Source organism: Erithacus rubecula (assembly GCF_903797595.1).
Source record: "Erithacus rubecula genome assembly, chromosome: 3".
Taxonomy (NCBI): Eukaryota; Metazoa; Chordata; class Aves; order Passeriformes; family Muscicapidae; genus Erithacus; species Erithacus rubecula.
The window spans coordinates 106032923-106105011 of NC_136689.1; the positions used below are offsets into that span (position 1 = coordinate 106032923).

Genomic DNA, 72089 nt, shown 5'->3' on the forward strand with positions numbered 1-72089 from the left:
CCCCCCTGGTTTGCATAGGCAGGTTCTGGTCCCTCACAAATGTTTGTAGGCATGAATGAACAATGCATGAATAGTAACAGGAATTGATGATGTTTCTGTTTCCTGGTAGAACCTGCTATTAAATTGTCCCTTGTCTTCTCAGCTTGGCAATACCTCTTGTCCCAACTCTTCCACAGCATGTCCATACAGCACTTCCCCTCCAAGAACTGAAATACCCATAGTTAGAAGGGTCAGTTGCCACAGGAGGAACATTTTGAGGAGGTGTGAAGTTTCCACAACAAGCACTAAATTCCCCAAAGCAAGACTGGGTTTAACAAAGCAGGGTCCTTTTCACTTGCTGTGGGACTGAGGAACAGAGGGAGCAGCACAAGGCAGAGGCATTTCACAAGCATGCAGTGGCTTCTCCAGTGAGAGCAGGCACAGGGGTGGATTTTCCCTGCTGGAGAAAGGTGCTGCTTTCCCAGGCCAGGCACTGTACTCAGGGAAAGACCAACCCACTACAGAGCCACATTTTACTGCAGTCAGTGCACTGACAAGCACTGAAAATAGTGACACTTGGAAAACAATGAGGCTGTTATGAAACACCAGAAAATAAAGGAAGTTCACACATCTACATGATAAAAAAAGTTCCAAAGAATTTAATGTAGATATTATTTATACATACACTTTATAAGTAGGAATATGGCAGACAGTTGAATTAGTACATAAAGTTTTATTTAAAGTTTCCCCCCTACAAGCAAGCTTCATTTACACAGTCTAGTACTGTACAAAATTTACATTCTTTGTGTGACTTATTTAGTTAGCATTTTTTCCTTGGTCATGCCTTCCTGATAGGTAGAAAGATTTAGATCCAGTCCTCATAAATCTTCAAATTATCTTGATAAAAAAAAAAGGAACCATTTAAAAGGACAAGAAGTATCCTTTAGAAATGGTACATTTTAGTAGAGACAGGTGACAGTAAGTGTTCAGTGGCAGACCTTTTAAATGTCATACAAGGTTTCCTCATTTAGTATCTTAACAGTTTCCTTTTTATATATATTTATATCTATATACTTTCAACAGGAAAGGAAAAAAAAAGTCATGATTGCACCAAATATATTTTACAAGGGATCCCTTGGATCTGAACAATATAAATAAATACAAAACCAACTAAGATTGCACTATGTAGGAAAAATGGATTGAGATTTCAGGATATACACTCCACCTTTATGAGTTCCTTAGTAATGCTCACTGGAAAACTCCCCTAGAACACATTCAAATATTAGCATCTTCAGATAATTATTTTGTTTAAACATCTTTTTTCCAGGCGTGCAGCTACCTCATCAACTGGATTATTGCATTTGTGTGGTACCAGTCTTTACTGCATTACTCCAATTTTACAAGTTGTGTAATTCTGCAGCAAGCAAGGGAGTTGCAATAAAACTGGGCCGATGCCAGAAACAGTCCCATGATATTTGCTCTCTGTTATTTATATTGCTCTCAAGCATCAATATATAGTGTAATTTCTGTGTACACTCACCCTTTTTCTATTTTGCAAAGCAAATAATGAACTCCTTCTCCCATCTATTGCCTCTGCAGCAGAAACCAACCTCTAGTAGCTGCCTGCTCCTTGCTTAATGCACTAGCACTAAGTCCTGTAGTGAAAGATATGTGCAGGGCTGAAAATGCAGGATTGGAGTGTCCTTTGCCTTTTATCTGGTGCAGCCAGCTACAACTAGGCAAATTAAAGGCCAGATATTTAGCTGACATAAAGTTCACCCATTGGTGAATGGAACAATGGAACAATGTCTGTTTACACCAGTAAAGAGGATGATCCTGAGAGTAATGGATGCAGCACTAGTAAACCACAGTGGAATAACTATGCATATATTTCAATGAGGTGCAGATGATTATGTCTGTGAACTGCAAGGTGATGAAGAATCAGGCTCAGATTTTGTCACTGCTTTTGCAAAGCCAGGACAGAAAGACATAAGCTTAACACATAGACAGTCTGATTTGTGCAAGCAACTATGACTTCATGAAACAAGTCCTAAATGCTACTGGTCCCATGTGGGAGAATTCTGAACTCGCTTTGCAATGTGTAAATAATTACACAGGCTATAAGGCAGCAGACAGTCTAGCCTTATATTACTTTGGATCAATAGTAAAACTCTCTCAGTTAAGATCAACCACACAGGACTACTTTAAGTACTTACCAGTGTCTCTCCAAAAATGTGCATAAGCATTTCGGAGTCCAAAGCAATAAATTTATGATTAAATGCCGTCTTCTTGTCTTTGGAAGGAACTTGCACAGATGCTGATATCTAACAGGTTAGTGAAAAGGAAGTAAGGTTTCTGGTGCTTCATTAAGTGGTCATAGAATAACTTACTTTACAAAGTCAGATTTTAAGCTGTAGGATCCAAATTCTGTTATACTAATGTAGAACCAGTCATTCCATGTGATTTCAGTGAAATGACTCTGACTTTACACAAGTATGATTAGAAGAATTTGATCCTAATCCCTAAGCTGCTATTGCAAGAAGTGCTCTGTAAAGCATAGCTTTCATTGTAGTCTGCTTTCTGCTGCACTTGCACATGGGGACTTTGAAGGCAGAGTGTATTAGTTGCCAAGCTGTGCAAAAACTGAACGATATTTCTTTACCTTTTATAATCTTCTGATGCTGTATTGCTTGCAGAGCATATGAAGTAGTTGTAGGTTAGGATTACAGAGGAGGAGACAATTCTGCAATGCAGTGTGAGCTTTTCACTATCTGAATTCTGAAACATTCATGAAAACAACATCCTCATGACTTCAACACAGATCACATGCAGGTAGATACAATGCACAATACTGATCTTGTCTCTTCAGGCTCTATTTGAACAGTTAGCCATCATTATTTTTTTGAAAGTTAAATTTGATGTGAGGAGTGTCTCTGCAGCAGGAAAAGTTTAAATCAGTCTGAAATGGCAGTCTGTCAGCATGTAATGTTCGGTGTGTTTTAGCTTCTTGCCTCATAGCACACCGGCACCTATCTGAGATGGGACAACGCTTGGTTTTTCTTTTCTTTTAGTTTATTCCTAAAGCATAAACATGGAATGAGGGGTCAATCATGGTAGCTTTGTTTGGCCAGGAATTCTGTTCTAATAAAGTATTTACGTCACCCGTCATTATTCCCCCAAAAAGCACTCAGTGTTCGTGTCAGTGCTGTGCCCATCACTTGTTGTAGGGAACGCAGGCCGGCAATACCACAGTCGAACACGCGGGTCCTGCCAGCGGCTCCGCAACGTCGCCCTCCAGCTCTGTCCAGGTGCCTTTCTCAGGACTGTAGCAAATCGTAGAAGATTTGTAGGCTCCCTGTAGCAGAACAAAACAGCATATTTAAATGGGATTTTGGTAAAATACAAGTTAGGCATCAGCTCTAAAGAGACTTGAAAGTGACTTGGGGTCATTCTAACTTAGAAGCTCTTCAAGGGGTTTTGGTTTTTTCAGCACCCAGCCTCTGAAAATCAGTCTGCTTTACAAGCACCTCATAAGCAGAGCTGTAAGCATATAGTCCCATCAATCACTTTTCCAAATTAATTTTGATTTTTAAATTCCCCATCATTGAATAGAGTGTAATAATAACTTATCTAAATAGAGAAACACAAAGGTGAAGAAAAACTCCCTGTTCTCCATGAGCTGAAAACCAACTCCAACCTGCCTCTGTAGCTAATTCCCCTGTCCTCTCCTCTCTATCCCATCTGCACACTATTCAGAATGGTCACAAGAATTCAGAAGGAATAAAAAGGTGGCTGTGGAAAGCAGGTACACACCATACTCCAGCTGTAGCCTCCTACAAGGTAAATACTGTCATCAAGGACTGCACAGCCAGGGCCACTGCGACCCTCCAGAATAGGAGTCTGGAGAATATTCCACTGGTCACCTTTTGGATCGTAGCATTCCACAAGCATTACATCGAGATGGGAGAAGCCTGGATGAGGACATTAAGAAAAGAGAACATGTATTATGACACATTGTTTCATTACTTATTTTACTGCTAAATTTATTAAATTACAGTCACAGTTATGTTATTACAATTATAACATAGTTGTTAAACATTTTTCTAGAAAATATTTTCATATACATTCAAGCCAACTTCTATAATATTAATACTTCATTATTTCTGTTCAAATAAATCTGTTGAAGGCTTTTACCATTAGTTCTACAGTCTTCTACAAATCATGAGTCCATATAAAACCTAACAGGAAACACTCAGTAATAACTTGTCAGTGACTCAAGAATATTCAAACAGAATTCTTCCCTGTCTATCAATGCTAATACAAGTTTGAACATGTAGGAAAAGACTGTCCTGGCAGTTTTCCTCAAAATTCAGTAGATCCAATCTATTCAAAATTGAACAGATTGAATTTGCTCAGAAAGCAATGTCTAACAAGCCCAGGGGGAGCTTAGACAACTGATGCCACTTGGCTCTAGAGGTACAAAGTGCTTAGCATGATGGACATGATGTGCAGGACCAGCTCATTTAAGGTGTACCCTAAAGCACACAGCTGGGGTAAAGTCTTTAAGGCAACAAAAAAATGTAACCACAAAAATCATGGTCCCATCTTTCCCTGGTAGGCCAAAAAATGCTCCAAGTGACTGCTGCTTTTTGATCACCAAAGGGCACAGGGGTCTCAGCTCAAGATTCTCAGGCTGTATCAGTTAGTATGAATTGAGCTGAACACAGACACTGAACACAGGAATCCTGGTTCTTGCTCTGATATTTAGGCCAATTCCTATTTCAAACTACCTTCTTTATCAGAGCACTGCAGTAAAAATATGGCTTTCTTAATATGCAGAAGTGCTTCTCTTAACTCTCCTGTCTTCTCTTCAAGGTATGACAGCAGAGAGAAGTAAGATTTTCTGTAAAAAGGGTATTTGGTGATATTGGCACTTCACAAGGGACCTGCTTGCTCAAATATTATTTATGTCTGGAACGAATATGAAATAATATGAAATAATTCACAGTAATATGAAATAATTATTTGCTGCTTCAAGGTTTCCAAGGGGCCATACAAAGGCCACTGCTATGCACCCAGAATCTGTAACAAACTGCAGTATGCACATGACTAGCTGTGATGTGGTAAATGCACAGCTAACAGTACTACACAGCTCAGCTTCACAAGGAGGGCTTTGCCATGGAGCCCTGCTATTCCCTGCAGGTGGAGAATTTGTAACATTTCATCCACACTTCAGTCCCTTCCCTCTGCCCTGTCCTTGCAGTTCTTCCTTTTGTTTCACTGCATAGGAGAAATGATTTTTTTTCCAAAAAGTCCTTTTAGTAGACAGCTACATCTTTCCAGCAGCCTGGATGTTAAATGCCTCTCACAACAGTGAGCAGTCCAAGCATAACAAAGGCACCCAGGACAACAGTTGTAGAAGCAAAAATGATTAGAAGGGAAACTGTGTGGGGAAAAAAAAAAAAGGTGGCAGAATAAAAGCAATTCAAGCCTCTGCAAACCAAAGCATGTGCTTTAGCTTGAGGAGAGTTGTGATATGTTTTACTTTTGTAGGAGGAAAAGCCAACACTGTAAAGCACTTAAATCTACAAAATTTGCAGGTGTTCATGTGCAAGCAGCTTTTGCTCTCTTCACCTTATAGAGTCCAGTCCATGAACACCCATCCCAGCTGCTAGTGGGGAGTGGAGGCACAGCAGCACAGAAGCTGCAGTGGTCTGTGCACCAGTAGTATTTATCAGGGAACATTTACATCTGGGACTTTGTCCCTGCATGCTCCACAGGGACTGAGACCTCCAAAAGCAGCATGTGGCTTTACAGTGTCATGGGGACCAGGGGACAAGAGTCAGACATGACCTGCTCTTACTGGCAGCTGACACATTCTTTTACTTTTCCTTCTATATTACGATTTTCTCTTTTGTTGTTGGCAGCCTTTTTTGTTTTGTTTTGTTTTAAACATTAAAGGAGAAGAAAGAAAAAAGTGAATATAAACTATCAAATATTATTATGGAACTAAGGAGCAGGTGTGCTTTTTGTCTACGTGGCTGGATTAAGAAGCATCTTTAACAGCAATAACATACAGGTATTAAGATAAAAAATACCAGATGCCTAAGCAATAGTTATTTTAATACGAGACCTTTTCAAAAGATGAAAACAAGCGACCTCTAAAAAGAATTATAATAAACAAGCTACATTTAATATGAAAAAGAGATTTAAAGAACCAAGTCCTAATATTTAATGGCTGAAAGTTTGCTTTTTTTTTCTCTTCATTAAATCAGGAGCTTGTTTTTGTGTGTTACTCTGAATAATGCTCTCTTTAACTGCACATTTTGGAAAATGATTTACAGAGGAAAATATTGCTGGTACTTTCGGGTCAAAGAATAATCTGTTTGTTTCATTGAATTCTTGGTAATGACAAATTGTCCATGCCTTTGAGTAATGGAAGCTCCCATTTTTATTATCTAAAGCATTCATTACTCATATATTTAATGTACTGCTATAATTTTAAAATAATTTGCATAAAATGTTTTTAAAATTGCTGGCTCAAGTGTCCTGTTAAATTGTGTTGCTTGGCTTTTAATGCATTTAACAGTGAATGTCTAACAAAAATGTTCTTTATCAGAGATGTGGGACACTGAGATACTTTTTCGCTGTTAAAAATGTGACCTTTCAAATGGTTTCCTCCAATCGCATACAGTCGATCATTCATTACAGCCAGAGTGTGGATTGCTCGTTTTGTGTTCATGTCCTGTTTTCGGGCCCAGACATCCATCACAGGGTCATAGCAGTACAGCCAGGGGACATATTCTCCATTGTGAACACCTCCTGCAAAGTAAATACACATCAGTTCATTAACAGAAATAAAGACATTGTGCGTGTGCTGCAGCAGGAATTTAGCTCTCTGGTTCTGGGGTTCTGCGGTTTTTTTGGGTTTTTTCAACGGTGGTTTTGGGTTGTTTTTCTTGTACAGCAGGAATTATTCAAGACACTGGCCTGAAATGTATATCTTGCCATTGTGCACGGCTCCTGCATGGGCTGCCAGGGGCTGTGGTAGTGAAGACACGTAGCGCCACTCGTTGGTCTCCAGGTTGTAGCACTCCACGCTGGACAAGTAGCCGGTTTCGTTTCTCCCGCCGATGACGTACAAGTTCTTGTCAAGGCGGCAGGCGTAGAAACTGGCTCTCCTGGAGGACAGGGCAGGGCAGGACACAACAAGCCAACAACAAACCAATCAGCTGTGGCAAACATTTCTCTCCCCTCTCCAGCTGACTCCCTGAACTAAGAGAGCAGCACATCAAATGCTCCATCAGAGAGAAGTGTCCAGGAGCTTCCCATGCTTACAGCTATCCTAGACACTGTGGCTAATCAAATGCACAATACTCCACATCAAAAAACACTTCATTTTTTGTGTCAAAACGATTAGGCACACATAAAACTGCCAGAAAATACCCCTTTTCAAAGCTGTTTGCTGCCTTTTCACACCCGTGAAAGATAAAAAGGTGCTCATTAATGTATGGGGCATTACCTTGTAAGGGATGTAACAACTCAGTAAGACAAAGTGAAAAATGAGGTAGATAATGTAACAATAATAAATTATCTTGACATTCACTTTCTTTATGGTCCTTCAAGGGTCATTGTTCCCAATTTACTAAGAGAACCACATCATCAAAAATTTTCTTCAATTATCATTTTTTTCTTCCTTCTGCAGTACTGCAAATAGAACAACTTTCCTTATGCTAGCCACAACACTACATTTCCACCCTTTAGCTCAAATAAGGTCTGTCTCCATCCAACTAACCCTGAGAGAAGTTTAGCCACCTGTCTGCTTTTACATGCAACTCAGGTGTGTAGGAAAAGAATTAAATTTTCTGGCCAGGACTGTCGAGCATGTTTGTCTTCCTTGTGACTCCAAAATTAATGCTGAGTGTTGCTGAAGTAAAAATTGAGCAGTAGATGATTTTGATTTTGAGAGACCTTGGTTGGTGTAATCCACTCTCGGGGAAAGCTCCCTGGATCACTCAGCAGCAGGAAGGTTTGCTAGAGTAGAGACCTTTAATTTCAAGCTGCAATAACATGAGAAAGAAAATTGCAAAAGAGCACAGCTGGGCTAGGATGAAGAGCTGTACAAAATATTGAATGACAGGAGTCGTCAGTCCCCAACATAAAATTTTCTCCTGGGTGAAACCAAGATGACGTGGGATCCCAGAAATGAGCAGGCAGGCCAGGCAGAGCAAAGTGTAGCTCTGACAGCTCCTGCAAAGCAGCACTCTGGAGTGTGGCTGTAGCTTGCCAAACCCTGCTCTGTGCCTGATTCAGTGCACTCTGGTTCCTGCCCAGATGCCTTAATTTGCATCTGGGAGCAGCTGCATATTTCACTCCTGAATCATGCACTGAATCTTGGGGCCTTGATGGTCACCTGCAGCAACAAGGACTTGAACCTGCAGACCACTGCAAAGCATTTGGATGAGCAGTGGTATACACAGAGCACAGCTCAGAGAACAGCTCTGGTACATCCCACTCCTTCCTGGGCTTCCCCAGAGCCATCCCATGAGCAGGTGAGCTAGAAGAGTCCAATGTGCCCTGTTCCTCACCTGACATCTGGCCAGGCATGTTCAGGAGCACTTCCTTCAGTGAAGGCAGCAATAACATCTTGCTCTTTTGCACAGCTACCCATTTGCACAAATTGTTTAGCATCCTTTAACATTTTGGAGAAATCTCTCTCTTAGTTAAAAGTGTCTGAGACTGGCTGGTGGTTTATAAGTTGGAAGAGAAGTCAGGCAGACCCCAAGGGATACAGCCATGGAAAGAGCAGGGCTGGCTGGACACTCAGGGAACAGGTTTGATGCATCACTGCTGGTTTCTGACCTTACTTTTTGGATTTGGTGCTCACCTGACAGGGCTCCTCACCAGCCAGGGTCACTGAACACCTCCTGTTCACTTCTTTGCTTTCACCCTGCCTGCACGTGGGCAACTTGGACAGTGTGGGACAGAATCCCTTTCAAAGTGGGGCTGGGAACTCCTTCACAAGGAAAACTTCTGAAAAAGCTGTGGAAATATGAGGACTGGCAAGTGCCTCCTGATGATGAATTTAAAAAGACCATTTAATTTATCTGTCACTGGGCAGATAGAGCTGATGGCATATTTTGCTCCACATGGTTGGGCAGCAAATTGTGCATCTATGTTTTTAGCCTGATATTCTATGGAAACAAAGCTAATTTGATTACACTATACATGTACCCACGTCTGCCTACTGTTGTCTTTTCTAAAAAATACCATGCTGACTGATTTCATTCTAATTTGACAGAGGCTATGGGTGTTACAGGCAATCAAGTGTGTATAAGCTTTCTTGAGAAAATGTGATGGACCTGAAGCAACACAGCCCACAGTTGCCCCAAAACTAGAAAAAGCTGCAGAGGTCACCTATTAGACATGAGAGATCCTGAATAGGCAGGCACACGTTTTTCAACCCTCCTGTGTCCAGCAATCACAAGGCACAAAACCAGAGGGTGCCTGTTGTCAGTGCTCCTACATCTACTTATCTGTCCTTGTGCACCTTCTCTGGTGAACTCATTAATAAAACTGCTCTTGGAGTGTTTTGCCTTTTCCTTTTTTTTTAGTTCAGGTTTAAAAAACAGAAGTAGACACAACCTGTATGCATTCTTCTAACTAGGATTTCACTGAGGATATTCTGTACATGTACTCCTGGTTTCATCCACACAGTGTCACTATAAGGAGCAAAAATGAAAGCATCAGCATACTTCACTCTTCTGCTTGGATGTGAACATTCACTGGGTAGCTTCTGTCACAAATATTTTAAGCTTTTTGGGTATTTTTCATTTTCAATGATACAATGTGCAAGGGCATGCTGTTACAGTGTGCAAAGGCATGCTGTCAAGTGATGACTTTTAAACTGCTGTAAAATATGATTCAGATTAAACTATAATACAGCAGTCTTTGCATGTCAACTTTCCCCTCAATACGCTATCCATTCTAATCAGATAACTAGAATGTACCTCAGGATCTGAATATGGACAATAAGACAATCATGTTGTGATTTTCTTTAGGACTTGAAAATACTTGGTGTTCACTGGTCTCCTAAATGCTTTTCCTTCACACCCCTTCACCCAACCATCAATCCAACCAACTCCTTTCAAGTACACACATATCAAAGGAAAGATTTTCCTCCTGATTTTCACACATGATGAATTTATGCCCTGGAACACCAAATAGAACTGCCAGTGTGAGATTTAAAAAATTACCAATGCTGTTGCTGGTTGTCGCAATATCTGGACCTGATTTCAGAGTCACTTATAGAGAGCATGCTTTGCTTTTTAAAAAATAAACAATCTTAATAATTGTTGACATTATTGAGGTCAAAAACAAAAATAAAAGGGGAAAATTTTTAATCTTTTTCTGTGCCTTTTCTCAGCTCACTCAGCCTCAGAGAGTACACTGACCTGCTCACTTCCCAATTCTACTTGCAGTTCTTCAGATCATGGTACAAAACCATTCTTTTTTGCTGGTCTTCAAACAAAAAAATAATTAACTCAGAAGATAAGAAAAAGCAAGTTGTTTAAAATACTCTTTTCCTCCAAACACCTTGAAAAACTCTGTGTTGAGCTGGCAACAGTTCTGACTGAGGTGCCCAGCTGAGGCTCACACCACAAGTTCAGATACAATTGCTACAAAGACTGCTCCTTCAGTAACCATCATGGTCTAACTGTTCTTCAAAAACCTTCCAGTTGTTATGGCATCATCAGGCAGATGTGTATTTCCAAAGTTTATGAGTCAGTTGCTGATTCTCTGAACAACAAACTCCTGAAAATAGTACATACTTTTCAAAGCCATCTATATTTGAGATGTTCTTCAAATGAAAAGAAACCAAACTTGGCTTTAAAGAAAATACATTGCTGACATTGAATCTATAATGGGATTAGACTTTTCTTTATTGCTCACATAGTAAAATCAATCAGATATGGATTTTGGCATGTGAGATAAAAGTTTCCTTATCAAATATTTCATACAGATTTTTGACTTGAGAATATACTGCCTGTGAACGAGCCCCACATTTACCTGGTAGTCATTTCAAAGGAGCTATAATAGTCTATCCAGCCAATTATTCTCAGACTAAAATTCCTAAATAGGTTTTGACTTGATGGACCATAATGACTCAGAAAAACCCATTTAACAGTCTGTCTTGTCAATGGTGCCTGCATTATGCTAGCAGAGACAGGGCATGACCCTGTACTCCTAGCAGGGGGAAAATAGCCTGTTGACTTTAATGGGAACTTTATCTCACTAAAGGAGCTGGGAAAGAAAACTGCATAAAAGCTCTCTCTTATTTGTATGATCTTCTACAAACTGTGCCAGTCCATACCTCTGAAAGCTGCAAAAACGCTGAGGAAGTCATTAGGACTGAGCGAAAAAAAAAAAAAAAAAAATAAATTTAGAAAGTTGAGTGGAAAATCTCATTTTTCCAACAGTAACCCTAATGCTTAGGAGCCTTTAAAGAAAACCAAGGGGCAAGCCTATGACCTATGTATCCTGAACAAAAGAGGTGACAATTAACGTTGTCATAGCAAAGGCACCCTGCAGAAGGAGCTATGTATGAGTGGACCACTGTGTTTCAGTCCCTCTGTAAGGAGCTGTGGTGTTCATACATTACAGTTTATTATAGGCAGGAGCACAGGGCACAGCTGAGTTTTGGCAGGAGCACAGGGCACAGCTGAGTTTTGGTCTCTTGGCTGAAGGCAGCAGCTTCCACCAGAGCACAGGGGTCACCTGCCACACAGTTTTCCAGGGAAACACAACTGACCAATGTGGAGGTGGAAAAATTCCTACTGCCTGCTTTCTCCAAGCCTCAGCTGCCAACTTCTGCTTTCTGTAGTTTGTCACCCAGATAAACCCAACTGCTCAGCCAGCTGCCAACATCCTGCAAGAATTTGGCTTGGAGATACCCAGAGGGGCTAATGAGGACTCAGATTAGGCTCCACAGAACTGGTCTAGGCTCCATACAAACACCAGCTGGTCTCATAGTCAGTGTCCCAGCTCAGCTAGGATGACTTGCACAGTGATGCCCAATCTGATGCTCACCTCCTGTCTCCCCCATGCCAACACCTGAACTGGCAGTGACTCACTCTAGGAAGGTGAACCAGAGGGGAAGGTGTCCCTCTGTTTTAAAGTAAACAATCACAGCTGTGAAGGTTGTCCCACAGTGTTGGTGGGAATGAGGGAGAAGGCTAGGTGCTGCCAAAGCAGGGACTTAGGTCTATCAAACAGAATCTTGAACAAAGGTCCTTCAGAAATTCTGCAGACTCCCATTCTACCCCTGGAAATTTGAAAAGACAGCCATATTTCCAAGCATCTCATAAGACACACTTTGTATCACAAGGCTGCACTGAATTCAATATATTTATGACTGTCAGACACCTGAATAGTGTAGATAGTCAACAAAAAAAGAACTGTAATACTGACATGGAATAAAGAAAGCATTTCAGGGAGACACTGTGAGATCTTTTGTACATGAGAAGATGGATGTTGAACTGAAGGAAGGACACTGAATAATTTCTTCAAATAACATTGCAACTTTGGATCTTCTGCCTTTGAGATTCTTCTTACAAAACATGCACAATTCTGTTCAGGTTTATGGGATATTTTCCTGTAAGGGTAGGATTTGGGATCCACAATTAAGTTTATGTCATCTTTACGAGTCATTGCTCAAGTCCACGTCCACCTTTGCTCTTTGCACACAGCAAGATTAAAACATGAGATATTCTAATATACATTTACTGACAGCACCTTCACTCAAAGACCACCTAGGATTGAGAGTCCTCTGACAAGCAGAGACATGTTCAGGAGAGCTTTTCATAGCTAGTGTGGTGAAACAGGATGGAGACAACATGTGAAGGTTTCAGTTCCCTCCAAGGTATCTGACTATAATTACTGCTTGTTTACTGCAAACTCATCATGACACTTCAGTCAGGGAACATGACAGGACACTATGGAGACTTCAGGAAAATCCTTCAGACCGTACTCAGGCAACCAGTAATTGCATAAAGTCCATGGCTATTTTGCATGAGTTAGCACTGCAGGACTTGGCATCTGGAGTTCTGAATTTAGAAAGTTTTAAAAATTAGGACACAACTGCATGCTGCAGTTTTATCTGTGTTTTCAGTGCTCCTGTAGGCCTCCTTACTCCCAGAACTAAGCCAAACCTCAGCTGCTCCTAGGATGAGAAAACAGAAATTGAAAAACACATAGCAGGTTTTTACCTCTCTTGCATGGGTGGAAGTTGTATCCAGCTGTTAAACCTGGGATCGTATCGGCTAACAAAGTTTGTACTGTGTTTCCCTGTAAAGATAGATTATTTTGACACTCAGCTGTTTGTTTCATGTATTTAACATCATGATTGTAATATATATTACATATACTTCACAAGTTGACACTTTTTATGAAGGGTTCCCCCTTTTACAACAATGTATGATTACACTATGTGTACAGTAATAATTCAACAAATGGGGCACTGCAAGGCTTGAATTAGCAGTCACTAGCAGTAAAAGCAGATAGCGATTATTCTTGGTCTTTGTAATAAGATCTTGAAAATGTGTATTTAAATTTACTTATACATGCTGTGGTATTTTCACAACCACAATAAATCACAGCACTAAACAAAATTACTGCCCAAAGAGGGCATTCCCACAGTATTTTTATGACTAGAATTTTGTCAGGTAAAAAATTTAAAGGGAGAACACGTCCTTTTCTTTCTCCTTACACTATTTCTGTGTGGAACATGGCAAAAACCCATTGTGCAAATAACCAGGAGCTGCATAAGCCATCAGCATGGGGTATGCAGTGTTTGCACTAGATGGTTTATTCTACCATGTACCTTCAGTGTAAGTTAGAAGGAATTACAGATGTGCATCGAAGGGGGAATACACTCTTAAGAGTTTTATTCCAACTGTGTTAGCTAAAATATGAAGCATGAGCAACATACACCAGCTAACTAGCTTTTCCCTGCTGTCAAGCCCAAGAACTGTGTTCATGTCTTCACAATATTAAGATTTCACCTTATTTTACATGCAGATTGACACCAAAGCAAGAAAACTGAAGCAAGAGAGTGCATGGCAATTTCCTGTAACACCTGAGACTTCAATAGATGAGCATTTTGAAAACAGAAACCTTTGTTTATGTATGTGTGACTAAAAAATTGAATTAGAGGCTTCACAGGCCAGCAGAATAACCTAACTGCATATGTCACAGTTCTATAAATGGTCACTGGGCATTCTACAAGGTGAATATTTTTGCATCAGACAAGCCTCTGCAGGATTGGCTCACTTTGCCTGCTTCATTCCACACTTACTTCAGCATGTGTAAATAGACCATCAAGACTGTAGAGAAGAATAACAATACAGCCAGAATTTGTATTCATAATAATTTAAGATCATGTTCTACAAGGAAACAGAGAAAGAAACCACACTGACCGCTCTGGAAATAAACTGATTTTCTCGCCATGTTATAAGCATGTTCTATATGAGGAGGGTAAAGCAGAAAACGAGAGAAATGCAGCATTTTCATTCAAATCCAGTGCCTAGTGAGGACTATGCTGAGCACCACTCAGAGACATGACCATCTCAGCACCATCCCAAGACACAGGGAGAGATTCCCATACTGTAAAGGGCAATTGGTCATTCTGCCACTGGGCTTAGTGCAGTGAGGCTTTACTTTTGGCTCTTATCTGGATTCCTTTAGTCTACACAGACAATTTAGAAGAAGAGGCATCAAGAGCTATAGGTTTAAAAAGCAGCAAAACAGTAACAGCAAGCTTGAAAAGGCTCTAGGTTTCACTGTCTAAGACATTTACTTATCTATTTGCATTTCAAAAAGCAGAAATTCAAAATAATATAGTGATTCTAAGTTTAAGCTTCTATTTCTTTTTTTTTTTTGTGTTTTGTTTTAATGCTGGTGTATTCACTACATCATTCAGAGTTATTGGGACTTTAGTGCTCATTAGTTATACAGCAGCTTGTTCATTGTTATCATACAAATCTGTAATTTGGCTAACATGTGTCATACACATAGCCAATACAAACACCATGTATGCAGAAGATTGTAAAGTGCAGGGTAGAAGTAGGGTTTAGTAAGCCTCGAGTGGGAATGCAGGATGCAAATCTTGGTCCTTCACAGAAAGGGAGATGAAATCAAACCAGAACAGGCACAGAGAAGAGCCACTATGGCAACAGGAAGAACAGAAAGTTTACCTTATGGCAGGAGACAAAGAACTTGGCCTGCTACACCTAGAAAAACAAAAGCTGAAAGGGGATAGGAGTGCTGTCTGCAATACTTTGTTGGAGGAACAAATCTCCAGAAGGGGAAAAACTGTTAAACAAAAGGCCAGCCTTGGCATGAGAATGAGGTGATTTAGACAGCCAAAGAATACATTTTACTGGATATCAGAATATGGCTCCTAGTCATTTAGACCAATTGGATTCTGTAACAGCTTTCCAACAGGCATAGTGGGGACTAGAAATCCAACTGCTTTTCAAATGTAGCTCAGATAATTTACAAAATGGGACTATATGATGCCTGTGATTGCAGGCAAAGGACTTGATGACCTACTTAATCTGCCTGGTGTAACTGGTTTGACTGCAGTTTAAGTCTGGACTTTAGTTTGAAAGAGAACTCTACCTATATTTTGCCCTGCTCATTAGTCAGGAGATTGCACATCTTAGGATGCACCTGTTCTGCCAGAACACAGAACCTGGGACAAGCAAACAAAAATCAGGATTAACAAATCAGGATGATGGGACAAAAGGAGGCAGATACTGTTCTCTGCTCTGCAGCCATGCCAGAAGGTGATGGGCTCTGAAGGTTATGAAGGTTGGTCTTAAATCCATGCCAATGTTGTGCACCCTGCTTTCATCAGTGTTTACTCATGCAAGAACCCCTTGTGACTGGAAAGGCATAGCTACTGGAAAGCATAAAAAAGAGAAAAAATGTCCTCCATACTTTCTGGGCTGTCAGGAAGTCAGAGGAGCATGAAGGAGACATGAGCACTCCATGGGGTCCATGCAGTTTCTCAAGAACCAGGTGGTCTGATTGCTAAAGCAATGCCTTTCCATCGCCACCATCTCTAAGATAATTCTTTACACTGGAAAAAACACCTGGAACATTCTCATTTGAAGCAGAAGCTTTGTACAGCCTTGGCAAGATGGTTTCAGGTAGGTCCATCTGAATTCCCTCCTGTGCTCTGAGGATACCAGACAAGGGCCTTTGTATAAATTCAAATGAGCATGTGTGAGTTGCCCTCATGTAGCTGCACATTTAGAGCAAAGTGGTTTCAAGAAAGAATACACCCAGCAGTAGCACAGGCTGTAATTTATGGTTTCAGGTCCACTTTCAGTGACAACTAAGATCCATTTGATAAGGAGATCAGTATAGCAATGCTCATATCTTTTTTATTGCTATCTTCTCTATGGAAAAAATACCAGCACTGGAATTCACAGGACAGGGAAATTGGCAGATGTCTTCAGTAACATCTTCAGCCCAGGAATTGCCAGATCTAGGCAATCTCAGGCCTTAGGTACTATTCATCTCACAAACAGCTGTGTTTGACTCTTAGCTCAGATGCAAGATATGGACCCCTTCTACCTTCTCTCCATTACCTTGCAAGTCAGTTTCCACATCTTTAAAATGTGGGTAATTATATTTATTTTCTTTTTCCCTTCATGTGACATGGCCATTTAATTATAAACTATCTGGAACAAAGTCTGCTTATCCACATGCCTACCACCAAATACAACAGGGGCCCTCACTGGATGGATGTGGCCTACAAGATCCTAAAAGAAATTGTCATTAGTGATATTGCACTGTCTCCTGCTTCAAATAAAGGACATTCAACAATAGAACTAAGGGGCTTTTCTCCTAAGACATATAGTGATATTCTTAACTACACCAGAAACATGCTTATAGGGTGGCGTGGATTGTTTGTCTCGGGTTTTAGGGAGTGAACAGATGTAACAATTTTCTATAATTTGGTTTAGTGCAGATGCTGAAATGGGGCATTCACAATAAAATATATGCAGTATATGTAATTTCAGCTGGATCCTCTGGTGTTTTAAAGTAAAAATGTGTACCTGCAAGCTGTTTTATGGTTTCTCAGTCATAATTATCTCTGTTACACAGACTGCTACAACTACAACTCTTTCTTCATGTGCAAGCTTTTTAACAATGTCTTGACAATTCTGTGAATTTTGCAAGGCATGGTATTTTCCTTTTGCTTTGCTCAGAAGCCTGTTAAATTGTTTAATTTTTCTTTGCAGTAAATTTATGAAGTAATCAAATCAAAGAAGGTAGCAGCAGATAATCTATATGAGAGGCTCTTGCACAAGACTGAAAAAAAGATCAGTTTAAGAATCTCAAAGTCTAGATAATTAACACATTAACAACTTGAGCTGCTAGTATCTTGTTTGACAATAGAAAAGAAGTATTCATCTACTGCAATTGCATTATTATATTATGACTGGAAGGAGCCTGGAAATGAAGGTTAAAATTCTTAACAGCTGCTGCCTGGTGCCTGCATGCACTTGAAAGAGTCTGTTGTGCTGCCTGTGGCATTTCTCAAGGGATGTGGGAGCTGATGAATGACAGAGATGCTAATGCTAAAGTACCAGATATTTATTACATCAATACCAAAGAGTAGCCTTTACTAGGTACAATAATTAGGCTGAAGGTCCTCAAAATCCCTTGCTAATCACTACATCAGCTGACCTGACAGACAGGAGGGCAGATGCTTCCTTTGCCTTTCAGTATTCTATACATACCATTAGGGTTCCACTGGTCTTCTCCTCCCAGCACGAACAAGAAGTTTTCCACCTCCACGACACAGTGATGGGCACTGTTGTATGGCATAACTGCAAGCAAAGCAAGAATTCTTGTCAGCTCAGGACATGGATTTTATCAAATATTTCCCCTTTACCAACTGCATGAAATAATACGAGAACGAGACATCCCAGGCATGTGTGAACACTGACTTAGCAGCGGACAAAGCAAGTTATTATTAAACTTATGCAATTCAATTTTGCAAATAATTAAGGAAAAAATCAGGAATTCTGGTCCCCCAGTGCCCCATCATCTGCCCAAGAACCGTACACGCTGACCTAAAAAGAACTTGTAAAAAGGGGTGAAGTTGCATGATATTTCCAGAAAATAAGCAGATGCTAGGAAGCCTAGCATGCTAGAAAACATTAAAAAAACCTCAGACCAGCTTTGTTCTGCTGGTAATGTTTCCACAAGAAGAGTCAGTATGTTCAGTAGCTTTCTATTACACAGCAATGAACAAGCTGCATTTCCATACAGTTTTAAGTTTTTAAATTAAGGTCCTGCTGATTTAATGCCTTTTCCAAATGTATACGCTTAATTTCCTGTACAATGTCATTAGCAGCACAATCACACATCTTCTATTAATCTAATCAGGAAGCCCTTTGTTAACAAAGATCAAAACTGTGGCATTAGGTTTGCAATATCCCTTTTTTAGGGGGGGAGGCATTGTGATTACTATGGACCAGCTACAGATGCAAACATCTATTTCTTAAAATTTACGTTATCCACTGAAAATGCTAAAACACAAAAGCAAGGATTACATGCACATAATACACACATATTGTTGCAGTGTGCCATACCCACTATAATGATATTATATGGAAAATGTAAACTTATACAGCATTAGTCACTATAGCACATAGAGTAGTTTTGGCCCAGTGACACCAGTAGGAAAAATGATGTCCTTGTTCAGCTCATCATATGGGCACCTTAAATCTAGGTGAGGACAAATGGGGAGGTGATGTGCATGTACAGGCAGGGAACTTATTGCTTGACACGGATCAACAGAGCACTTAGGAAACCAGTGCAGTGGGAAATCAATATGACTCAGGGCCAGCTCTTACTTTGTGCTCTTTTGCCAATGCCAAAAGAAAAAAAAAAAAAAAAAGAGGCAGCCTATCTCACACTTGGATTATTTTGGGTGATATATCTCTCATTTCATTTCTTTTATTATCTTTTATTTTTCTCAGAATGCAGCTGTGCAGTATAGCATATGCAAATAATAATAATAAGAAATATGCACAGCTTTGCTATTTAGAACACGTTTTCTTAAAGATCAAGTGGGCTCATTTAAGCTTCTTACTGAAGTTTTTGCCTAGGCAATGATGAATAAATAAGGTATGTTTTTAGTTTCTAGTAAAGGTCGGATATCTTTTTCATAGTCTGTGCTCTTACAAGTCATGTAAGTGAAGCAGTTCTTAAATTAGGCAGCCAGGTACAGTGAAAGTTCATTAATTAAGGTTATTTGTTACTGATTCAATTTATATTAACTGGGAACTAATCTTATACTAGACACTGCAAAAGAATTTATACTACGTAGAGAATCCTACAGTAGAATGAAAGAATGAAGTCTGTTTTTGCAATTTTTGAGATACCATATCATCATCATCTCACTCTTTAGTCTTAGACATTTTCCTGTTTTAAAATCTTCTCTCTCAAAACCACAGACCTTTTCTTGATTTTGTGGATGCTTGCAGTAAATAAGGAATTTGTTCTCCCATGAGAAATTTGCTGCCTTCCTTAGAGATGCTTTTTGGGACTCTTCCTCTCAAGAATAGACTCCCCAGGTTCAGTCCATAAGGGCTTCAAGATTTAAGTAATACAGTGCTCTACTATGGTTTCCAATTAGGTCCAAGCTGGTGGTTGCACTCTCAACCTCTTCTGTTGGTCAGTCTGGAGAGCTCCAGCATTTATAGAAAAAACTGTCTGAAGGCAGCACACATGCATATTTTTCACATTGCATTTTCACTTTTGCAAACATTTGTGTTTATTTATTCACCATATTGACACAAACAGGGTCAGTAGAGGAAGAAATTCTGCTTTAAGCTTTTCTGCTGTTCCCATGCATATAAGGTATGCAATAAGACTCCTGTAATTATTATGATAATTAAACCTTGAAAACTAATGGCTTAATCCTGGCTCCTACTGAAATTGATGGCAACATTCCCACTGATACAGGATTGAGCCCAAATGACCCAAACTACCATCCATAACTCACAGGAAAGCTAAAAGGAAGCTTGCCTTGGAAAGGAGGGTAGTATTTGGCCTTCAGAAAGGTGACTGCAATAAAACACTGCAGACCTTTACTGTGACCTTTGTTTCTCTCAGAGCTTTGGGGAAAACTCTGTTCTTAGTCTCATGAATCTATCCATGGGGCTGAAGGGAGCTGGGCAAAATAGGGAGGATGCAGCAACACTGTGGACACCTAAGAGGGAAGGGACTCTAACTGAGAAATCAACCACCTTGCAGTGTTTCTCCTTGACCCTACAGGGAGTTATACATAGAAATCAAAACTATGTGAATGAACAATTTTTTTTTCCATTATAAAATGTCCCTTGAGACCACAAAAAGCTTGCACTAAAAACCATGATTCTTGTGAACATACACCCAGATAGGACCTAACTTTTCAAAGACAGCAGTCAAAATTACATGCTAAATTCAGTATCTGGTAGAAGCAATCTTCTCAAACTCACTGGGTGTGCCAGGGTGTAACAGGAAGAATTTGGCCCATCACACAGCCTGGCCAGGCAGCTGCTTTCATTAATTTTGTATGAGTCTTTGTCTGCTGTTTGGCTTTAATAGTGTGAAAATCCCATCTTCTCATTTTTTTATTTCAACTCATTGGAACACCTGCCTGCCCCACAAAAAGGGTATTTGAAGAGAAGTTTGTATGCCACGCTCAAACACAGCCCAGCGTGAGTTTTTAGCGTGTCAGTCAGTGAGTTAGAGGGAAAGGGTAAGGAGAAGCTAATCAGGATGAAATGAGATTAAAGGCTGTCTAATTTTACAGCAACTGTGATCCATCAGCCACTGTGAAAGTGACAGTGGAAATGAATGATGGAGACAGACAGGTGGGGCTGTACATTTCACTGATTTATCCTCAAATGCACTGGGCCTTATTTTATTGAGTGAACATGACCGCATTTATCATGACTGTCATCTAAACCCACTTCCCTCCATTTAAAAAGGTCACTTTACTAGGAGGGAGTAGGATAGAGGCACTTTCAAAACAGATTTAAAATTTAATAACACATGTTTATAAAACCCTGTGCAAAAATTCTTACCTTTATTAAAGACTGATTTAAAAAGGCAAAAACACTGTTAAAAAGAGAAGATAAAAAAATCCATGGTCATCTGAGAAACCTGCCAAGGTGATAGGTGCCAAGGAAATATGTGAGATAGACAGATGTAAATAGAGTAGTTGGAGTGGGCAGAAACTACCTCTCCTAAGTCCCTGCCCCTCAGACACATTTCCCAAAGCTCAGGATGCCCATACTTTCCTGCACCAAGAGCACAAACAAGTCCAAGCAGCCCTCCTGAAGACAGCACTCCCACCAGCCTCCTTCCCATGCATTTGATGTATGTAGGCTTGGTAAGGTGGAAGATAATTTCTTAGGCACATGTAACATGCAAAGCTGTCTAGGTCAAAACCAAATGGAAGATGAATGATCTGGAAGGCAGTGGAGTCCAAGACTGCAGTGATGTTTGCTAAGAAATACTTCTTACACAACCACCAGTGACATTGTGCAGGGGTGGCACTCAGTTGTTCTTCAGATATGGATGTAGGTGGAAGACACAGCAGCACTGCATATCAGAATAGATATCTCGAAAAGGAATTCCTCACATATGCCAAAGTTCAGCTAATAAAAAATACCAGACAATGTTCTGGGACCTACTTTCAAAATCAGAGACTACAGGTTATAGCCAAATGCTCATGAAATCAAACCTCTCAATTATGAAGCCTGTGAGATGCAATGATGCATCAAAGGCACCTCTGTGATACACCCCATGCACTTAACAAGCAACAATGTGTGCTCCTTGTCTTACCCAGTTTTGCTTAGTTTCTGCCAATTATTGCACTTTCAGGAAACAGCATCTGGTTGCTCTCCATAAATTAATCAAAAGGTCATCAGTTCCTCCTCCTCCTTACACTTTCCCCTGTCTGTTGTTGCTTCAACACTGACTACCAGGGAAGAAGGCAAAACTGGAATAGCACTTCTCAAGACAGAAGGAGAATGTGCTCTGGCCCCAAGAGATCTGAAATCTGTGATACAGGCTGTAGCCATTACCCTGCTCTGCTAAAAATTCCTTTCAGAAATTCTACTTGATTCCTCTACTGAAAAACAAAAAACAACAAAACAAAACAAACAAAAACCAACCCCCAAAAACCCAACCCATACATTTTTCACTGCCCTAGAGCAGTCAACTGCTTGAGATACAGGAGGTACTGTAATGAAAGCCAAGAAATCTTTTCCTCAGCTACTGCATAGCTTGAGCATAGCCCCTTCAAGACTCAGTCCACACTAGGAAGTCATGCTCAGCATCTCTAATGACCTGTGCAGATGATGCAAGAGAAGAGTGTGTTTCCAGAACAAAGATGTCATTATCACAGGACATATGGATTCAATAATGACCTTCTACAATATTAACAGCCTATCCTGTTGACTACATAATATTCAACTACTGCTTCTTGAAAACTGGTTACTGCCACAGCTCTGAAGAGGGCAGTGCAATGAGAGATGTCTCTTTCCACTACAGAAGGCACCTACAAACTCACTTTAGGAGACTCTGATTTGCTCAGGGCAGAAATGCAATATTCATGCAGACACACAATATTAATTTCATTCCTAAACCTATGGGCAAAATGCTGGGCAGACCACAGCTGGTCCCATTATTTCCTGAGAACAAAATATCAGATACTGTTTCCCTTTCTGTTTCATACATCATTTGTAGAAAGACTACACATTTATTACAGAATGTTACTTGTTATTTCTCACCAAGGAGGTTAGATAAATAAACACTACAATTCCTCTGCGAATTGTTCTCTTAAATAGTTTGTTATTTAATAACTGTGGGGAAAGACTGACCACAGCAAGTATGAAATTCTAGCCTTGGTGAACATGGTAGTAGCTTTGCACTGGCTTTAAAGGCATCAGATATTCATCCACCAGTATTTTCTGCTCAAAAGATAATGAAAGAAAGTTAAGAGGATGATCAACATGGATGGAAAATATCCCTGTTAATATTCCTGGCCAAAATGCATTCTGCCACCTCAAATTCAAGGAAATACACACAACATGTTTTTTTTTTCTGAGCTCATTGGGGGAAGCCAGTCACCATAAGCAGAAAGTCATGATGAAGCACTGTGCCTCAAAGTCACCTTTGAGAGAATACAACTGATACAGCTCTGATCCAGCTGCACCACTGAGAACATCATCAGCTCAGCTGGAAACTTCACCACCTCCTCCTTCCCACACCAGCTTTGTGGCAACTTCATTCAAGCCATCACAAATAGGATGGGCACAGAGCTGCTGAGTTCATCTAGGATACAGTCCATACTTCTACTGAGGCTACAGGATAGCATAAGTGCCAAGAAGGAGTTATCTGAGCAGATCAAAGTCCATTCACAACACAGCGAATGATATTTCATATTAATTACAGTATTTCTCATTGTAAAGATATTTCTTAATTTTTTTTTCCATTCAAATGTCAAGAGTTATTCTCTTATACATTCTCTGGAGTAACACCAGCCAGCCTTTTTCAGAACTTAGGGAGTTTCTTGGTTTAGTTGTTTTAGTGAGCTAGAATTTTCATATGTGAACATCTAAAATAAGACATTTAAATTAATGCTGACACACCAGATCAGGCAAATACAACATCAAGAATAGATGGGATGCTCAGCTCCCTCCTGAGATAAATTGCTTTAAGTTACTTGGATGCAAGTTCTGAGTACAGACCTGTCTTGTTCTATGGGTGAAATTCATTCTATGGCAGAATGTTCTGTTGGGTTTTCAGCAACATATATATTTGGTTGTTTGCATGAACAAATTTTATCCCCACATTTTCAAAGCTGCAAGCATCCATTTGTATTTCATTTGAATAAAGCTGCCTACTTGGATTAACAGTGTTTAAATAAGGTAGATAAATACTGCACTCCTAGCTTAAAAACTGATGTTCCTGTATTAAAAACCTGACACAATCTTCCCCATGAAGTGCATAGAAAACCTATGCAAACTCTGCTGTGCTCCCCTGCTGCTTTCCCCATGGGAATGACGCCGTGCAGTTGAGCTGCTGCTGCAGGTCTGAGAAGCTCATGTAAGTGAATACACCAAAAATCTTGTCACAACTTGGAGCAGAGGTTGCAATGCATGTGGAAGGGTTCAAAGTGACATTTTTTCTTGTTTTATTACTCCCTGCTTACCCACCTACCTGCTGAAGTTTGCCCCTTGCCATCCAGATGCCCCACAGATTTCCACAGACCATTTATTAAGAGACCCTTGTCCACCACCAAGAACTATGCAATGTTACCTCAGTGATGGTTGCTCCCCAGTAGAATATCTTGTGTACCTACTCAGGCCTGGGTTTACAATCACTGATGTGGAGCCCAAAATGTATTCCTGAGAAATGACATCTCGTCACTTCATAACAGTCTCATGATGTGACATTTTGTACAACAAAAGCTTCTCATGGACAAAATGATGAACAGTCCCTGATGGGAGAAAACCACTGCAGAGTTGCTAGAAAGCTCTGGAAAGAAATACTGTTTTTTCCCACTGGGGGCTTTCAGATTCTCCAAGATGTCAGCTCAAGGACATGCATTCCCTTCTCCAATAGTGCCACAGGGCAGAAAACCGTAGCCAGGAATGGTGTGTTAATGCCCAACTGCTTGTGACCAGCTGTAGTCATTTATGGCCCAATTTCTACCTGACCTTGAGATGCACACATTCTCCTGGTCTCCTTCACCTCAACCTCCCAAACTCAGGACAATCACAGCCCCTCCTTGTGTTTCCCTGGCTGGATCCTGTTGATGCTCCTTAGGGATTCATGTCTTTAAAGGCATTCATCACATGCAGCAGTATCTTACTTGGCCCCCACCGCCCCAAAACCCATCTTCCAGAATCTTCTCAGTCTCACTACTTCCTATGCTGCTCTCAGCTCTTGACAGACACACTATTTTAGAGTTATTCAGGGTTTTGTTTCTTCCCACTAACTCTCAAAGTCATTCCAGGGAAAGAAGAATGTGATTTTCCATTTGGAAAACTCTACATGGAGGAAGGATATACCCATATTTTGCCCTATTAAAAAAGCAGCTTCGATACACCTAAGTTCATTCATAACAGACAAAATGGAATTCATTGCTAAAATCCACTGCTACAGATTTTTCAAGTTTTCATTTTAAATGAAAGTGTGTTTGAAAATGAAAGGTTTTGTTTACAAGAAAGTCCAGCTTATACCTAAAGCACCTGGACCTAAAGCAGAAGATGGTGGAAGGATCTGTCCTACCACCTGCAAAAAAAATCTTGCTTTTCCAGAAGATATATACTTCATATGAGCATCTGAAGAAAAACCTGAAACTCCAACATGCCTAACTTTCAGCATGCCCAATCCCAACATACAAGAGCAGGACTGTCCACATAGTAGCTAGACAAATACAAATAAAGAAAGAAGCACAGGAATTGAACCACAAAAATTAGGTAACACCAAAGACTGGTTTCTCCAACAGAAATGAAGCAGAAATGTTTCTCTCCTAGACCTCTCTCCACAGCTGAGCTCCTAAGGAAGAGAGAGACAGACCCACAGAAAATTTTCAAATTCAGGGCAGGAAATTACCTAGGCAGCAAAACCACATGCTTAGATAAAATTTGCACAGATTTACTTTGTAAATCTATACACAGAAGACAAAAGCAGAATGAATAGCTGAAAAAAAAATCCATTAATAGATGTGGACTACATTTATGTGAATTTTCTTCTGCTTTGTATGAAAACAGTATTGTTTAATATTTTCATTAAAAAACAGCTATGAAAAATGTGTAGTGAAGCCTACTCATAACAATCTGAAAAATTCACTGCATGTAAGTGCTCATACCCCTGTGTTCTCAAAAACCTTTTGTGGATTTTGAAAGCATCCAGTCAGGAAAAAAGACGGAAAACCACATTTCTCAAAACTGAATACCAAGCTGAGTATCGTAGCACAAGTAACTGCTATTTAAATCAAGAGGTGTCAAAATTCATGGGCTGAACCACGTTCACACAGAATCACAAATAATTCACAAATCACACACTAGTGCATGGTCATGGACTGCTGACAAACAGGATGAAAGGTCATGTAAATTCAAATCACTTGCCATGCTGGCACTGCCGGATTCAACACAGACAACAGACTGAAGTAAAGCTGTTGTGATCAACCCCAAAGACCTGCATATTTTATAATATAATAATATATTTAATGCAAGTATCCTCAAATTGCTTGTATCTTTTGTTGAAGATATTTATTTTGCAAAGAGAATTGTTCAGGAAGGTACAATTTTCAGTTAGTTAGGTGAAGGAAAGTGAGGACTGAAACACAGTCTGCATAAATGAAACTGGGACTCGCTGTGCTAGTAAACATGGCTTAGACCAGGTTCTGGTGGAGAGTGAATTGAAGAAGGGAATGAAAGTGAAAAGGGAAGGAATGGGTCAGGACAGGTTAGAGGGGTCACAGCAAAAGTACCAGGACTGAAGGAAGAGATAGTAAAATCTGCAAACACAACAGAACATACTGATCCAGAACTCTAAGCCCTACAGTCTTCACATTCCTCTGCTGTCAGCACGTCTGGGTAGAACCCAGTCATGTTTACACCTCCTGATTCCCAGGAGAACCTTGTTCCTGAAGGTCCAGTGCCATGCACACCAGCGGTCTGTGGAAATTGCCACTGCAAAAAACACTGCAGCCTCTCCTTGTCTCATATCCATCACTCTTTGTGATGGCCCATGCACGCATGAAGCCAAGAAATAAACAATTGAGAAACCACATTATTTTTTAAGGTGCATTGAATTTAAACCTGATCTGTTCCCCACTATGCTTCCCTGCCAGGCCACACAAATTGGAGTGAGCAGGAGTGCAGGTCATGAGAAGAAGGGAAGGACTGATGAATTAGAAGAGCACCAATTTGGATCAGCTTGTAATGGTTGTGAAACTACAACCTCAGCACATGTAACACCAAACCACTGCAATGGGTTTAACCCAGGGCTGCTGTGGCCCTGTCCATCTTACAGCCCAGGCAATCCAGGCACTTCTCATGCTAGCACAGTCTCCCCTCAGAGCCCCCCAGTGAGTCCTTTCAAAGCAAGAATCTAGCAGAAAAATGATCCTGAAAAGAAGAAAGTATATTTTCATATTAATTTAAACCGTTTTGTTTGTTTGTTTGTTTTTCCCCTTCAGCTACCCCTTTCTCCTGTTCTGAGAACACTAATTATCTGTGAGAGGCTGATTTGATCCCTGTGCCCGATACACAGGATGCTCTGTGCTCACTGCTGTAACAGAGGTAGGTGGGAGAGGCCATCTGGAAAGCAAGATCTGAGGGGTCTTGAAATGGGCACCCCAAAATAAAGAATATATTTCACTTTAATCACATTGCACCTCTGTTCCTCATCTGCAAAATGGGAATAATGATAGACCATGCTCCTCACAAAGAGAGTGGTACAAGCATACCAAAATGAATATCCATGTAGCAATTGGCCTGTTGTTGTGAAGTCTGTGAACTAAACCTTGTGAAAGAATTCTGTCTTCTGAAGGATATTTCAGAAGCATGTGACAGACAGGATCTACTTGCTGAACACCAGAGGAGAAATGCTGTGAGCAGAAATTCAGCACAGTCCCCTTTGTGCACTGACGTGTGACAAAGAATAGTGTGTGATATCACTGGAGATTTTATCTTAGTGCTTATGCAAACAGAGGCCAAATTAAGGCTGCAGAGGCAGCTTAATTCTCACATTTCTTAACTCCAGAGGGCTTAGTATCGCTGTCTAACACTTCCCAAGCTGGGTGCAGTCCCTGCTGTGTGATTCCCCCGGGTCTGACAGGCAGCTCACACCTCCAGCTGCTCCAGGCTCACCCCACAGGTGTCGGGGAATCCGAAGCCTGCACGAAGCCATGGCTGGAGCTGCAGGAGCCCTGCTCCTCCTCCTCTTCCTCCTCCTGCCGCATTTCCTTCCCTCCCGCAGTGAGAGGCTGAGCCGCTAGATGGGGTGCGCTGCGCCGGCTCCCCCCGGCCCGGCAGAGGCGCTTCCAGCATCTTTCGGCTTCAGGCTTTGCAGCCAACCAAAAAACAAAAGAGGTGAAACGCAGCGCAGAAAAAAGGCACAGCCAGCTTCCTCCCAGGCAGTTAACTTCTGCTTGCTCCTCGTGTTCGGCGTGAAAGGGAAGAAATCAAACGGAGCGCACGAAGCCCCGGGAGTGCTCGGAGCATCAATCCTGGCGGGGCTGAGCCCCGCTGCCTGCAATGGGCACGGCAGGTGCTCAGGCTCTGGCACTGCTATCACTCATACCTGCTTTGCCTCGTCTTGTCTCAGCCCCTCGAAGCCAGACTGCTCAAGGATCACCCAGCCATTCCTCTGGCAGTCCACACACATCTGCTTCTCTACTCCGGGAGCCAGTCCCGGTGAAATACAGCAGGCACAGCTCCCGTCCCTAGCAAAGCTCCCCCTCTCTCTCCTAATAATGATCTGGAAGCTGGGTAAAAACAGCATGCACGCTTTCAGCAAAGCGTGTGCTCCCTCAGTACAGAGTAAGGAAGAGGAAAGAGGACGTGAGGAAGCTGTGACACAGAAAGATAACTACAGAATTAAAGAGGAAAAAGAATCCTTTCTGAAAGAGTCAGTCCTTTCCAATGGAAAACCAGTGCTTTACTCAGTCAGTCCCCAAGTGAACTGCATAATGGTGGCCAGATTACAGCTCTTTTCTCATCTTCCTGAATGAAGAATGACCTCTCGGGGAAGGCATGATGAAGCTGAAGCATGTCTAGTCTATTCAGGAAAGAGTGAAGGGACTTAATTTACCTGCATTTCCACTGCTGCTGAACTGTGCCTTCTCTCACTCTTCCCCAGCAGCTTACAAGAATTGTCCCTCTAAAAGAACCATCCATTCCAATAATACTTGTATTAAACCTGTCTATAAAATACAACCAAACACTCCCTCCCAACACCCAGCTTCTTCCAGCTTCCCACAAAAAAAAAAATCCCAGATCCCCTGCACAGTACCCTCTCATAACCTAGCCCAGCCTTGTAAACTCCTACAGACTCCTCCTCCATGGCCAAGAGAAGGAGAGCAAAAAGCCAAGATGATTTTGGAGTCAGTCTTTTCTTTTCCTTGTATGGTATGAATGGGGAAAGTCCTCCTGCTCAGCAGAGGAGCAGCTGCTGGGGATGCTCCTAACACAGGGCAGCAGTACAGGCAGGGGTAACCACACCCTCTGTTCTCCTCTTTACCCCAGCAATGGAACAACTTGAATTTTGCAGGCTGCCACAGATAATTCTACACAGACTGATTTCCCTGCAAGTGTCTCAAAAAGCCCCTTGAAAGACTCACATGCAGAGGTACACCCAAGTGGCAGTGCAGCACTTGAATTTGGCAGGATTGCACTTGAGTTGTGAACTGGGAGAGGAGCACAGGCAGACAGATATATATGCCTGCCCAACAGTGTGTCCTGTCACCTACCCTGCAGGTGAAAACTCAATTTCACTTTCATTCCCAATGAATATGGACTTCCACAAAGAGAAGCAGATGTAAAAAATGTGGCAGAAAAAGAAACACAAAGGAAATAAAATAATAAAGTACATTTGAGCTGTTGTTTTTTTAATTCATTGCAAAAATGCTGATAAAATGTGCAGTGCATCACTCCTAGACATTAATGCAGACTGATCCTGCCTAAGGAGTTTGCAGTCTTTATATAAATTAATAGACAGAATATAATCCAAAGTGCTGTGCATTTGATCATATATATTAATATGGAGACTGCTGATCCACATCTGGCTAAAATAAATGTGTTTTTACACAAATTAGGCTACTACTGATACAAACAGTTTTGGTTCATACTAGAGAGCACGAACAGATGATAAACACTATTGCTTTGGTGTAGCACTGCTTGAGGAAGTCACCACTTATCAGCTGGGCTGCGGTAATAGCCTTTCACAATTAGAAGAAGCCACTAGCTTAAACTACCTTAAGCACTGATTACATTGTTTAAACGAGCACATATTACCTCACATTTGCAACCACTTAGGAACAGAGCACTAGCAGGCATCGTGGCTCGACTACCGGGTGCTACCTGGGGGAAAAGCAGATCAGCTGGATCTCTTGCAATCCTCTGGCCACAACAGAATTACAAAAGATCCAGACTCAATAAACTTCCACAGGTGACAAACAAACAAGAATAGCAACGACCTGCAAAATGAGCTGATGATAGCAACTCTTTGTGCCAGTGCACCCTACTTACATAGTACTAAAACTCTGAAATTTTGCACTGACTGTACATACCCCAAGAAGCAGTATGGAATATTTACTGCAGAAATAACTTGGTTAAAATTCCGTAGAGCCCTTAAAGTCAAACTTTACCTATTAAGTATGTGAAGACAACTTCATATGATCAGCTGTATGTAAGCTTTCAACTGGTAAATCTCCTGATTTATTTTGTTTTCTGATATAAAGTACTTCTTGGTATTCTGCAGTATGTGGAACATCTGAACGACTGCAAAAACCTTTTTGGGTATCCCATTGCTGAGATCCATTTCACTGGATCTTCACATATAAATTCGTTCCTATTGCAATACCATGGTGCATAAACATAATTTTGATAAAGACTAGTATTAAGCAACTTTAAGAATTTTTGTCTTCAGATCATATCACCTTGAAGGCTTAGTTATTTGTTCTCTACAGTACAATTGCTGATAACCCAAAACATTTTCAAAAATTACAAGCCAGACCACTACATCCAAGACACTACATATGCTTGATGCCCCTTCAATTTACTTTCCTCTATTTGCTTTCAATTGACTTTTAATTTCCAGCCATAAGATCAAAACCTCAGATTTGAAACAATCAGTTGAATCACACAGCTTTGTCTTAATATACTAAATGTGCAAGATCAGAGATAAAGCTGTTGGCAGCACATCTAATGCAACTCTGCAGCAAATTCCCTGAAGTAATCAGAACTAGGTACTCAGTTACACTTTATTTGGGCACATGACAAAGGGCAGCATTGTTATTGTGCTCTGAGGGGACAGTCCCAGGGTAGAACTGTGAGTACTGAAATTGTTATGGTGTGGCATAGTCATAACTGAACTAACTTCATGTTACTGACCTAGCCCCAACTTGTGTGCTCTCAAGTTCTCCTTTGTTTTAAAGGTCCCAGTTGGTCAAAGGCCTGAGTTCAGTAGGTACTGTATCCACCAGTGGCAGGGAAAAAATGCATTAAAAAGGCATATATAAATGATCAAAAATGGGTAAATTGAATATTTCTTACCAGTTTTTAGTATCTGTTGGTTGCTCTACTAGATAAACACAAATCATTTATCATTTATAAGTAGAACAGGCATTAAATTCTTATTACATTTCACCCATAGATTTCACAGAGTGATATGAATTTGGTCCACATTGTTCTCTTTGCTTACCTCTAATAGTCCAGATTCTCCTTTGCTTCTGTTGGTTTTTTTTTTTTTCCTTCCTACACTTGGCTGACATTTTTGCATCAGCCTCTGGAGGCCACCCAAGGATTCCAGCTGTGGACTCATGAGCAGCGCTGGTGTCTGCCCTCATTGTCCAACCCAACACCAAAACCAGTCACTCCTCAACCCCAGCACCCTCTGTAGGGCTCCTGACACCCAAAACTTGTGTGAAATCATTCATTTATCATTTTGGTGCTACTTTTGCAGCCCTGCTTTTGTGAAGAGGAAGAGGATTCCCATCTCAGGCTTTGCACCCCTGGGCCACTCCAGCAGCCACTGAGACCTGACCCTGCAGCACCCTGGAAAACCTGAGCCTCAGGGGAAACACAGAGCCCTCAAGAACATTTTTTGCATACTGCTAAAAGGTAACTAGGGACTTCAGAAGAAGAGATAAAAAAAACTGTCAAGATATAGCTTCATTCCTATTGAACAGCACTGCTTTGTGCCATGTAAAGCCAGAACACTTTTCCCTCTGTTATTTTCTCTGATGACAATGAATTATTATTTCAATACTGAAAGTTTCAAATGAAAGCTCTGAAGTGACTACAACTACTTCAGGTGGGCACCAATGCTATAACCTGGGGGGGATCCCCTTTCCACGGCAGTCTTGCCTCTCTGAGGAAAAGCCAGGCTGCTAAAATAAAGCTGCTGGAGTTAAGCCAAATCATGGCTTCAGGAAAACGGATGCTATGTCAGGGCTTTATTGATGTTGTAAATCTTTGCAGTTAAGAAAAATCAAATTTCTGAGTGCTGAAGTGATCATTTCTTGGAGCACTGCTAGAGACAGCATGGGAGCTGACTGAAGGACAGTGGCTCCAACCTTGCTGGCTGAAATATGTCCTGGTGCAGAAAGCCCCTAAAAGATCCTGCACATTGACAGGACTAAAGCTGGAGGTTTGAGTATTGGATAAACCCTTACATAGGACATCTCTGCCCTGAACATCTCTCTTTCCTGGAGCTGAAGTTAATGGGAGCCAGTAAATGCCCAGCTGATTCCAGCAGCCTTGATTCTGCTGAATAAAACAGAGTTTAAAGAAGCTTGTGCAGACATTAGTGGTAATGCAGCTGGGAGACAAGGGCTGCACAGGGACTAGGCAGAAGGCTGGGATTTGGACACCACGGATCATTCAGCTCTGTGCTACTGGCTGCCATGGTACTTAAAATAATTGCAGTCCTCTGGAGAGAGTGTATAGATAAACTCTGTCCTATGTTAATGCACCATCATATAGAGTTGTTTACAGGCAGTACTTAGTAAAGTACTTAAGCATGTATTTAAACAGGCTGCTGAACATCAGTGTGATTGATACTTTATGAATTAGAGATATAATATGAATGCATTTTTCTGCTGTTGCAGTTTTTCATTATATACACTTATAAACTGGACATAAAGATTTTCTCTCAGTTTTGCATCCAGCAAATGAGTTAATTTGGGAGTCAAATTCTGGCTAGTTATGCCTGCACAATGCCTTTCATATGAATGAGGGCAGAAGACTTCTTTTTAATTGGACTTTTTTGTTAGTCTATAATCAAGGGAAAAAAACAAATCTGGTTTGTTCTTTCTGATCCTGCAGCTCTTTGACATTCCTTTCATGTCACTTCAACCAGAAAAGTATATTTTACATATGGTGTGTATATTGGTTAAGGCTGTGAACACATAGCAGCTGCAATTCTTGACCAGCAAGCAAGCAGCTGCTGTTGAGTACAGACTGGAGCCACACACTTTTGTTATGCTGCATGTAAAACTGGGGGGAGGGAGGAGAAGAGAAGAAACATGGCTCTTACATCACTCATCATGGTAATTCTATTTAAATACATTTTAATGATTTCTAACAACATAATTTGCCAAACCTCCCCACCTCAAAGTGATGCAAGCACACCTCTCTCCCAATTTATCCTTTGCTGCTTAGGTAAGTACACTTAGGAGGAACACTCAACATCTTCTAGTAAGTTTTGGAGTCAAACCTTTTTTTTCAATCCATATATATATTTAAAATAATCAGAACTCAAAGCATTGGCCTACTCATATACATTAATGTAACCACTGCAGAACCATCTCTGGCATTTACTTGCAGTTTCTGCTCACAAGGAAACAAGCTTGATTTAACAGTTTTAGCCACAGACATCTCAAGAGTTGAAGATTTTCCCCCCTCCAAATTAAAGCTAAATTGTGTGCATTAAATACATTATCTACTTGTAATAAAATGGGGATATTTGAAATGATTCAGTCACAGATAATTTGTTGCTGCAAACGACAGGCTCGCATCAGCCACTGGCCGCTCTGAGTGTTTGCTGAGCCCAGGGAATGCTCGGGCAGGCTTGCCCACTCCATGGAAAACAGGAGTTTGCTGTGGAAAATATTCCTTTTCGTGGTCCTAAGGATCCTGAGTGGGATCTCTCGTGCCAAACAGCTGGGATGTTGGGCTTGCTCACCCACCTAAGCCCTGACATGCAGGTCAGTCCAGGGCAGCAGGAAAGCAGCCACCACTCCATGCCAAAATCACAGCCCAGTTTATTTCACACTCAGCCCCCAAGAAGCCACCAGAGGATGTCTCCAAAACAGCTCTAGAGGGGCTCAAAGAAAGGCACCCTTTTTTTCAGCCTGGGGGTGATCTACTCACAAGCAGAAGCAGCACAGCTGTGAGGGAAGGATATGCAACTCTTACTACAGCTGCATTTGTTGCTCCTGCCTGGCAAATACCAGAAGAGACCACTTGTCTAGACTGATGGGAAGGCATATGTTAAAGCAATTAATTATTTTGCCCTAAAAGATTGAGGCCAGGCCAGTACTTGTCCCTTTCCCAGTGCTCAATCTGATCATAAGCAATGGGACTTTCACCATTTCCCATGGGAGATTATTCCACAACCTAATAGATCTCAATGTCAGGAAGTTTTTTCCTGATATTCAGTCATAATTCATATCCATGAATTATGAGCTACTGTCGACATCACATCCATTGAGGCATTCCTAGAGCCTGCTTCATTTAAAATTATATGCTCTAGTTATGCAGGGTTTCTGTGTACTAGGGCAAAATGCTTTTTCTGCAGGTTAATTCATTACTATTCAATTTGTTAACACTTTTTTTCTCGGTGTGAACAGTCATTCTGCAGTTGCATACCCTGTATAGTAGCACAATCCCCATTTGGGAGTAGAATCACAATATATAAATATGACAAAACAACATACAAAACCCATCCCTGTAAAGACATATTAGACTGTTCCTGCAGATACTCCAGCATTCAGTTAAATCAAAGCAGTAGCTCACACACCACCTGGTATGAGACAGAAAGCTTAGAAAAAAACCCTTCTCAAGTATGTAATAAATTTTATTTCTGTCTTAAACAGAGGGAAGGTGGGGGGCAGTAGGGAAGGGGAAACGGATGGGGAAGGGAAGGCAGAAAGGAACTTAAGCTTGGAGAAAAGAGAAAATTGAAAAGAAAATTACTTCCTTAAACAATGAGCCTCTACAACACAGTAAGAACATACAACAGTAAATAAAGTCAAGGGTGCAAAATGTTCACTTCTTACCACTAAAAACTTCGAAAAATGGAGAAAGCTAAGGCAAGCTTCAGAAATCTATATTGCAAATAATTGTGTACAAAACACTTCTGAGAATAAAAGTACCTTTTAAGAACATTTGAGATGAGAAAATTCATAAAATGTATCAATTTCTCAAGGAAATAGGAGGATTTCAATGAGAGTTTATTATTACATTTTACCCAGCTAGCAGTGCTCTGCCATCCTGTTTGCAACCCATTTTACATAAATGCCACATTAGCCACTGGAAAATGGAATGCTTTCCAAAGTAAGAATCTAGAAACACACCTGAGTTCATTTTCATCTCCATACATGCCTAGCTCCTGCTACATAAATCCCAGAGCAAGTAGGTAAGGATAAACACACAAATTCTACCTGGAATTATCTAAAAAACAGAAAACAATGTTTGCAAGGAGCACTGAATTTGCACAGTGAGATTTTGTGTTAAAATTATTCCAGATGGTTGATTTTTTAGAGACAGTGGCCAAATAGTATTGAAGGACCTACACAAACAGGTCTGGTGACAACATTTTGGCGCTGTAGAAATTATGTGACTTTATTGAAATCTGTATCTAGCCAGGTGGGACACTTGCTTTGGACAGAAGACAGGACAATGCAGCTCCCAGGTCCTACTAGACCAGATGTGTGGACATAGCAGACAGGCTGAGATGGACTCAGAATGTTGCAGATCCTCTACAGTGACATTAAGCCAGCATATCTACATCCTGTTGATCACCTGGAAAAGTCACAGCAACTTGTAATTTGTAGCTTTGCCAGTCTCTGGTTTGTAGTTAGCCTTGCAAAGCTTGACAAAACTTCCTTTGGTGGAGCTGTGAAATACCCCTTGGGACATACATGAAGAATTTACAAGCTAAAAATTGTGCTCTAACTGTAATCCTCTTCCACAAGAGATGTTGAGAAGAGACATTCTGATGTGACTATGGTTTTGCCAAAACATTTGAATTTTTTTTCATTTTGCTTTGGAACTAAGCAGAAGTTGCTGCAAAATGGAACAGTCATACTCTTAAGCCATATGTAACGGTAAGTAACTCAAGTTAAAAGATGACTTGGAAAAAGGGAAACCCTGTAATCCAGGAGGAAGGCTTTGAGTCAAAGAATGCCCTTGCAAGGACGTAGCAAGGAGTGTAGCCAGTAACTTTCTTTGTAAGATGTCCCCAGAGCAGCCTGACATCAGCATCTGCTGTGAAAATGGCACTGATCATGGGGTAACTCATCTGCCTTACACCTGCTGCCTTCTTACTGAGCCTCAGCACCCTGCCTGAGGAAGAGGAACCCCTCAGTGTTTTGCAAGGGGGTCATGCCCTGTTCTCTCACCCCACTCAGGCTTTCAACCACAGAGAGTCCTGGCTGAGCACAGGCAGGGAACAGGACATTCAGGCCACACTTGTGGACTCCCCCTGGAAGTAATGGCTCGCCAATGGCATTTTTGAGGATGAAGATGAGTAGGTAGATTCAGGCATCTTTGTTTATGCAAGAGGAAGTGAACAGCCTGGTTTCCACAAAGGTGGTGCTCACAAGTTCATAACGAAAGACAGAGTAGCCAAGAGAAGCTGAAAGACTGTTGAGCTTCAGCACAGACTGAATGCAGTGAAAAGAGTTGTTTCAAAGATAGACCACAGCAAGATGTGTAGGGACTGGGAACACAGGAATAGAAAGCTATCCAGAATTTACAACACATCACATTTTCAAGTAAGGCACTGGGAATAGAAGAAACAACCAAGTAACACTGGTGTAAACAAAGAAGCTGACAACACTGTAATCAAAAACAAAAATGTGCACAAAGAGGGCTGACATTTCTTGAAAGTTATCTCAAATGGCAGTGCAGAAGAAAATAATATTTAACACATAAATAAAGCAATCATTGTGAGAACCTGCTATGTTTTCACCTGCTCTGTTTTAGTCATTCTCAGACCTCTGCCTTGCTCTTAGATACGCAGGCGTGCGCCATTAATGGCACTTGCACAGTTCATCTCCCCCGCATCACCCTCAGAATGGGAGCTGTGGTTAACCTCTGCCATGTCACATGCAAAAAAAATTCTCTTCACTGTATTTCTGTTCCTCCCTTCTATATTCTTACTTCCCTGTACATGTAAGACATGTGGCTTATTGGCACTGTGTATGACCACCTTGAATTAATCTCCTAAATCCAGGCTCAAAGCTGGATAGTCATACGAATCAGCCAAGTTCTGTGTGTATCTTTCTTCCTTTGTGACCATATTTTCCTGCTTCTGAGCCTTATAAAAGGTCTAAGTATAAGGATGAAAAATACAGATGGAATTTATGTTTAAAATTAGTTTTCAGTGCAATCCATATAATTCTTTAAGGAACATACACAGAAGCATGTGCATACATGCACATGTACAACTTCTACATGTATCCACCACATTTATTAAACCTGTCTAGTGGGTAATATAAAGACTACTGGTTTAGCAATATGCTAATGCTTGCTCAAGCTTTTCAATGCAGTGCTGAAACCATCCTTGACACAGCACTGAAGCAGAAGCTGCAGCATCTCCAACTGCTGGATAAATGGAGTAGGAGAGATTAAATTTATCAGGGCTGCCAAGAAGTGCTCACCAGGACACATTTTTTGACTAACATAAGTGTGCACTATTCTCACAAGTACCAAAAAAATAAAGGAGAGGGACAAAGAAATTAGAACAAGCATTTATCAAGACAACCTATCCATCTGATTTCATACATTTTTTGCAAACATCCCTTCTTTTATTCAGTTACCAGCTGTTGTGAGGTAAATTGAAGGAGGAAACTTCACTTCTAATACACTATCATTCTTCAAAAAAGTAAAAGCTTTACAGTAGATGAATGTATTTACTTGAAAGACACCACATTTCCAAAGGCACAATGTGTGCTAGGCATCTAGTAGTACTCAAACTGACACTTAAGCCTTTGAAAATTTCTCCCAAGAACCTCTGATGTGAGCTATAATCATACTGTTTGTCTTGTAAGTAGCCTACCTGGAAAATAGAAAACTGGATAAAACACTCCAACACATGAAGGATTGAGAAGTTCTCAGAGACTCCAAAGACATTTCAGAAAAAGAGGACCATGAGTTTTGTTATTAATTTGCTCGGGAAAGATGAAGTACCATTCAGTGTAGGAAAGGCTGATACAACCTAGCACCATAGAACTGCCAAAGAAAACATGGAGAAAAGAAATATAAGCTATTCCAGCAGAAACAATGCAGGCTGGGGACTGGAGTGACCTGGGTTCTTGGATGCTGACTTTGAGGTAAACCATTCTACTTCCCTTTTACTTGACTTCCCTTTGGATAAAGTACATAACTAATGATGTTCAAAGGGTTTTAAGAACCATCAGTATGTCTGGCTGACATGAAAAAATGTTGTTACTTAAGATGGAGGACTGCTGTACTGTCACTGAACATATCCAAGGGCAATTTAAAAAGTCAAAATGAAAGAAATAACATATGCTGTATTCAGACCAGACTACCTGCAGGGGACTGCCTCATGTAAAAATGAAAGCACAGCCAACCTGGGGAAGGAAGGAAAAGCTGGACTGCCTTTATCAGAGTATCAAGGATGGAAGGGTTTCTGGCTGCTCATTATGGTCAGGGAATCAGGTGAAGATGGCAACTCTTTAACAACACTCTGTGATTGCTGCTGGCAGAAAGGGGAGGGATTGGGAAGGAAATCAAAGTGAGTGCCTGCTTCATTGTTTGTCTTTACACATTGACCAAACACAGCTGACTTAAATATACCTAGCAAAGGGCAGGAAGGCCAAGACAAATTGAAAAAAAAAAAAAATACCAAGGGATAAGTAGGAGAAGAAGAAGCCTCAAAAGCGATGCTGGTCATCCTGACTAAACTGTCCAGTCTGGCAACTTTCTGGACATTCCCCTGTCTTTCCCAAAAAAACATGTGACAGTTCTCATTAGACAGTGATGTTGGCTTTTACACTGGATTAAAATCCAAACCTAGTTCAATCCCTAAGCATGAATGCATTATGGCCCATACATACATTTGACATTATTGTGACATTCACTGAATTCTCTCTGTGGTTTACCCCGATGATGTGGTGAACTAGGCAAGTTAAGCAACATAACAATTAACATCTTATTGAGAAAATACTGATATAAAAACAGTATCTGCTGCAGCTTCATATGGATGGAACATGCATGTAAGAGTTCAGTAATGCTTGCAACATTTTGCCTTTTGTGCTTCAGAGAAAAAGGAATTTTAGATTGAAGCAAGGAATTGCTGTATATCTAGAAACCTGTAAGACACAATTTCTCTTCTAGTCATTGCTTCTAATCAGACAGATGGATAAATTGCTATAGAAAAAACACAAAAAAACCTCACCTAAAACAATGACTGCATCATTTTTATTTATTTCTTGCATTCTCTGTTCACATAGCAAGAAATTTAATTCCAGTTAGATCATTCTCTTGTGATGCTTTTTTCTTTCATTTAATATATTTTTAAATGCTTAGAAGCATTATGACAGAAAAGCATGTATTTTTGTGCCCTGGTTTATACCCATCATCCTTACCACTACAACAAGACAAAAGCATTAAAGTAAAATTAATCATGTCAAAAGATTTTAGCAAAAAACAAGGGAGACCATGCATAAAGCATCGCTTTGTCTAGTGTGAAGTCACGCTCTGATTAAAAACATATAATGAAAGTGAAAGTAATACATCATTGCCTTAGCAGTAGGGTTTTTGGGAAAGCTAGGCAATTCTTAACACAAAAAATCTTTATAGGCTCTGGATTTTGCAATTATTATAGAATAATTTTAACAAGAAAAACTCAGTTTCACTTCCTTAAAGTTTAATTAAACTTAAATGTTGCAGCTAAAACAAACAACCAAAGGATTTCTAGAATTAAACACAGACTCCTGGCAGGACCATAACTGGTAATTAAAACCCAAGCAGCAGTGGCTGGTTCTGAGCAGTGAGGCATGAGGTGCTGACACAGAGACCCTCTCCCTGCCCCATATGCAGTAAGTAGTTCTGAAGGCTACAAAATATCATGAAATAATGAAAACCCATTAACAGAGCAGAACTTTTGCTGTTACTGAGGACTGCCACACACCCATCAGCTGTTCCATTTCTGTCACTGGGTAATGGTAGCCTGTTGCTTCTATGTGACCTATGTGGCACCCAGTTAAAAAGTGAACTGGTGTTTGTGCACATGTAGGCAAGCTGGAGAAGAAACCACGCAGTGAAGATATTTTCTGCACTTTGCCACAAAGTCTCTAAAAACCTCGACTTTGCTCAGGCACAACTGTGCAATAAGTGTTGCAAATCAAACACCAATGTGCACATTATGATATGCATAATATTATTTATATTCTCAGATTAGGACTGTGTCCATATCAAGCAAAACTAGGTGGTAAAAAATGTTTGTAGAATGTCACTTATTTACTCCTTTTTTCCCCTCTTTTTTCTACCTCTATATGTTGTCAACATATAAACAATAACTCTCTGAGAAATACCAGATAGGAAAAATACACAGTAATACTAGACTGTGAAAAATCTACCGATCCCCTGAGCCATGGCATTCTTGCCTATAGATGATGACATTAAAAAATTGGAAATGGGTGCATGCTTCCCCTCCTCTCCTGGGTCTATGAACAAGGCAAGTTGTTTTCCTGATACCTTTAGAATTACTCCCATTAGTACTGATGCATTTGGTGCTTTGGCTATCCAGGCAGAGAGAGGTGGGCAGGATCCCCTGCCAATAGATCTAGTCTTGTCTAGGGAACAAAATGAGATTGCTCCTCTGCTGAGCTGTCATACTCGATAGCTCGTGCTGCTCCACCTGCCCCCGTCCTTGCAGCTGCAGCTGCAGTGCCATGGAGTCAGTAGTTCCTGATGGCTGATCTTCTCCTGCTCCTTATGCATCACACAAGGCAGGACACAGAGCCCTATGTGACTGAGTGCTGAGAAGTGAGCCACTCTCTGTGCTGAGAAAGAAAAAGGAAAGGTAAGTAGCCCCCTCTCAAATGGGTCTGCAAACCCTGACAGTAACTGCTGGGGCTCCTCTCAGTGCAGAGTGACAAGAGGAGATTCAGGCTCCTCTCATCCACCTCCTCCTCAATGGCCCTGCCACTGCACCCAGGATTGAGTATTTGCTCCTTTCCCACCATCCCTACCCCCAAATGCCACTGGCACGGAGAGCAGAAAACGAGGAATATAAATGGGTTTGGAAGAAGGGAGGGGGAATTTCTGTGCACGCTTACGTTGGATCAGTAAGCCTCTAAGAGCAAAATGTGGCATTTTGTTGTTGTGTGGGAGAGCCTATTGGTGGCCAGAAGGTTAAAGAAAAAACTTGTAACAGGAAGAAATCAAATACACCTAAGGTGATAATAAAATAGAACATCTTGAAATACCAGACTACAGGAATTGAAATTCTTCCCATCACAGAACCTCATGAGCAGGACACAGCTTTTGCTCTGTTCCTATTCACTAAGGAGCAAAACCCTCATTTGCACTGACAAGTTGAGAATGAACTGCAATGTCAGGACTGAAAGCACTATCTAAATAAGTGGAAAAAAAAAACTCCAAACAAGAAAAATCTTCTGCCTTTGCTGCTGATTGAGTATGTCTGTTAAGACAACAGTGGATTGAGAGAGAGGTGAAAGGATAAAGAAAGAAAACTCCTTCCTAAATTGCAAAAAAGTACATGATAAATAAAGATAGAACTATGTGCTTAAATTCAATCCCCCTCCAAATGTCTTAGTATGTTGATACCACACCATGGCTGCACTGAATCACCACTATGTTTTAAGCTTGTACAGTTTATTGTCTTCCTTAAGACTTTCAGACCCAGATCTTCAAGTCCCTGCACTCCTGCACTGTAGTTCTTCAGTGTTTCACGGAAAGGACAGATCTACTTGGACTTATCTCCCATTCTCTCTTAAATTAGCAAAAAAAGGGATACTTGAAAATCTTATTTTAACTGTTTGGTTAGGGGTTTTTTTAATAGCTATTGCTACCATTTTGTGAGCAGTAAAATATTTTCTAAGAAATAATGCTTGTTAATGTTTTATCTTTTTCAGTGTGAAAAGACAGGCATTCTCCTGCATGCTCTTCAAACTTCAGCCCAGGCCAAGAGGGCATCCTTTCCTGGCAGGATTTGCAAGAACAGGGTTACTCATGTCAAGAGAGGGCTGTGTATTTGACAGCTCTTGTCTCAGCCACTGAGACAGATCCTGGGACCTTCAGGACTTTCAGTGCTGAGCAGCAAGTGCTTGAACACGGGCCAGGATTGTAACTTGTTTTTAACTGCAGCATAGGATGTTATGTGCACTACCATAAAGGAAAGAGAACTTTTCTTCCCTATTTCTAAAGGTAAACAGAAAAGACTAAATTCTCTACATAAAATTATTCTGAAGCATCTCTCAACACCACCATAGACACTTGGTGTTACTCCAACACTGGAATGGACATTTAACCAGAGCATTTAGGTATCCTGTCCCTGGGTAGTTTCCCACAGTCTTGGAGACTGCAATACAATGTAAATAACCAGGAGCTGATTAAATTACATTCTTAAAAAATCTGACAAGCTACAGTTAGTTAGGATTCAGAAAAAAGCTTGTTACTTTAATTCAGTTGAGAGTTCAGATCTTGAAGCAAGAGATCCATTCCTCCTGCCTCTCCTGTTGAGCCACTGGATTAGACACAGCAAATGAAAAAATCACCTGGACAATTCTGCCTTAAGCAGTATCACTGATTTTTTCACTGACTTACCATCTTCAGAATTTTCCAAAAGTAGTGTACAGAGGTGGGTATCATAACTCATTATTCTGAAAAATGTGAAGCATAATATATTCCCTAGCACAGATGCTGTAAACTTTTATAATGTACACTTCATATAACCTTCTGTAATTGTCATTCTTACACAACACACTCAAGTATTAGTTCAGGTCATTTATACCCAAACAGTCTTTATGTAGCACCACTTCGTGAAAAGCTCCTAAATCTTCCATGGGAAAAAATCAGTCTGCAAGGGCATTATTTCAAGTCCTGCATCATAGCAATTTAAAAACAATTTTCATCCTAACCTATGCACGTAATAATAATGTGGATGTATGCCATTACAGGGCTTTGGATAAGGGAGAAGAACAAAATTCTGTAAAATGTATTTTACTGGGGGAAAAAAAAAAGCAGGTCTAATAGGAAATCCAGGTTTTACCAGTTGTCCAGTTTTAGAAGTATGGTTTTGATTTATGGATCAAAATTGCTCATTTATTATTTTATCTATACTGCTTTGGGCAATTTTGACAGTTAAAATTTAGTTTTATTGACCAATGCAGCCAGTTTAGCCACAAGGGGACTAATGCACACACAGCCTGCTGCACTCAAGAAGCTATGATTTGATTCCATGACCAAGTCAGAGTGGGAATCACAACCAACATAACAATAAGTTCCAAATCTCGATGCTCGAGGCAAAATACTTACTCTAAAACCAATCCACTATTAAAAGAAGCTGGGAAAGAATTTTGTGATAGCAGCCTCCATGCACTGTTTATTGTAGCTGATATATTCCACCAATGCTTCTGTCAGCAATGGACGCAGGGTAGTACAGAGGAAACCTTTCTTTAATGATTGTGGACAACAGATAAAGCTGGAAGAAGGAAATGAAAATGCAAAAGAGAATCAAAGGTGTGCTCTAGTACTATGGCTTACCAGGGATCTGATTCTTGAGAAAAATGTCTTGAAAAAACTGCCTTTTTTTTTCCTAAACCAGATTTTATTCATATATACATAAATATGCATGGGTTCATGTCGCAGCTTGAAAGACTTACAAGTTTACTTAAAAAAAAAACTTACTGGAATGATTTTAAGCCAATGTTAATTTAGGCCTATCCTATTATAAAATTAGCATCTTCTGCAATCTCAATTTATTGCTCCATTGTGAAGCCCCTTGTGATACATAAACAAATCTCTGAAGAGAAACAAATCAATAAAGTGTCTAATTTGATTAACCATGTTTTTAAATTCATCAAGACAACTGTACAAAAATAAACCACTTACTTGTCAGTATTTTCCACGTCTTCTTTTCATCATCATAATACTGAACCAAATTGCTGGGTAGCCGGTCAGGTCCGGGAGGCAATCCTCCAACCAATAACAGCATTTTCTTATTGGAACGAATTCTTCACCCAAAACAAGAGGAAAGATGAACAACCACATTACTGAGGAGCATTTTTAGTGGCAACAAAATCATAACCATCAAAAGAATGTTCACTGCTTGCAGTTTTCTATTTCATTTTTTTGTGTTTCTTTTCCCAATCATGTCTCAACAATTTCTTGAACCAAGCAGAAAAATGATCAGAAAAGCTGCGTATCTCTCTACTCATGGAATAATAAGCTTCCTTTATGCAATTTGTTAGAGGTTCATTCTAGAACGACCTTTTTCTTATATTATCCCTTTAAATCATCACTCTTTACAGCTGAATACACATGAAATGCTCTGGAGTTGTACTAAGGTTAAGCATTAAAGTTGCATGTCAAAAATCGTATTAGTCAAAATCATTATTATAAGCCATTCTACACTCAAAGAACCTTGAAAAAATTAAGGTTATGCAGAGAGTTTGTGAGCCAACTCTTTAATCACACACTGAACTTCAGATATATAGTTTAGTACAATTAGCAGCACTGGGCTAATGGTTATGGGTTAAATGCTACTTACAAGCACTTTTGTTTGTTTAATTTAGTCCAGACTCTCGCTTTCATTCTTCCCCCCGGCTCCCCCCCTCGTCTTTGCTCTCCCCCTGTGCACCACTGGCTATAGCAACACCAATTGGTAAAAATGAGACTGTGATGTTGTTGTGAGCCTCCCCAGAGTGGAGCCCTGCCAATGCTTGCCACTGATCCAGCGGCATGAACCTGCTCAACTGTGCAAAGTCACTCTAATTCCCTCCCTCTGTTTTTCTACCTTCTCCCCCAGGGGGCAACCACTGAAAGGAGTGACTACCCACCCATCAAGAGCTGGCAATTCGCTGCTATTAACCGTGACCGTGATTCCCAATCTGCCTGGCAGTTCTTAAGAACAGGACTGCAATGTCTCATCTGCAGTAAAAGTGGTTATCTGCACCCTGGCCTCCAATGCCCCACCTGATGAACGTACGATTTCTCTGCAGCATTAAGGGATTTAGCACAATTGTAAGTGAAAACTGGAGGGGAGGCCCAGACCCCCAGATGAGCCCTGATGCTTTAATAGTCACTTTGCATATAATTGAACTTTCACCAGCTATACTTAGCTTGGGTGAGATAACACTGAAATAAAGGCCTAGGCTCAAAATGTTCCTGTTAGGTAGGAAGGTGACGTAGCCTGGAAAACATCCATCCATATGAATGACTGTGCAGCAGGACCATGCAGTTGATGGAAGGCACCATTTTTCCAGGCATGACAACACCTGTGCAGCACTCAGCGTGTCAGTCTGCAGCAAACACCCCAGCCAAGAAAGGCACAGAACACCAGGAACAAATGCCTCCACCAGAGATGCTCGTGTTGGGGTCAAAGCACCACCCAGGAGCTCCAGCCCCAGCAGAGCACTCCAGCAGGGAGCTTCATGACTGAGGCACACTCATGGCTTCACTCCAGCCTAGAACATGTGCTGCTGACCCAGTGACTTACACTGGCAGCAGGACTGCATCTCCTCTTGAGAAGAGTGAGCAAGATGAACTAGACCGTGCTGTAGATATGCACCAACCACAAGAAACATCCTTCAGGAAGGGAACACATAGCTGAGGGCTGCATCCACACAATGCTCCAGAATAAAATTTGTCAAATGGCTGTCCCAAAGACAATTGTAGGCTACAGATACATCTGAGACAAGGATGGCCAGGGAACTATCTGTCATATGGCTTTATCTGTTTTTTAAACAGATTTAGGGCTCAGAGAAGGTCATTAATTGACAGTAGATGACACAAAACCCTCGGTGCAGGAGCAGGAGTTAAGCCATGGGGGCAGTGACACTGTACCATGCTGTCCTACTCCTTGATTGTCCCCTGACTTGGGAAGAGCCCCTGCAGTCCTTCAGTCTTTCTGACAAGCCAGCCTTTGATGCCTGCACTGCACCTGCTATGTGCTGCCAAATGAGGACTGTAACCTGCCCAGCAGACTGTGGCTGTGTAGGATATCAGGAACCATCTCGTGATCGCTGTCAGCACAGATTCCACAGTGAGACCAAGCTCTGGGGAAAGCTCACTAAAGCACTGCCAGTGTCTTTTAATGTTCAGTCTCCCCAGTAAAGTTTTTAATGAGAGAACATCTGATAAAAACTATGCAACATGGGAGTATGATAAACTGGTTTTGGTATGAGTTAGGGATGACTGCACATGTAACAAGTGGCAGAGCAAACCAGAGCCATAAGTCAGTTATGCATGGCCATCCCTAACGATAGAGAATAAATTGTTTATTCCAACCCTCCTGTGTTGTATGTTATATCACAATCAACTCCCCGTGCATTGTAAGATTCAGAATGCCCTTGCAAGGTTTACTTGATAAAGGAGTTTATTTTGATTTTCATCTTTCATCTGTAAAACTCCCTTCTAACTCCAAAGCACTGTGAAAATCCAATGAATGGCCAAGGCTCAATAGCTAAGGTGAAGAATGAAATGTCAGATATAACTCTGAGTTTCCAGACTTTGGCAGTTGCAACTATCCTTAACATTACTTTTTCAGCTAAACAGCCTGAAAAGCTACTGTTTCTGGAGAAGGAGCAGTGCTGCTGTATTGGTATGCTTAAAAAATACTAATTTTTAAAATATGTTTAAAATGAGAAGTAGTGAGAACAGAGACTTTCACTGAAAGTTTAGTAAGAACTTAAGAGGTAGCAAAGTCTCTACCAAAAGCACAGGGAAATTTCAAATGGAAAAAAGAGATGGGTACTTATACTCAAAATATCTAATTAGTCTGCATTGAGAGCTCTTCCAATGAACCAAGTAAAGATAATACAGTGGCTAAAGACATGCAGGTTTTAAATTGATATGTTTCCTTGGAGCCAAATCTGGTTTTTAAGTTTTAATGTAAAATGCTGCAATTTAGGTTTTGAAAAAAGATTTTCTTTATTATGTCATACTTATGTTTCATATTGCACTAAGCAGTAGTGTTAGAATCTTACAATGCATTCTGAAATATGAAAAACGTGTGAATGACCACTGCTTATATAAACAAAACTTTTCCAAATATTAATAAAAATGTAATTCTGTGGAACACTATGATGAAGACAGGATTAAAAAATATATTTAACACATAGATCAAGAAAAAGCTTCTTCCTTTCTTGTATTATTACATGTTTGTTATTAGGATAACTCAAGATTACAATGTGAAATGTTCTTCATTATATCTGACACACGTTTGTTTTTCCCACAGTCCTTATTTTACAGTCTAATACAATTCAGTTACATACTGTGGTTCAGTGTCCCCAGCAAGGATTTTATGATCACCTTGTGCTCAATTAACAGTAGTGGGTCTTGGTCAGAGAAGGCTAAACTCTGGACAGGCAGGCTGATGTCATGGCAAAAAAGTTGAGGTAAATTTATCTCAATGTTATCTTGAAAGCATTACTTAGACTCCAGAACTCTGGTTCTCACTGATGAACATGCACGTGTTGTTATTATTCTGCACACACTTTGCAGCTTCTGTTCGGCTAAGATTTTAAAACACTTAATTCACCTTAATTAAGTTCCTGGGTACCTCATGTGGTGTGAAATTTATTTTGTCTACTTACAAGGCTGGAACCCAAAGTATATTTCAAAGTCAACATTTTTAAACTTGTGTAGTTTCCCTCAGGCACACAAACCCAGGAATCTGAGTATTCACAGAAGTGGCTTCATTTTCAGAGATACCCATCAACATAACTAAATCCTACTCACTTCAAAAGTAGCAGCAGATGCCCATCAGCTCTAAAACTCAGACCAGTCCATGGTCTAAACTAACCAGGAATATTCATGGCAAGAGGCTGAGACCAAGACAGTTGATAAACTCACAAGAAATCAGCAGAAAAGGCTGTAAGAGACCTCAAAACTCCTGACAACCACTCCTACTCTTTTGCAGCCTTGATAACCTCATGGTAATAGAAAATACATGAATGGGAAATACTCTTCTTGCACATTGTTTTTCTTTATTAACATATCCATCAATCTTGCACTGGTGGGTTTTCCTTATCTGGGCAATTAGTATAAGTTCATTCTACAAAAGCTGGCAAGAAAACAAGCCTCAACAACAGGTTTGCTCCAGACTCGTCCAGATTTTAAACAATGCACTAAGGCTCTGCTCTCTGCATTAGGGAGTGCAAAGAAAAGGAAATAATACAACCATGAAGTGGTTGTAAATGTGGTTCTAAATGCATGCAGTGCAGTGTTACACATCAGGAAGGGAAATGCATCCTAAGACATACAAGTGATCATGGTCATCAATGGGAAAAATAAAGAGTATTCAATTATACTTTTCTCTTAACTCAGGGCTATAGTAAACCCAGAAGTCTGGATAATTAATTAACTTTCCATATAGGCTACCACCATGGCTTTGAGCATGGAGAGAGCCGGGCAGCTCTTCAGAGCAAGGACTTTTCAGATACGATGGCATCCTTGCTCCTGCTTCAGCACTGACCTCAAACACAGCAGAGTCAAGCTGAACTCCAGGTGTTTGCCACCAGGCACAAACAAAACCAGCCATCAGACCAGCATAGACCAGCATAGACCCAGCAAGGGCAGGTGAATGTGTGGTGAGTTTTACCGACATTCTCATATCTCATTGTATCAAAGGATTTGAGAGACTGGAGTCTGATAGTGATACTATCAAAATAAACTGCAAGAATCTCAGAAAAGGGGGCTGTAGTAACTTGCAGCAGAGACAAATTATTTCATAGAGGTTTAGATACCAACCTAGAGGTGATAGAAAAAGAGATACATATTATCCAAATCAAAATTGAGTTGCAGACATTTTGTTTGTTAGCACCAAAAGCTTAATTTCCTCTTCAGAAACCAGAATGGTCTCGAGAAACCCTTTTCTTCTCAATAGGCATCTGAAGGGGTACAGTGTCCAACAAAAATGTACTTGACAATCTAGCTGCTGTCTGCAAAACTGAACAAATGTTGGAAGCATCCATTTGCCTGTGACTGAAAAAAATGTTTTGCCATCGAGAGCATGGGACGTGATCTTCAACAATTACCTTCCCAGCTCCTGGATGGGCATTTCAGTGCAACAAAAGTGTCATATGAAAACTGCTTATTTAAATGGATTTTGGTTTCCATAGTTGACTGCAAAGATAGCCATGATTAGTAACACATGTTTAATAGAGAGGAAATCTAATTATCTGGGACTTTAACTATGAACTCAATGAAAGCCATAAGGTACAATGTAAAATTTATTTTGGACAAAGGAATTTTATGAGGTTTTGTTATCACATAAAATGAATTAACAAACATCATAACCTATAGGTGAACAGGCATTGAGAATCTCTTCATAGCCCTACAGCACTGCTAGGGGAATGGCCTAAATTCTCACAGACCAAGTCCTGCATGTCTTTCTCCTTTTGGATAAAGTAAAGACATTAAGAATATCCTGATTTTGTCAAAACGTAAAGCACAATAAAGTCTCTTGCAAATTATGTCCAATAAACTGTTTAGTTCTTCAGTTCAAAGAACGTTCAAAAATCTGTTGAATGTATGGTAGTTGCTTTATGAATGGATTTTTTTTCCTCTTCTAATTTGCACCTATTGCCCCAGGCACACCAGAAAGAATGCAAAAAAACTTTCTAGAAATACTAAAAAAAACTGGAAACAAGTCTTATGAAGATTTTGGTTTTCATCTTTTCATTTTCCACGTAGGCATGTTTGGCAGAAGGCCCCAAGGACCACTTTTCATCACAGCAGAGCTCACAGTAATGCTCACTGAAGATGATGCTCATATAATACATGTTGCTGACCACTGGCAGAATGAAGTTTAGGAAGACAAATACTAAGGTGAGAATGATTTGCTGCAGACATTGATTGTTGGCTTCTCTGACTCTATTAGAATTTTTTTCTTAAATTTTGTCCAATACTTAATAAAAATAAAATAAAATAATTAGGTAATGTTTGCATTAGCAATAATCATTCCTTTTGCTTCTAAAAGCAGAAGTCTAAGGGTAACTGAATGTTTTATCTGGCAGGCCATGCTTAACTGTTACAAAGTTAAAAGTTAAAGGCTCCTTTATTTCAAAAGTTGTCAGGCAATTTTCTATCCCCTGCATTAACTTATAATCCGTTTGAAGCTCTGAAAACCCCATTATTCTTTATAAAACCAATCCCACTGTTGATCTTTATATTTAAAAGTTAGCTTCCAGCTATTGGCTGGAAGATTTTTTAAAGTCAGTGTTCCCTCCTTTTTGGGTAAAAGCCTCTGATGTAATAGGTAGTTTAGCAGTGGCAATTATGTTGGAAGAGTGACACCTATCCAGTGCTCCTTTGGGAAGAACACAGAGGAGTGAGTGTCCTTCTCATCTTTGCCTCCTTGCACTACCAGATCTGAATGCTAAAGACATCCTTGTAGCCACTGAGTATCTGGAGCTTTGTAAGGGAGATGAATTCAAAGCAATGTTTGCAAAGCAAATTGGTGAATAAGGCACAAAACTTCCCGTGTCATGGATCTTCTTGGTAAAGCTACTCAAACAACAGGTTTTCCTCACTGATGCAAGTTCTAAAAAACTTTTAAGTAATTCTCTTTATCCTGAATACAAAAAAATAAAGAAAATGTCAAAGCTAAGTGCTTCTGCAAATTGCTTTCCCTTCCTCATCTCATTTTGTTTGGCCTTTTTTTGGGTTTGGTTTGTTGGCTGGTTCAATTCCTTTGGCCTGACAGAGGTTACAAAATGCAAACGCTTCACAGAATGCTTCAAAGTCATCAAATCATCTCTTTAATTCTTTTCCCCTAGGAAATTCCAACCAACTCTTACTTTTTGATTTTCAGACTGTGAAAAGTCAAGAAAGTACTTTTGTTGTTTTTTTTTTTAATTCTGCATCTGATGTCCATGTCAACAGAAGGTTTCTGCATCACAGGCTGTGTTCTCTCCAGCTGAGGCTCATTTTCCTTAGGAAGCCAAAGGAAAGAAACACATCTTGCTGCCAGCTCACTCAAGGTATGACTTGTTACCTTTTCCACTGGTTTGTTTGGGTTTGTTTTTGGTTTTTTTTGTTTGGTTTTTTTTTTTTTTGCTGAAAGAAGGCATCAGTTGGGGAATGGCAGGAAGAACCAACTGTGGCACCAACTTCTATTTACTTCCAGCTTCACTGCAAACCGTCTGCTTCCATTGAACTTGGCAGCTGACAATATTTGCTCAGTTTATTGTCTGCTTTCCAAGAATACAGCAAGTGTTGACTACTAAGTACTAGGCATGACGGTCTTTAGAGAAAATTTCAGGGAGGCAGCAAATATGAAAAATGATGCCAGGAAGTATCTACCAATGGTTTTCAACTTTCCATAGTCTTCAATTTCTTGGTAAACGTGTAATACCAGACAGAATCTGCTTCAACAAAACCAGCGTGAGAGATGTTTACAGAGCAGGGGAGTCTAGCTCAAACTCTTTTAGGATTCCTATTCCCTGCTCTGTCTTTTCAGGCTATGCTGAGCAAAGGATAATAACTAACCTTGCTCTGATTTAGAAAACATCTTGGATTTTTAAAACACAGGAGTTGTTTGAAAAGACATAACAGTGGTTTTAGAAATTATAGGGATTTTTTCATAACATGAGTTTAACAGAACCAAATATTTTCCCTGGAAAACTATTTTCTGTTGAGTTTGTGTTCTATGTTAGCTCTCCTCACTCACCTCACCCCCCAGGTTCCCTGTGCTTTGTCTTCAAGTACTAATCCAAACAATTACACCATCACAGCTCTGTTCCATTTACTGCTCAGCAGTTACAGACTCAGAACCTCCATATTCTTCTGCTATAAAGAAAAACCTGTAGCGACCCTAGGCCACAACATGCCCTCTAAGATCCTCTCATTTTTATTTGCTCTCCTCATGAAGGGCATGTACATCAGGCAAAGAGTGAACAGAAACATCTCAGACCAGTAGCCAAGACATGCATGTCTGATGCACACTATGACACTACAGCACCCCATTAGTAAAAGGAGGATTTTTGTCTGAAATCCAGGAGGATTTTTGTCTGAAGTGGGATTTCCTTGTCTAAAAGGCTCTGCACTATTCGTGACCTATACACTTCCAACACGACAGAAATGGATTGTGTTGACAAAAGATGGGCAAGAACAGCACAGGAGCTCATGGGGGACAGCTCTGCTTTTAGGGACCTGCATGACTTGTAAAGCTGCTATAAACTGTCACAGGTAGTGAAAAGTGGCATTTTTGCTCCAGCATATGAGGAAGAAGTTCCTGTTTTCAAAGGCACTTTCTCAACAGTTTGAGTGGCTTAGTAAGATTACTTGTTTTTAAACTTAATTTTCCCTCTAGAACAAAGCTGTTCTGAAATCCAGTGAGATTTCCCCTCAGAAAAAGGGTTTGGAGATGGAGATGCAGGTATTTGAAGATGCTTCAAGTGCTGAAAAGGCAGAGTGACAAAGCCAAGGCGTAGCACAGTTCTGGAGCAGTGGGGATTGGTGTGTGTGTGTGAGGTTGGGAGCTGGTGGGAAGGGGACTCAGGAGTTGGGGTAACAGAGGATTCCAGAGAGGGGACAGATAAAGTTTAGTAGCTGGGATCTGGGGAAGAGCCCTATCATCTAAGGACATAAATCAGGGCACTATTCCAGCTCACAAAGGACACTATTCCAAGCAGTCCCTCTGACTGGGAAACTGGCTAGCAGGGCAAGTGTCTGGCAACCCTTCTTCACCTGCAGCTGTTGGAAAGAGGGTTGTCCATAAAAAAGGCAATTAAATGCTCTTCATAAATGATGTTTCTCCCAACAAATACTACAACTGAGCCAAAAAAATAGCTATCACCTATGCCTCTGCAGCTCTCAAGTATTTTACCAGCCAGGACACATGTGTCTTCAAAGAGACACAAGGACTTTCCTGACCCACAGCAGTCCTCTTAGGACAGTGGTGTTTCCACTGCCCATAATGTGAGCCCCAGGCATCCCACCCTCTAGGAAACTCCACATCTCTGCACTTACACTTCAGCATGAGCTTGTCTCCAACGGCAAATAAATGCATGTGAGGCAAGTAAGGGAAGTTGGTGAGACTAACCAGGATTAAACTGACTACAGGTCTGTGGTTCACTACCCCACAGCCTCTAATGTGTCAGTCTCCCTTCTGCAGCTCAGCTCAGAGTCCTGGCACATGTACAATTTCTTGATATTAATTCAGGCACAAAAAACTGATCTAAAGCTCACTAAAACAAACCAGAGCCTCACATCCACTTCATCCATACTGTAATGCAAAAATTAGTAATTCACATACATTTTAAGATATGTTTTTTAATCAGGATGTAAATTCAGGATCTGTGGTATTTTTCGCTTGCAATTAATCATGAATAAGAATATTAGTTAAAAATCCAAATATTGCTGTTATGATCACAAAGGGACAGGTAGGTGGTTGTAACCAGAACACAGAGTACATATCAATGAAAAAACACATTTCTACAACCACCAAACATGTCCTGCTGAGATTTTACAAAAATCCCGGTAGAAAAAGAAGTCAAATTGAACTATGGTCTGTGAGATTTGGAGACAAATAGTGTATAAAAGAAGGAAATTATTTAATTGCCAAGGGATGTAACTGGTTTCTTCAAATTTTTAATCTCCTCTGTAGAAAGTAAATCAGACCAGGCATATATGTCTTCCACATAAATGCCACTGTCTCATTCTGTTCATTACCTTACATTTTCCTTCTTCATCAACAGTTATCATCTTCCTACTGAATGAAAACTGTTCATATCATCTTCATCACCTGCCACTGTTTAATTTGCTATCACTTTCACTAATATTGCCTACCACCAAACTGTCTGGATGATACCCTCTCTCCACTGAAATTAAATTAAAAACCCCAAAAAACCAAACAGCAAACCAAACCACCTCTACAATTAGCTTTAGCAGGACCAGAATTTGCACTGCTAATCTCCCCATCTAGTAGTTCAGGGAGCAAAAGTATAGAAAAACTGCTGGGTCTCTACACGCTGGGACTTTGCTGAAACCATAAAACAGCATGGACAGACTTAGCCTCCTTCTCTCTTTATCTCCTTATTTCCCTCTTTGCTCTTGTGCTCTTTAATCCTTTATTTTCTGCTTAGGACTATTCTTATGTTATGTCAGTTGGTAGATCCTCATCCATTTTTCCTCCTCCAAATCTGAAAAAGCTTTTCCACAAACTGCAATACTCAGCTGTTATTGACAACAGATGCTGTTTCTGACAAGAATTGGTGTTGCCCCTTTTGTTTCATTCCCTATCTTCTTTTCATCTGCCAGGGTCCTTTTTGTTTTGCTAGTTTCCTTTCCTGTCTGGTATCCCATTCTCACATTTTTCTCCCTTCAAAACTATCCTTCGTTCACCTCTTCCCTCATTTGTACTTTCCTGCTTCCGCTACTTATATCCCATTTCTCACCTGGGGTGTCTCAACTCCTTTCTTTTTCTGCATTTCCCCCTCTCTCTCAGTTTTACTTCCCTCAGTCCCCTCTGCCTTCAGGTACAGAGCTGTATTTGCAGATCCTGGGAGGGGCAAACCAGCCCAAACACACTTTGCTGATTACAGGAGCTGCAGGTGGTGATGCTCTATCCTCAAACTTTTAAAAATACATAAAAATACTTATCATGTATTACATAAAATACATTATATTACACAATAAAGCACAGAAATGTTTTAATCAACTCGATACTCTGGTGAAGATCTGAGAGTCAAATAAATGTCTGGAATATGAACTTTCCTCTATCTAAATGCATTTTCTTCCCAGAACTACAAAAGATGATACAGCACAGAGCTACGTGTCTCTTTCAGGGAGAGACAAACATAACTTAAGCCTAATGTTCAGGGTCACTCACCCCACTCCAAGTTGAAATCAACTATGATTTTTCCTAGTGACATCAAAACTGACTGTGTCTCCAGTGGCTTTAACAGCAGCTTGTATGCTGAGGCCCTGGTGAGAATCACTGAGCCAACACTATCACTAACTTTGCTTAGAGTTGAACACCTGATTAAATGTCAAATCAAAGCCAAAACACCCACACCCTGTGGTGAAGTCCTAAACCTCATGGTGTACAGCAAGGCTCACAAGTGAGGAACATAATTCCTCAACTTTTAAAATTCTGATCATTTAATTGTTGTACCTTGAATATTAATTTTACAAAAATACATCAGGACAGTGAAGCATTACCTTATCTTAGGAAATATCATGAAAAAAACTCTCTCTGCAGGTGAACAGTGTTTTTCACTGCAGCACAAAAGACAACTTAGGTACTTCCTAGCCCCAGCATCACTTGCACTGCAGGATCTGCATTTGTGGCACAAACATTATAAATACCTTTGCCAACAGAGCACAGATTGGCTCTTGTGAACTCAAATCTTTCCTCCAGACCACAGGATTAACTTTATAGTTACGTATCAGAGGAGAATCAGCATATTTTGAGCTTCCCATTACATTAATTTTCATTAAGAAATAGAAGTAGACCTGATGCTAATGTACTCCAAAGTGTGCATATGGATATGTAACATGGACCTTTTTTTTTAAAGTAGCTTTTACAAAAAAAAAAAAAAAAAAAAAAAAAAAAAAAAAGGGGTCTTTTTCAAAATGCTGAAAAGTTATTGCCAAATGCCAACACTGAGTGCAATTCTCATTTCTTGAACATGCAGGAAGCAGGTGGCAATGGCACTGGGCTGCTTGCATTTCTCACCAGCCCTTACTGTGCTGTGCAGGAGCTATTACACTGCACAAGAGGAACAGTTAATCTCTTTCTAAAGACTTGTGAATCTCTGGCGAATGACCTTTCATTAAATTCCAAATTACCAAAGTCACCATTACTCACAGAAAAAAGTAATCAGAGTTTTGAAGTCTTTTTCTGTGTAATAATTTTTATGTATTTGCACATGTACTTCAGTGTTAGTTACTTTTAAGATCTCCTTCTGCAAGTAAGTTACAAAGAACTCTTAGCAGATTTTCTTCCTTAAAATAAAATTTTAATGAATGAATGTCAATCACAAAAAATTGCTACTTTAGAGAAACTATGAGTAACAGAGAAGACAAATCTGGAAATCTCTGTATTTTTTTTTTTCTTTTTTTTTTTTTTCCTCCTTCATGTTTAAGAAGGAATTTGTACTTAGGAAGCCTGGCAAAATCTTAAAGTGATTAAGATTCAAAGATGGGCCTTCATGACCTTTATGAATTTCCAGGAATATCGTCCAAGACCAAAAATGAAAATATAGCAATTTCATTCTGCATTACTGAGCAGTTCAACATCTCCAACACTTGAACATTTGGAGTAAGTTCTAATGCCTGCTTATAAATAAATCTGAATGGTTTTGCTCCCATTTCACTGCCACTAAAGAACCCCATCAAGAGAAGCTAGTTACAAGGCTGTTATTAGACACACATTCAAGTTGGGAAAGTGACAACATGTTTTCACCCACTGTGGTTAAGAGTCTCAAAAATACCACTGTCTGAAATGCCACAGACATGCAGACCCATTACAAATAAAAAAGTAGTTTGTGGTATTTGGAGTGTCTTGTAAGTGCAACTTAGACTGTCACCTAGGACTACCTAAAGTGTAATCCCTTCGTGTATGTTCCCACTCACAGGGAAAGCCAGCTCCCAGCACCAGCAGTATCAGATTCTTGCAGCATCCATGACACTTGTAAGCATTCAGTGGTCAGAACACCACTACATATCCTTCAAATGACATGGACCACTGAAGCTGGAAAGGTATTTTCACTGAACCAAGCCGGCTGGTATCTCAGCAATCCGCCAGGACACGAGCAGCAGCTTGCCCCCGGTGGCAGAATCTTGCCTGAGGAGTTTGTGGGGTTTGCATGTTTGAAAGTCATCACTTTTGAGTGTTGAAATGCAAACGGTAGACACCAACTCACAACAGCAGCATCTCAGAAACACTTTATGCTGCAAAATAGTTGTATTTGATGTTTTTGATTTCAGAGCGAAAATCAGTAGGACAGCAAAATGATAAGCATGACAGAACACTAACAGTGAGTTAGCCAGAAATAATAAAAGAGGGTACATCATCTCCAAAGTTAAACTATATGAGTGCCCATTACATAGAGCCTAAAGAATCCTCTGCATTAATGCTAATTGAGTGTATTATCTAAAATACTTATTAATGTACTAGTTTTTTTCTTGTTGCTGTCAAATCATTAGTTAATATGCACCTATTAGTTAAAAAGCTGAATAATACAAAGTGTGGTTTGATTTCTGGGCTACCATGCCACTTTATTATACCAACACTAGAAGAAGGCATTATCTTTCTATCTGTGAATGAAGTACAAACATGTTTTAAGAGAAGATCAAAACATTTTGGATATGTTTGCTCCTTGTTAAACTATGTGCTTTGCATTCACTTCCTAACACCAGCTTCATATCACCAATCTTTCACATCATGATTTGCTACCTTATTAAAAGAAAACAACTGACATGTCATAGATTTAAGGACTATGAAGTCACAAGTTTCTACGTACAAACAGGGACATCACCCCAACATCAACAATACCAGGGGTGTGCACAGACGATGCAGCTATTAACAAAAATAACAGATTTAGGACTTCGCTATTACGGTTTAAAGACATAACTCCTTGTTAAGGAATAACATCGTGGGAGAAAAAAAACAATTAATTATGGTCAAAATAAAAAAAACCCAAACGCAGATTCCCAATGCGCGGGCGGCCAGAGGGCCGAGGGGAGGGGACGGAAAGTTTGGCGGTGCGGGGGGCGGGCGGCTCGCCCCGCCGCCGCCCCTCCCGCCGCCCCGGCCCCGCGGGTCCGTGCCCGCCGGGGCTGCCCGCTCCCGCAGCCCCCTCCCCGCGCTCACCTGCTGGCCAGGCTCTGCCGGCAGTGCTGCCTGAAGGGCATCAGGTGGTAGTTCATGGCGTCCAGCAGCAGCTTCTGGCACACGGGGTCGGTGCGCATGAAATCCACCGACTGCACCCGCTCCACCAGCTCCGGCGCCGGGATGAGGGCGAAGCGGAGGCGCTTCATCAGGTCCGGCGCGTACTGCATGCGGGTCTCCCGGTCGTGCTCCAGCCAGAGCACGGACATCTGGAAGAGCGCCAGCTCCGACTCGACGGGAGGGGGCAGCGAGTCGAGGAGGGCGCGCATCTCCTCGAAGTTGAGCAGCAGCACGTCCTCCACCAGGTACTTGTTGGCCAGCTTCTTGGTCTCCTCCAGGCCGTGCAGGGCGGCGATCTTGCACACCTGCTTGTAGTTCTGCACCGAGATCTGGTCGTTGAGGAACTGCACGCACAGCTTGGTGACCTGCGGGATGTGCAGGATCTTGCTGACCGACAGCACCTCCTCCACCGTGTCCAGCGAGAGGGTCACGTTGGCCGTGTACAGGTACTCCAGCACCAGCCGCAGCCCGATGGACGAGCAGCCCTGCAGCACCAGGTTGTTGATGGCCCGCGGGCTGGCCAGCAGCTTGTCCTCCGGGGAGGAGGATGGGGTGCCCGGCTCCTCCTGCGTCTGCGGCGGTGGCGGCTCCTTCGGCGGAGCTCCCAGCCCGTCCTGGGCGCCGGGCCCCAGCCCCAGGGCGTGGGGGTGCCCGCCGCTCCCGCCGCCGCTGGAGAACAGCGATCGGAAGTACTGGGAGCAGGAGGCCAGCACGGCCTTGTGGCAGTGGAACTGCTGGCCCTGGGCCGTCAGGGTCACGTCGCAGAAGAGCTGCTTCCTCCACAGCAGGTTGAGGCCGTGCAGCAGGTTGTCGCTGTGGCTGGGGTCGAAGGTGGAGGTCCTGTCCCCGGATCTGGACATGGCGAGCGGCCTCCGGCACACCTGCCTTTTAAACCCTCCTCCAACCTGGGCAGAGGGGTGGGGAGGAGAGCGGGGTGGGGGGACACACGGGACGACACAACAATAAACACAGAGCTTTAGAGGCCCGGAGGGCGCATCCCGGCTGTGTGCGCAAAGGTGGCGGGGGGCGCAGCCGGGGGACGGGCTCCCCTGTGCCCTCCGAGCCGAGCCGAGCCGCCCCCCCTGCCCGGGACACGGACGGGCTCGCTCGGAGGAGCCGCAACTTGGGAGGGCTACTGGAGATTTATTATTTTTTTTTATTGCCTCTCCCCTATTCACCCCCACCCCCATTTTCCTCCCTCCCGGTGCAAACCGGGCAGTTCTCCAGGGGAGGAGCAAGGAAGCCGGGGACATTTGCAAAGCTGAGCCACCCGCCCAGGTCCCCCCTCCCAAACAATCAAACACATCCCAAATAACACCACCACCCCACTCCCCCCCACTCCGCCCCCCAACTCCGCGACGCCCAGAGAAACTACCAAGTGACTGAAACTCTGCCGGGCAGGCGAGCAGCCCTGCCCGCCCCGCTCGCCGCCAGCCCCCGCTGCCCTCCGGCCGCTTTGGCAACTCGGCGCCAGGACCCGCTTCCTCCGGGGGCGGCGTGCCCGGAGCGGGCCCGGCAGTGGCCGGCCCCGAGGCAGAGCCCAGCGCGGGGGGTGCGACACTTCGGAGCGCGGGGGATGGAAGCGGCAGCCCCGGGCCCGGCCAGGGGCCGCCCGGCGCTGTCCTGCCCGGCTCGCTTCTCCCCGCAGCAGACGGCGCCGCGGCCGTAACTCCGGTAACTACGTGAAGTTCAAGTTGGGGGAAGGACGGGGGAGGCGGGAGCGGGCGGCGGGGAGCGGGGCCATGCCCGGCGGCCCCCCGGCCCGGCCGGACCCCGCCGCGCCCCCGGCCCCGTGCCCGGCCCGGCGAAGGGAGGGGGTCGGCGGGGCTGCCCCGAGCCGCGGCCGCACCTGCGGAGGCTGCGCAGCCACCGACCCGCGCTGACCGCATCCCGCCCCGCGGAGCGCCGCCGCCGCTCTTCCTCCTCCTCCTCCTCCTCAGCGGGATCCCGCCGAGACCTGCTCCTGCCATTGCAGCGCGCTCGGTCGCTTCTCGCCGGTACTGGGCTTCCTGTGCCTCCCTTCACCCCCGCCTCGCCCCATTTATCGGCACAGCGAGGGGCTCCCTCCAGCCGCTTCCCCTGCCCCGGCGCCGCTCAGCCCCGCTCCGCGCCCCGCCGCCGGCTACAGAAACCTCCCGGAGCCTCTCCCTTTAAGTGGACCCGGTCAATCCCCCCCTCCCCGCCGCGCACACACACACACACGCATACATACATGCACACACATACACAGACACACACACACTCCTCCTCTTCTCCCTCCCCTTCTTTCTTTCTCGTTTTGCCCATTTCTTGCAATCGGAGTTTATTCTGCAAACGCGTTCGTTACACAACTGCCCCCCCACCCAGCACACACAAACACCCCTCTCCTCTCCCCCAGCCACAAACAAATCAGGAGGCACTAGAAAATGCACGGAGACGGTTAGACACAAGGCCAGAAACTTACCTGCTCCACAACCAGCTGCCAAAGTAAAGGTTCACTTAAGCTCCCCCCCAAAAAAATCAATTGTCCTTCCTTTTTAAAGGTTTGCTCGCTCCTTCAAAAAAAAAAAAAAAAAAAAAAAAAAAAAAAAAAAAAAAAAAAAAAAGAGAGAGAAGAAGCGAAAGAAAGAAAGAAAAAAAACAAAAACCTTCTGGTTCCCAACTCGGAGCAGTCACTCTTTACAATTTATTTTGTCGTACATCATTTGATCACCATGAATTAGCAACAGCAAGAAAATGTACGAGAGAGAGAGAAGGAGAGAGAGAGAAAGAGAGAGAGAGAGAGCGCAGAGCTTTCTGCAAGAGAAGAAGAAGAAAAAATGTACGTGTGACAAATTATGCTACCAAGAAACAACACATCATTATCCTTGGGCCTGGGGCTCAGTGAGTCGTAACGAGAGTAATAGGAAATCCACGGTTGGGGAGAGAAACGGTCGTGCATGGCCAGTGGAGAGAGACCATACAGGGGGATGGATGCTGGAGAGACTCGCAAAATTATGGCTCAAGGCTATTGTAAAAATTGTCGAGCGTAAATGACTGCGATTTCAAACATCTTTGGAAGAAAGAAGGGGAAAAAGCGAGCCCCCCCCCGCCTCCCTCCCTCTCGCTCTCCCTCTCTCTTCTCTCTCTCTATAAAGAACCGTCAAGTTTTAGTGCGCATTGCTAATTAGTCAATTTCTCTCTGCCTTCACAGGCTGGCGACTTTGCTGCTGAGCTGAAACTGCTAATTTCTGTGACCAGCTTTTTTCTTAGCTGTGATCTGGATGAATGAGTAGCTGTCTCACAGAGATGACAAAAATAAACTCTAATCCCCCCAAAAATTTCCACTACATCTTTCTCATGCATAGATTTATGATCTTCAAGGGCCCTGTGCAATATGCAAACTTTTTTGTGTGTGTGTTGCTGGGGGGGGCCGGGGGGGGAGCAAGTCTTGTATTCAGGTTGCACAGTATTTGTTTTATATTTCTGCTCTCCCCCTACACCCCAGGAGTGATGGAAATAATGTCTGGTTTCAGTAGCCGATAGATTGTCACCCCCCATCACCTTGTATTCATATTATTGCTTTGACAGGATACATCCTCCTTCCTTGCAAGTATGATGAGGCTGGAGGGGTGGAAGGGAGAGAAAGTGAGGGCTACTAAATGGTGTTAGTGGTAAAACGTTCCTTTTACATTTGTTCCCCTGCACTGTTCAAGATTTATGATCTTGTTTGAAGGCATATTTTCTCTATCGTTTTTTCTGGTTAGACAACCGTCTCTGAACTTCACTGTCAGCTCTTCAACAGATAAGGGTTCAGAAGTCACATTTTTTTATTGGAAGATTAGCATATTGTCAGATTTGTCTTTCAGTTTCGAGACTTTGCAAAGCAGAAGCCTGAACCAAATGGCAGGAAAGCAGCTGCTATTTCACAAACATAACCTTTCAACTTTCTGCCAGAGCTGATACCCTAGAAACGTGCATAGCACAGACCATGGGTTGGGCCTTTGTTATGGGTTTTGCTCCTTTATAGTTGCAAGAAGCAGAGAGAATGCTTATTCTAGACATTTTGGGCTCTGTCTTTCCACCAAGGGACATTTTGGTAGAGGACACGTTCTCCACACTTTATATCATGATATATTGTACCCTCACATTTATAGCTCTGTTCTTCTGTTGTCAAACCTCCAATTGCCAAAAAAAAAAAAAAAAAAAGAAAAAAAAAAAAAGAAAAAAAAAGGTGGAATGTATGCCCTTGAATGAAATGCATATGAAAGGAGACTGGAACAAGCACTCACAGAAAGTTTTACCTGGTGTGAAAGCCTTGAGCCCCATCCCCTTTCACAGATGATGCTCAGGCTCCCGTTAATTAAAACACACACCAGGAGTGGGACTTTGAATGCCAGGTCTCATGGTCTTTCTCTTTGACTTGGCCAAGGATGCCAATGCATTTACAGAGCTGGAGTCAGATTGCTCAGGAATGCAAAGGACTGGAACTGAAAGGCATCAAGGCAGTTTTTGCTTTTATTTATTTTCTGGTGACCTTAATAAAGAAGTTCTGCCATACCTCTCTCTTTTTCCTTGCCAGATAGATCCCTTCCCCCTCCCTTGGATGTCAATTATTTCTGCAAGAAATTTCCAAGAGAGGTAAGGCAGCTGGTGTTGTGGGACATGGTATTCTTCCCAAAGTGACACCATCCTATGCTGTTTCTAAAAACATGTTATTTTATTTGTTCTAGTTGTGGCTTCCTCCCCGTTGCCCACACAGATTTGGACCCTATTGAGGTGAAGAGAAATGTGAATTACAAGATACCTCCATTTTGATAGTATTTTGATAGTAGCTAGTGTCTTCAGTGATGTGAATTGTCTCCCAACTGAAGTAGATGGGAAGAATGATTTTTATATCAAGCTTTTTATGCTGAATTTTGCTGCTGTAATGGCTGTAAATAAACCCCATGGGTTTCATATCAGTTTGCACTGACTGATGTGTCACACACACTTATACCATTGTAAGCTGCCAAAATAAGTCCTGGTAGCAAGTTTCTTGGACTAGCATACTGGCATGTTTTGCTCTTTAGTGAAAAGACCTGGTTAATTTTTATTTAACTTTGCTACACTAACTCGGGTTGAAATAAAGTTCAAACTTATGTGTATGATTTGTGTTCACTTATGAATTACATTGGAGAAATATTTCCAGAAGTCCAGGGTATGGTATTTTCTAAATGGTCTTAAATATTTTGAAGAGAAACTTCAAAGTTTCTAAGTTGGGTCTTGATTTCAAAGTGGAAAATTAAAGTTCATCTCTTAGAGATGGCAGCTATTAGCAGAAAATACTATGTGCTTACTTTCTTCTGTTACTCTCAGACCTGCACCATGTAAAATTATCATTTTTTTTCCTTTGGAGCAAAAGTAGATGTACTTGACACTTGGTTTAAGTGAGGATTTCACATCTCTAATTTATATACCTAAAAGAGTAACAGACCTCAGGGGAACCACTGGAAACAAAGACCATCTCCCCTGAGGCACTGAACACCTAAGAACCCTGAAGTTTTCCCCAGTGGGCAGTGGCCCATGCTTTCATTTTTCAAATCCAGGTGTTTGGAGGTGGTGTGCTTTTACTCATCATCCCATTCCTCAGCTCTTTCCATCCCTGCAGGTTCCTCAGTTTACCAAAGTCTGATTGCAGAGACTTGTGGTGGGGAGGTCAGTACTACTAGCTCCAAATCACACCTTGCCATTAAAGAAAGAGGTCCTGGTGCAGAAGAGGCTTTTATCAAGACAGGATAAGGCACAGTCATTGAAATCCTAGAGAACAAACTCAGTAAATAAACAAGGTAAATACATTTCAGTAAGATTAATTTTGTTGAAAAGAGACATTTTGAATACCCCTATTGTCTGTGCCTGTAATATAAAATATGTTTTTGCACAACTGATGTTTTATGGGGGATTTTTTGCAGAATTTGTTGTGATATATACAGGTATCCTGCTACATCTCAGGAATCAAGTTACATGCACAGCATCTTTATTATTAAGAACCAAAATAAGTGTCAATTCTGAACACCTGCCCTTTTGTCATTGAGATTGTTGTCAGAAACAGCTTCAGCTGCCTCTCCTCTCTGGGGCACAGAATTTGTCTTGTGCAAGTCATCTGGCCTGCTGAACTCTTTCAACAGTCTGCATTGCTGCCACTGTTGCATTTCAAATGGTAGGCCAGAGATTCTGGACCCAGAACCTGATCCACCTGGATGTGGATGGGATCTCCCACCACAGGAAAAGAAAGGTCTTTCCAGGGGCCTTCCAGAAAGGTGAAGGCTACAGGTGGGTTGGTTTGCTTTTGTTGGGTGACAAGCTGTGCTAATTGTTGGGACAGATCTGAGCACACAGGTCCCTTCTGAGGTACAGATGCTGTACAGACAGATGAACAAGAGCAGTGCTGGCAGTGCCAGTGACACTGCTGCTCCTGCTGAGAGCTCTTGTACAACCCACCCTGAAGCTGCTGGCATGGAGCTCTGTAAGCTCACGCTTCTGAAGGCAGACCTGGCATCCCAGTGCACTGCTCCTGGGGCACAGATTAACTACTCACTTCATCTCTGGTAGTGCAGTGTAGGAGTAGGGCAGGAGTGGAAGATTTCAGGAGGCGTGGTGGTGATTGTTAGACCCACAAGTCTGGACATCTGGATTCCCACCACTGGCACACAGTGATTGGACCTACACTGGCTTGCACACTTCAGTTTAGCACCTGGGAACCACTTGAAGCTCCCAAGTGCCTTGTTGTTCTTTGAGTAAACTATTTCCCTGGAAACCAAGGAGATGTGAGGTATTTCAAGGATCTGGGAGGGCAAGAGAATAAAAACTTGCTTTGGGTCTAATAATATAGATGTAACAACCTTGACCCAGGTGCATGCTTTAATATCTCTGTGCTTCAGTTAGCAAGTGCTAAAAAAGGGTTTTCATTAGTGCAGTCCAAGCCTCTCCCAGCTTGTGGTTCCTCAGCCCTGCTTCACACCCAGCTGGGTATTTCTGAATGTTTGCTATCACAGCTGGGATGCCAGTGGCTTGGCACAACTGGGCCCTGAGGTGTCACAGGCATCCTGATTGCCTGTGAGGTGTCCTGGTTCATCCATGCTTGTCTAGTGTTTCAGATTCCTGAAGGAGTACTGACTGGTTCTATTGACACTCATGGATACACAGTGAAGTACTGTTTCTGTGCATGAATGTGTGCAAACCAGAAATTTTACTGTAACAAAGAGTCAAAAAACCATTAAGTATTCACACTTTTGCCCTGTGTAACCAGTACTCTGATGGGGGTGGACTGGATGCTCCTATGTAGTACCCAAAATGAGTCATCCTAAGAGCACTGAAAGGCAAGTTTTTCCTTCTCTCACAGTCCACAAAAAGGCAATAGAGTAAACCACATTTTAAAAAAAGTCATTTGATGCAATGCTGTGCAATCAAGATGACATGAATAAAGTTTGTAGAAAACCAGTAGCTTCTGAAATATCAAAATACAAGGTATTTCCTCTGAAAGAGTTATTAAAATAACTTGGGGGGGAGGCAGAACTCAGAACTGTTAAAAGAAGCAGCTAAGCTTGGGGAAATTGCAATCTAAAAGCAAGGTGGATTAAGCAAATCCTTCTGTACAGAACCATGCTACAACTAGGAACCCTCTAACCATCACTTGGAAAAGCTTACGCTCTGGGACTCGATTTTCAGGCATATAATACGAGCTTTAGTGATTGTGTCTGCACTGTACTCCCAATTAAGGGATACTCTCTTGTGCTTAAGTCCATTTCTGTTCAGGAAAGCATTTAAGCATTTCTTAAACCATATTCTTAAGTACTGTCTTGTAAGGGAATGCCTTCTGCTTGTGGGATATGTCTCGGCATTTGCCAGTCAGTTTGGCTGAGTTTTCCAGCCTGGTTAACACAGGACTCATTGCAAAACTAAGAAGAGGGTACACTGGTGGCAAGTGACACTGTTGATTGCTCCAAAGTCACAGTCAGGCTTTGTAAGTGTTTCATCCCCGCTGCTCGGTTTCTTGAGGCAGCGTTTTGAGACGTGGGGGAAAGGGCAAGCTTCAGAGCAACAGGAACTAACTGGATTGCAGTGGAAGGAGTACATTTCTGTACTGAAGAAATATAGAATCCATAGGTTTAATGTGACTCTCATAAGCCCCAAGAGAGCACTATCGGTTTTTAAGAGAGAGAGGAATTGCAAAAAAATTTTTAAATCCCTTTCAAGCAAAATTTGCTGACAGAGTTTTGTTCTCCATCAGTCTGAGTGATCTGGGGACAGAAATCTTTCCCATAGTGCTCCATTTACCTGCCCCAGGATTGTCTCCTCCCTTTGGATGTGGCAGAGAGGACTCACTGGATGTCCAGTCCCTCATGTGGAAATAATGATGTAAAATAAAATGTGGTATTAGCTTTGACCACCAAGAGGCTTATTCATTAACAATTTGGGGGGCATATATGTAAAGAAGAAAAGGAAAGGTGGGTTGAGGCTTTTGGTTTCCACTTGGCTTTCTCCATGTTCCTAAGACAACACAGAGCACCTTCTGACCAAGCTGCTTGAAAACTAAGGCTGTGCTGAAATAGTACAGTCTTGTTCTGCTGCACAGGGAAAGAGGTGATCTCTTGATCTCTCTGTGCAGATCATGTGTCATTGCTTTCTCAGCAACCAGACTTAGCACCATTGTGAAACACTGTGCTGCTTCTCCCCTTTCCCAAACTGTATTTTTAAAGTCAAGACCTCAGGTTTGCTGAAAGAAAAAAACACAAACACAAAACATAGAGACAGGGCTTCATGAGATTAAAACCAGGTAATCTTTAACTTTATGCAGTCAGTGAAGGTCAAGCATTATTCCCCTAACTGGTGTTGACCCTCACTAGTTGGTGAGGGTGATTTTGGTGAAATCCAGCAGTGGCTCCAACTTGACCCAGCTAGTTACCCAGATAAATAAGTGCTCTGTCTTGTTCCCACCAGGTGAAGCTACCTGAGGTTGGTGTAGCATTGTAAAAATACCACTTTGGGTTTTTTTGTTTTGGGTTTTTTTGGGTTTTTTTTGTTTTTTGGGTTTTTTTTTTTTATGGTCAGAGATTATATAAATTTGGTATCAGATAATCTGGGGGAAAATTATGAGAAATAAAATTATCCCTTTCCTTTGCTCAAGTGTTTCTCTGCTTTTCAGCAAAGTGGGAAGTTGTGTCCAGCTCTCTCTGGTTCAATCTGGCCCAGGCAGTAGAAACCAAAAGAAGTCACTGAAAGACTGGCAGGGCTCTGTGTATCACCAGCCAACTGTTTCAACCCAGTATCTAGTTCACATAATAAAAATATCCTTATATTTGGCTCTGAGTGACATTGCCTTGGAATACAAGCAGATCATCTATGGTCTGCTTTGTCAGGAAGGATATCCCAGCTATTCACAGCTGGAAATTGTTCCCCTGCACCTTTTCAAAGATTTCCATAGTGTCAGATGGGAAAAGTGAGGAAATCTGCAATAGCTCCATTTCTGTTGTACCTAAGGATTAAGAGGAGACTATCGTTTTCTCTGATATCAACAGGCTCATTCATGAGTCCTGTATTGAAGGTTAAAAAAGCAGGTGTGAAGGTAGATGTCATTAATTCTAAAAAATGGTGGTGAAATAGAACAAAGCAATATTTGATGTTGGAGCCCAGTCATGAAAATTGAATCTCTTTTTTTAAAAAAATTTTCTTAGGCTCAAGTTGTCTGGGTGATTTTCAGGTACCTATTGCTCACAAGATAACAACTTCCTGTCTGCCCAATGCCTCATATTAATTTACACCAAGATATAAATAAACATCCCAAAAATTCTAGAGCTAAGAAATAACACTGGAGAAAAATGAAAAAAGGCTTTTATTTTAACTTTTGGATACAGCTCATCAGCAGACAGTTCATTGCTGATATGAAGGGACAGTCCTGCTGGACTCAGTGACTGCTCACACAAGCTGTGAATCTGGTTCACTACTATTTTACCTATGATAAAACTGGGAGACAGGCAAAATGAAGAATATCCCTTTGCTGAGAAACCATTATTTTTTTTTCAAATTAGACATATTTTAGTTACACAAGATTGCAAAATTGTTCACAACAATAAAAATTTAGGATTTCTCGGGTGATTGTCTCAAGAATAGCTATGATGATTAAAAAAGAATAAGATTAAAAGGAAATTTATTTATTGCTCCTTGACTTCGGTTTCAGACCTGAATGGCTTTTAAGTGCCAAGTGACAAACCCTTTAAAATGGGGTTAACAATGGAAATTCTGTCTTTTTAAAGCCACTGTGGCACTACTGTAACATCCAGGCTTTTTCACAGCCTCAGGTCCACTGTCAAGAACTCCCAGTGACAGACACCCTGACTAAAACTAGGGCAGTGACCCAAGTTATTTTGGAAGTTACAGCTCAACATACGAGATTTCATGCAGTAGCTCTGGTGACAAAAATGAATTTACCACATGGAATCTCACAACATATTGTGCGGTAACTCAGAAAATAACCTAGGTTACCATTGCAAATATATCTATATATCTATATATCTATATATATATATAGATATAGATATATATAGATATATAATACACATTAACAGCATTTATAGACACTGATCTATTAAGTCATTTTCCTACCCTACCTTCAGACCTTTTGTCTGAAGCAGAAAAACCATCATTAAAGCTATGGTTTGCCAGACAATTACTTTGTCAAATCTCAAGAAATTGCATAATAAATTGTATACATGCATCAAACATGAACAGCAGAGGGGTATAACAAGCTGTGTATTTCCAGTCCACTTGTTCTTTCATCTAAACAGTAGCTGTTGTTTTGAAGAGTAATCCTATGTTCTTTTCAAGGCACAAAATGTACATATACATTTATCTATCAAACTAAGTAGAAATAATTGAAACACTTAATATGCACAGTAATAAAGAAATGCATGAACAACTTCATTATTAATGTCTATTGATTATTTATGTTTTCGAATAGGCAAATGTAGCTACTAATATTTTATCATGTTGGTCTATATGTGCATTTTGGCTTTACCTGTTTATTGGCAAGTTTACTATCCACATTATGGGTATTTTTATTGCTGTACACTCATTTGCTATGTACATAACTGGGGTCAGTTTACAAACTGACTAGTGTTTACTCAATTTGATTACTATGTAACATTGCTGAGACTATTCTCCCTTTGGAAAATTAACTATACAAGGAAGCCCAGTAAATCTTTACTTAAAAATTCCAAACTTTAGATTGATTTCAGCAGTGGGTCTGTATTGATCTAAAAAGCTTTGCGTTCCTAACTAAAAACTAATCTTTATTTCACCCTTTAGTGACTGCAGCCATAAATATGTTCACTCATACTGGAGTTTAGTGGATTAATGGTTATTGGAGATTGTGGCTTCCAAGTGAGGTTGGTAAACCTTAACCTTTGGAGGACAACATGAAGGCATTTACCACTTGTCATCTGTAATAGCTGGGTCCCCTTCTGACAGTTACCTGGGTGTTAAAGAGGAGCCAGAGCAGGGGATAAGAATTGAAGTACCAGTGGCTCACTTTATCCATCCAATCACTCGTTATACTGACCCTTGGTTCCTCACCTGGCTCTTTTTCTGATGCAAAGGCTTTGAAACGAAACAATTTGTTTCATCTGTGATAACAGAACTCTGAAATTTCCAAGCACTAGAATTAGTTGCTCCTCAAAATTAATAGACAGAAGTCTTGTGTCTCCTTTCATTTCACCATATTTGTGGGAGATGTTTTATGTGACTCAGGACTGATCTTTCTCAATTTTTCTGACAAAAGATTTTCAGAGGTAGCTGGTAGGAGACATTGCCTCACATTCCACTGCAATGACTTACTAATTACCATCCCAAACATAATTCCACTAATTGTTATAAAAATCATAATTGTAATAATGTCTTCCAGTAGGGTTTATTCCAGGATGTCATGTTCTGAAATAGATGTCAATTAGCACTTAAGTTATGAACAAGCCATCCCTACAAAACTTTAATTTCCTCAAGTCAGTTTAAGTAACTCAAGAAAGCAATGTGAGGGTAGAAATTATTCCCACATGTAAGGACTGAAAGATCTGCCCTAACTTTTCATTAAAGAGAATAATGATTATTGAGAACATAAAAAAATTATTTCATTAGCAATACAGAGAAGGTTTCACTGGAACACGAAATATACAAAATGGTAGATGTCAAGTGATTATATTAACAGACACAATTCAATATCCATTGTTCCAGAAAATATACTGAGCTTAAAAGAGAGATTTCTTCTGCAAGAAATATTGACTCGAGCTTGCCTAAATTCAAGGGAGAGATTTATTTTTCATCAGCAGGTACCATCTTGTGAGCATTTGAGAGCATAAGGGATATTTGTGTCAAAAAGGGTGCCTGGTTTTTGGAAACTGATCTTATTTTAAAACCTTTATTTCTATTTCTATTAATTCTTCTAGTTTTGCAAATCAAATTCCCAGGAAGGGAGATTGCTTTTGTAATAACATAGAATTGCAGTTGCTGGCAGCTGTTGCAAATGATTCCAGGCAATTTACGTCCCTTGAGACATTTTCCCAACATCAAGGTAATCAGGGCCAGTGGGATATAATCTGGGAACAGTTTTTACAATAAGTTTCCTATCCTGGACCAAAAAACACAGTCCCAGTGGAGATGGAAGTTGCCTGTTGTGCCTTGACATATACTCCTAACACTTAGCTGCAGATTTTGCATCTGTTTTGTTTATTAAACTAAGAGTGTTGACTCATATATTTAAACAAAGGTAACAAGACTGTGGGAATACCAGACATCTGTTAATCAAAATGTTGCCCTTATTCTAGCATTTCTTTTTTTTTACCTTTTCCATCTTCCTTCAGTGTTCTCTGACCCATCTCCCAGCTTCAGATTGCTTCAGATTTTACTCAAGAAGCTCAAAATGCCCAGGGGTGCATGGGGTGTGGCCCCACTGTTTGCTGTCCTCATATCAGAAGGAAACAGGCTTTCTGAGGGTCTTTTACAATCTTTGGCCATCAGCAACACCCACTGAGGCTTTGTAAAGGTAATCTCAATTTTAATAGCAAAACATTGGCTCTCTGAAATGTGTAGGTTTCTAGAAATCTCTGATGATCTGGACTGAAGTTTGTTATCTCTTAGTTGGCAAAATAAGCCTTAAACTGGAGACAGTGGATGGGACAGAGGATCCTTCTGCTGCAGGAGGCTGAGGGGACAAAAATCTGTTCCTCTTCCCCCTTCCAAGTATTCAAGGAGAGTGTACACAAAATAATCGCAGTTAAGATTATCCTAAAAACATTAGCTCTTTGGTGGTCCCTAAAAGCTTTGTGCCATATAAATGAAGTCACAGTAATTGCAGGTATTTTCTGATTGCCCTTGGGGTGGAAACAAGAAGGAATGGTCAAATGCTAAAGCTGATCTCTCTGGCTTACACTGAAAGCCTCCTCTGAATGCACATGTGTTTAATGCCACAGAACTAAATTGGTCTTTTTTGGCCCAGCATGTAGCAAGAAAAGTGTGCAGTGCTGTGCACCAGCTAGAAGAGGTTGTCCCTCCCTTCAGCACCAGCTGTGGAGATTTTCCAGCATGTGGGAAATACTTTCATGTGCCTGCCTGGAAGGAACAGAAGGAAAATGGGTGTGCCTCTTGACTGCCTATTCCTCTGGTAGTACAGACCCAGTGGTTGTGTGAGCCTCTGCTGTAGAGTTAGTGCTGGCAGGAGAAACAAGTGCCCCAGGGAGCAGTGGGAACAGGAGACCACCAAGATCATTTCTATTGAACCAGTTTTGCAAAACAGTTGCAGGGCAAGCAGACCAGCTCTGAGTGCTACCAGGCCATGGGGGTGAGCAAGTGGGGATCAGTGGGATAATGGCACAAAACAAGGGAGATGGGAGTAGACAGGTGGTGTTTTCTGGATGGGAAAGGAGCATATGGAGTGGACATGGGGTTTTTTTTGAAAGGAGGCATCA

At 41.4% G+C, this 72089-nt stretch overlaps 1 protein-coding gene across 1 annotated transcript; it reads right to left on the reverse strand.

Annotated features, from left to right (window-relative positions):
* Positions 1-3192: 3192 nt before the first annotated feature.
* Positions 3193-59648, reverse strand: KLHL14 (kelch like family member 14). The gene is made up of 8 exons (XM_079302832.1): positions 58063-59648; positions 44130-44251; positions 17796-17885; positions 13248-13326; positions 6970-7160; positions 6643-6801; positions 3793-3950; positions 3193-3334 (listed from the first exon to the last, which is right to left on the reverse strand). Exons 1-8 carry the CDS (start codon positions 59391-59393, stop codon positions 3194-3196), a joined length of 2271 nt encoding a protein of 756 aa, XP_079158958.1. The 5' UTR covers positions 59394-59648; the 3' UTR covers position 3193.
* Between the last annotated feature and the right edge of the window lie 12441 nt (positions 59649-72089).

What these genes read in the sequence shown, in the direction of transcription:
- KLHL14 (XM_079302832.1), bottom strand. Translation starts at nt 59,393, where the DNA reads ATGTCCCCGGCTTCCTTGCTCCTCCCCTGGAGAACTGCCCGGTTTGCA. An exon ending in CGGCAGAGCCTGGCCAGCAG is followed by an intron (nt 44,252 to 58,062) that starts GTGAGCGCGGGG and finishes TTTTGGGTGAAG; the next exon opens with AATTCGTTCCAATAAGAAAA. An exon ending in AGACCAGTGGAACCCTAATG is followed by an intron (nt 13,327 to 17,795) that starts GTATGTATAGAA and finishes CTATCTTTACAG; the next exon opens with GGAAACACAGTACAAACTTT.